The sequence below is a fragment of the Jaculus jaculus genome, chromosome 10 (genome assembly GCF_020740685.1).
Source record: "Jaculus jaculus isolate mJacJac1 chromosome 10, mJacJac1.mat.Y.cur, whole genome shotgun sequence".
Taxonomy (NCBI): Eukaryota; Metazoa; Chordata; class Mammalia; order Rodentia; family Dipodidae; genus Jaculus; species Jaculus jaculus.
Genome location: NC_059111.1, coordinates 71039264 through 71111352, shown reverse-complemented (window position 1 = coordinate 71111352; position 72089 = coordinate 71039264).

Genomic DNA, 72089 nt, shown 5'->3' with positions numbered 1-72089 from the left:
TCTATCTGAAAAAGAGAAGCAGATTCTCCAATGGAGAATAAGTTAGCACCAGGAAAATTGAGATAACACTTACTTTTTTGATAGACAGTTTGATAGGTGTAGGCCCTCTTGTACCCCATGATTGATGGTAGCTTGATATTGGAGAATGGGCTTGTGTTTGGGTATGGTTCTGACTTGTTTCCCAGCTCCAACTATGGGTCTAGTACCACTGAGTAGATCAGTTAGCCAAATCAAGAGCAGTTGGTTCCTCTCCATGGCTGTGTGCCACTATTGCACTTGTGTGGGCATCATATCAGGTTATTTGTTCCTAATTAGGTTAGACAATGAGTTGCTTGGACAGATATTGGTCATTTCCCCAGTCGCCCATGTAGCACCTTCTGGCACTAGACATGCTGACTGTCTGGGGACTGACTCTCTCCTGGCTTCCAGCCATGCCATTCCATTTTACGTGTCAGCTGCGTATGGAGTCTTCAGCAATAGGGTCTTACCACTGGCCTTTGGTGGGTCATCACTACTCTGACAGAAGTCTGTGATTGTTTTGGGAAACCTTGTAGGTTTCTCTGATCAAAAGCTCATTGTGGATGGGAGCCCCAAGCCTATATTGTTTGGGCCTTTGTCGAATATCAAGTAGCTATAGTTGCTTGACCCAAAATCTCTGTCCTCAAGTCTATTCCATTATTCTATACTTCTGTTTTTATGCCAGTACCATGCTGTTTTTATTGCTATGGCTTTGTAGTATAGCTTTAGATCAGGTATGGTGATGCCACAGAGGTATTTCTTTTGCTGAGGATATGTTTGGATATGCGAGGCCTTCTGCCTTTCCATATGAAATTTGAGATCATTTTTTCTATCTCTGTGAAGAACACTGTAGGGATTTTAATTGGAATTGCTTTAAATCTATATATTGCCTTTGGTAGGATTGTCATCTTCGCAATGTTAATTCTGCCTATCCAGGAGCATGGGAGGTCTTTCCATCTTCTCAAGTCCTCCTCAATTTCTTTTTTGAGAGTTTTTATATTTTCGTTGTACCTTATGATTTTTTTTAATTAAGTTCAAATAGTGTTGATTAACTAATGTTCATTTGGTTGATGCATTTATTGCTACCATTGCTATACAAATGTTTTATTGATAAAAGTTGGTTTCTTCAAATAGAAGTAATGTGGTTTAGAAATTTTAATTTTATATTTCAACATATAAGTAAATACCACCATTATTCCATTTCTGTGAAGATGTGTGTGATAGCTTGAGACCCATCATGGTTTTGCAAGTGAGAAAATCTCCCAAGTGTTAGCACACTTTTTCAACAGTCACAGAAGCCAAATTGTCAATATGACATTGAACACCTGCTGATCAAGCTGAAATCCCAGAGATGAATTAGGGACTATTGTTTTTCCCATACCAAATAAGATTTACTTTCTAAAATTGAATTGAGGTCTGAGAAAAGTACTGAATCATAAATTCCAAGATGAAAACAACAGTATGATAAAGCTGTTTTCATTTTACTTCTACCTTTTCACATCTTAAAGCATATTGAGAATTTCATTACAGTCTCAGCAAACTGGAACCCACTATAATGACATATATTTCATAATAAGCTAAAGTGTTCAGCATAATAAAATAAAATGTGTGTATTAAAGTATTTCTCAATGATATTACTATTTCATTGACATTGTCTTTCTTACAGTGACAACAAAAACTCTGAACATTTCCCAGTGTTTTTAAAATTATTTATTTATTTATTTAAGATACAGTGAGAAAAAGAGAAAGAGAGAAAGATAGAGAGGGAGAGAGAATGAGCACACCAAGACCTCTAACCACTGCAAATGAATTCCAGATGTATGTGTCCCCTTGTGCATCTGGCTTATGTGGGTACTAGGAAATAGAACCTGGGTCCTTAGGCTTCACAAGCAGGTGCCTTAACCACTAAGCAATTTCTCTAGCCACCATTTTTAGTGTTTGTTGTTGTTAATGAATAATCTTATTATATTGCTAACAGGGCAATTAACTTGTGCTAGTAAAATTAATTTTAAACTTTTAACAATTTCATTCATGTATATAGTACATTTTGATCATATTCACCCCTCACGGCCCTCTCTACCCCCTACTATACCTGCTTGAACTCCATCTTTTCCCAAACCCTCATCCTTCAACATTCATGTTGTATGTATATACATGTGTGTGACTGAGTTTGTTTAAGGCTGATTGCATGAACATGTGTGCCAACTATCTGGAGGAGGAGCATAATTCACCAGTGTCTAGACCACTGAGAAACATGACTCTTGCTTCGCCAGCAAGTATAAGCTTGCAGTTGCTGCTCAAGGACGGATGAAGTCACCATAATTTCTTCCCTACCCATGATAGGATGCTAATGTGCTCAATCTTGTGTAGGAAAGCACAGCTTCTGTGAGGCAATAATGCAGTGGCCATGTTATGCCTAGAAGACACTGTTCCCTATATCTTCCCGTCCTACTGCTGTTACATTCTTTCTACCCCCTTGTCAGGTTTGTTCCCCAAATCTGTGAGGGGCAGATATATATGTCCCATTTAAGGCTGAGCACCTACCCATCACTTATTCTCAACACTTTGACCAGTTATTTATCTGGTCATTTAAGCAGAATATTCTTTCCTTAGATGAACAGACCTATGCACATGTTATCCAGGCACTTGTGGTGAGAAGACAGTCAGAAGCAATAATTTACTTGACAGGTTCCTTTTTATTTCCAGTTTTCTTTGGTTCTCACTGACATTCTGGAAATATTGTAGACTAGTCATTAAGCAAGCAGACTGTAGAGAAAGCTTATTTTTGCACCATTCTTTCCATTTGAATTATCTGTACCCCACCCTTGTCACTCTTAGAGTTGGGAATAATAATTAACAATAATATAAATAATAATATCATTTTCTTAGGAAATTTAAGATGCTGAAAGGCACCAATGCATATAAAACCTCCTCATCAGACTAACACATTAGGCACCCAACTAGTCACCCACAGAACAAAGCATCAGTAAATCTTAGCTATTCAATACTGTCATCATCATCATCCTCAGCATTACATGAATTTTTCCACTGATTTTTTTCTATAAGATTTTAAAAAATAAAATTAAGCTGGGCACACACCTATATATAATCCCAGCACTCAGGAGGCAGAAGTAGAAGGATCACGGAAAGTTCGAGGCCACCCTGAGATTACATAGTGAATTCCAGGTTAGCCTCAGCTAGAGTGAGACCTTACCTCAGAAATCCAAAATGAATAAATAAGTAAATAAGTAAATAAATAAATAAATAAATTAAACTAATTCTTCAAAATCAAGTTATACTGTGGGTACTACTTTCATTAAAATTAATATCCTTATGTAATTTATTATGACTCATTCATTTATTTTGGAGATCAGTCTAGGCTAGATGAGATATATTTAGTTTAATATTAATGAATGGAAGTGATTTACTTTTCCAAGTGCTCAATGTGACCAGATAAAAACAAAACAAAACCCTGAACAATTAACCTAGTTTCATGTAATTTGTAGGATTTTTTTTTGAATTTCTTAATGTTAGTATTTTTTTTTGAACTCACCAAAATGTCCTCATTCTTGTATCTTTTCATTCATTTCATTGTTCTTTAGTTCTCAGATGGAGATTAATTCTCAGGTGAACAGCTTATTCTATGGTAATACCTTTCAGGTGTCAAAAAGAAAGGCAGAAAATGAACGTTGACTCCAATTTTACCTATATTCTTATTTAACAACTGCTTGAGGCAGATAACATCTTCATTTTATAAGAAAGTGTGGGAGGTGCTAAGGTCATACAAATAATAAATGGTAGTGCTAGGTTGGAATTGAGGTCATCTGACTCCAAGGGAATGCTCATTTTTCCAAGTCACAGCACACAGTTCCCAGGTATGGAGAAAGATGTATCTGAGAGAACTCTAGAGGAATTTCTTCAGTCAGAAATAAATTGTTAAAACTTACTTTCCTGGGTATTGTCTGTGTAGAAATAGCCAATCAATCATTTTACACGAATTTACATCTTGTTGCATATATGAAAGCATGCATACTTGCATGTTGGGAAGAGGGAAAAGCATTGCTGTGAACACATTTTTGTGACGGCAAATTCTTGGATTTCACTTCTTTTGTTCCTGCCCTTGGCAAAAGTGAATCTGTCATCCTATGGTCTGAACATGGCTCTGAAAATGTCACTATCCAGAGTTTTCCCCTCAGGCAGAGGCAGTCTGATCTACACAGGTAAATGAAGTGGAAGATTAAGTAATTATCTTCAGAATTTGATTAATGTGAAAATCAACAGGAAAAATTTTCACATCTCGTGCTATTTTTCCCTCAATTGTGAATGTTTAAGCCTTAATTAAGTAAATATTCTCTTAGCTGTCTGTGGGATTTTGACACCAGCATTAAAAAGGCTGAGGTAAAACAATTCTATGGCTGTTTTTCAAAGCTCCTTCAACAGAAGACCTAGGCATGGCTAGTCAAGCACAGGCACCTTCAGCCTGGGTGAGAACAGGACAGAAAACACAGCTATTGACTTCAGGGTCACACCATCTCGTCTTAGGGATCTCGGGACCACTTTCCATCACAGACCCCAAATTTTACTTTTCTTTGAGGCTCTCGAAGGATTCGCGAGCTTTCCACTGAATAACTTACCCATCTGTTAGGCACTGTATAGCTGCTCCGTGGGACTGGTTCAGCTGTCTGTCTACAACTGTTATGCTTCTGAAGTGGTTTGCTGCTATCTTTACTCCACAAACATTTTTAAAAAATATTTATTTGTTTATTTGACAGAGAAAGAGAAAGAGGAGAGAGAGAGAGAGAGAGAGACAGACAGACAGACAGAGGGAATGAGTGTGCCAGGGCTTCCAGCCACTGCAAATGAACTCCAGAAGTGTGCTCCCCCTTGTTCATCTGGCTAACGTGAGTACTGGGGAATTGAACCTGGCTCCTTTGGCTTTGCAGGCAAAAGCCTTAACTGCTAAGCCGTCCCTCCAGCCCTACTCCACAAACTTTTACATTCATCCCAGCTGCACTCCACTGGGTGGCTCCTTCATGATCAATGTCCCAGCTTTTACTTCTTTGGAAGCCTCCATTCCCTGACATTTTCTCCAGTTAGTGATTAGCTTTATTTAGGAGGTGGCAAGGTGAGAACCACAGGCAGTTTCTCAGAAGTAATTTAAGTTTCGTGGTCTTGTATTCTTGCCAGGAGATGGAACTGTAGTATATAACCCAGAATACCAGTCTGGCTGGTGGAGGCAAAGGTGCAGTATTTGATGAAATTAAGAGGAAAGTGTGGCATATGAATGTGTACCCACCAGTAACACCTAGTTATCTTCATTTTTTTATATTCTAGAGGTAGGGGTGGATCCAGTATCTACAAGGGTGTTTTTAGTTTTAAGGGTATAGTCAATTTTGTTGTATATCTATATTTATATCTGTGATCTATATACAACTATACATTTAAAAATAAATGTTTCATATATTTTAAGTAAATGTAATTTTTTATAATTAACTATAAAATTTAAATGTAGAAAGTACATAATTTCTAGTATATTATAAATACCAAAAAATAAAAAAAAATTCCATTGCCTTTAAGTATATTCAAAAAATATTCAAAAGTAATTTGGTAAACATCATTTAATAAAATGCATTTATAAATGTGTTTTTATCTATATATAAGTGCATGTATAAACATATACAAAATATATGACATAATGTAAAACTTAGAAATCTTACATTGTTCTTTCTCCTTAAACTTGCATTTCCATTCAATATTCTGCAAAGAAGTTTATTCTGATGTATTTTTGTGCTTGAAAGAATTTTATTGATTACCCTAACATACTTCTCTATTAGTAAAATTTATTTAGAAATTGAATTTGTACATAACCACAGGCTTCAAATATTAACCATGTTGCTTGTCATGGGTAATCATTATAATAGTGACATTGATTAAAATATATAAACTAAGCATTCCACATATAATTATTGGATTGTTTTAAATATTTTTATTTATTTATTTGAGAGGGAGGGAGAGAGAGAGAGAATATAAGAATGAGCATGCCAGGCGTCCAGCCATTGCAAATGAACTCCAGATGCTTCAAAGGAATCCAGATGCATGCACCACCTTGTACATATGGCTTACATGGGTCCTGAGAATCAAACCTTTGTCTTTTGGCTTTGCAGGCAAGCTCCTTAACCACTAAGCCAGTTCTCTAGCTCCAATTATTGAATTTAAAATGCCAAACTATATGGATGGGTGAGAGGATTGGTTTGGCATCTTGAATACAGGAATAGTAAAATTGTCCCTTTGCTGTGGTAGATTTGCCCTTTGGAAGGCAGTGGCTGGGAGTGCTGTTCCTTTTGTGTTACATGAGAGGTAAGGGCAGGAAGGAGAACTTCCAAAAACTCACAGGGAGATTAAGTTTCATTCAGGATACATATAGTAGTTGAGGAGTGGAAAAACCATACACTTTTAAAAATCCCTATGTTTCAGAGTAATGTTCTTTAGTTTGAAGAATCCTATTGCAAACTTAGATTACTCCTTTCTATATATTATAATTGTAGTAGACAGCTTCAGGTTGCTGGGATGAGCTTCCAATCAGGCACAGTTTATAGAGAAAGGTATTTACTGATGCTTAGAGATAGAGGGGAAGTTCCATCATGGCAGAAGAAACTTGGCCTGCTTTCACAGGCCCACACCAGGAGTAAAAACCACCACCAACACCTTAAACAAGTGCACCTCAGGAATCTCAGGCCAAGTTCAGGCACTTTGCATACCTTTGGACTGGAATTTCAAATCTAACCTCATACCTCAGGGCTGATGCCTAGGATCTGCCCACAGTGACACCTCCTTCAGCCAGGTGGCAGCAGATCTGAATTACATGCTTTTAATAAACTCCTGAATATATTGGAAGATATCCATTCAAACCACCACTGTAATCAATCAATAATCTTGACTTGGGTATAATTGCATCACTATGGTGTGAGCAATGTTCTTCTCCTGACTTTATCAGGGTCCAGAGATCTTCTACCCTGACCCACCTTTGGAGTAATGCCCATTACTCACACATTCCTCAGAGGTCTTACAATAATTTTTTTCTTCCCTGGGAGCCTTTGACATTAAAGCTATGATCACATAATCTCTAAGTATAAAAAAAGTTTTTTCTATGAAGCATTTTGAAAAATTTAATAATACCAATTGGATGCAATTTGGCCCTCAAAGTATATGGCATCATATGAAAAATAAGGATATATTCAGAAGTTACTAAACACAGATGGGAAACTAAGGTGATATAGATGAGTGAACAACAAAAAGATGGCCCAGGGTGTCAAAGGACAAGGTGGAACCAGAGACTGGACAGTTGTTCAATCTTCCTGGAACACAGAGAAAGCTTACTAAAGGATTTCCCAAAGGGCATCTGAGGAACAAATGTTAATAAGTTTCTTTGAAAGGTATAGCAATTTTATTATTTTTGTTGGAGTGTACTAGTTCTGAAGACAAGTAAAGAAAATACTTAATGCTAGATTAGAAGAGAAGATGCAAGTTGATTTAGAGGATATAAATTCCCCTGGTGATAGTCCCTTAGCATGATATTCTCCCCAATTCATTTTCTTTCTTTATTAAAAGACAGCTAACCAGATAAGAGTTTGAAAAGACTGTTTTAGGACATAATTGGAGTTAAGGATAATTCTGGCATCAAATTGCCAAGGCTATAATTTCTGGAATTAATTTGATAGACATAAAAGTTCATGATGGCTTTGGCAGGATTGCACCTGAAATATCTGGTTGACCTTGAAGCCCCTTTGAGATCTGGACTGGCAAGAAGAATGAGGACAAAGACTCAGAGGAGAGAAAGTTATGGAGGACAACATTGAGTTACAGGCTACTAGGGTCTCTGGAATAGTTGGATATAAGTGTAAGAAGAGATAGGTGAGGGTTAGAAAGATAGTTCTGTGGTTAAGGTGCTTGCTCATAAGGCCTAATGACCCTATTTTTTTTTTTTAATTTAATTTATTAGTTTTCTTTTCAGTGAATACAGGCAGTTTGGTACCATTATTTAGGCTCATCTGTGATCTACCCCCTCCCATTAGACCCTCCTTGTTAATGAAAATGGGTCGTGCATTGTGGAGTTAGCCCCCAGTTATTAGTATGATAAATGTCTCTGCAAATCATGACCCAACATGTGACTCTGACATTCTTTCCGCCCCCTCTTCCGCAAGATTTCCCTGAGCCATGTTGGGTTCATTTTTGGTCTGCTTCAGTGCTGAGGTGTTGGGGGCCTCTGAGGCTTTGGCTCTCTGATTTGGTAGGAGTTGATTTTTCTCTGCGTTGATCTCCTTCCCCTTTGTGCTGGTATCCGGTTCACAGGAAAACATCACCCTTGCTTATTTTGCCAGTTGTCCTTAGTTTCAGTTGGGCCCCTTTTGAGGTATGTTGGGGCACCTCTCTTCTTAGGATCTGCATCTATCTGGAAAAGAGAAGCAGATTCTCCAACAGAGAGTAAGTTAGCACCCGGAAAATTGAGATAACACTTACTTTTTTGATAGACAGTTTGATAGGTGTAGGCCCTCTTATACCCCGTGATTGATGGTAGCTTGATATTGGAGAATGGGCTTGTGTTTGGGTATGGTTCTGACTTGTTTCCCAGCTCCAGCTAAGGGTCTAGTACCACTGAGTGGATCAGTTAGCCAAATCAAGAGCAATTGATTCCTCACCATGGCTGTGTACCACTATTGCACTTGTGTGGGCATCACATCCGGTTATTTGTTGCTAATTAGGTTAAACAATGTGTTGCTTGGACAGATCTTGGTCATTTCCCCCAGTCGCCTATGTAGCGCCTTCTGGCACTAGACACGCTGACTGTCTGGGGACTGACTCTCTCCTGGCTTCCAGCCATGTCATTCCATTTTACGTGTCAGCTGTGTATGGAGTCTTCAGCAATAGGGTCTTATCACTGGCCTTTGGTGGGTCATCAAGTACTCTGGCAGAAGTCTGCTAATGACCCTATTTTGATCCTATAGTACCATGTAAAGCTAGATACACAAAGTGGTGCATGTGTCTAGAGTTCATTTGCAGTGGCAGGAGGCCCTGGTATGCCCATTCTCTCTCTGATGGATGTGGTGTTGAATGCCTTTAATCCCAACACTCTGGAGGCTGAAGTAGGAGAATAGCTGTGACTTCTATGCCAGCCTGAGACTACATAGTGAATTTCAGGTTGGTAGAGATACAGAAAGACTCTGTCTTGCAAAACCAGTTCAGTTAGATAAGCTATCTAGAAAGCCATGTGGATAATGTCTTCACCTGCCATTGCTGGGATTACTGGCACACACCATCACATCTGGCATTTTATGTGGGTGCTTGGGATATGAGCACAGGTCCATGGGCTTATATAGCAAACACTGTGCCTATGGATCCATCTCCCAAGCCATGACTGAATAAACTCTTGAATGAAATCAAAGAACATAAATAGTTTAACAAAATAGAAGTTAATACAAAATATACAAGCAGAAATCAATAGAGATAGACATACCGAAAAATTAAAATAAAATAAAATAGCTATAGCTGCCTGCTTTTTTTTTTCTTTTTTGACAAAGATGCCAGAATTGTACATTGGAGAAATGACAGCACCTTCAACAAATGGTGTTAGGAATATTAGAGAGCTTTATGTAAAAGAATGAATCTAAGTCCTCATATCTTACCTTGTACAAATATGTCTAAATGAATCAAAAACATTAATTTAAGACCTGAAACACTGAAGTAGTTCAGTGAAAAAATAAGGAATTTTAAGATATCAGCGTAGACACGGATTCTATGATTTGATTGGGCACGTTCAGGGTGGTATGGCCCTAGACAAGGCTCTGGACTTTCTGAATCGATTCAAGAGATAAGATACATAGTTGACAAGTGGGATTTTTTTTGAGCTTAAAAAGATTCTGTAAACAAAGAAGACAATGAATGAATGAATAAATAGCCTACAGAATAGGATCAAATATTTACTACCTGTACATCTGACAGAGGATTAATATCTATAATACACAAAGAACTTATCAAACTAAGCAAGAAATCAAATGACTCAATCAGTAAATGAGTTCTTAAAATGAACAAAAAGTTTTTCAGTGATGAAAAACAATGGGTAATAAACATTAAAAGATATTTAGCCTCACTAACCATCAAAAAGTTAAAACTACATTGAGATTTCATCAAACCTGGGTCAGAATGACAGTTATCAAGAAAACAATAACAAATGCTGGTGAGGGTATAGACCAAAGGGACACCTTATACACTACTGACCAGTGGTGGATTGTAAATAGTTCAGAATGTAAAGGAATTCAGTATGTAGGTTTCTGAAAAATGCTACAAGAGGTTTACCACATGATCATGCTAACTTCTCCTAGGTATTTAGTGAAAGAACTCCATGTCAGGGTATGACAGAGCTTTGCAAGTCTACATTCATGGCAGCACTATTCAGTATAGCTAAGTCATGGACTTGGCCTAGGTGTCTGTCAACAGGAGAATGGGTAAAAAATTGTGGTATACTGTGGGGTTTTTTTCAGCTATATAAAAGAGTGATGCTATATTATTTGCAGGGAAAATGGATGCAACTCAATAATCATATTGAGGGCTGGAGAGATGGCTTAGTGGTTAAGCGCTTGCCTGTGAAGCCTAAGGACCCTGGTTTGAGGCTCGATTCTCCAGGACCCACGTTAGCCAGATGCACAGGGGGTGCACGTGTCTGGAGTTCGTTTGCAGTGGCTGGAGGCCCTGGAGCTCCCATTCTCTTTTTCTCCCCTCCTCCTCCTCTCTGTCACTCTCAAATAAATGAAAATAAAAAACAAAATCATATTGAGTGAATTAAATTAGTCTTAGAAAGAAAAATATTATATTTTCTCTAACTTGTGGACCCAAGATTTTCTATAGATACATTAAATCATATATATATATATATATATATATATATATATATATATATATATATAATGTAAAAGCATGTATATATATATATATATATAATGTAAAAGCATGTATATATATATATATATATATATATATAAAATGTAAAAGCATATATATGTATGTATATGTGTGTGTGTGTGTGTGTGTGTGTGTGTGTGTGTGTGTAAAGGCATCTGAGATGCAGCTTCAGGTTAAGAGACAAAGGGGAAAAGTTAAAGGGTGAGCACTACCTTCCAAAAAGTGTCAATGTGTTCACAAATGTTTACCTGAAGCAACCCCGAAGAAAAGCAAAGAGCATCATTTCTTGAGGAAGAACTTCTATAGGAACTACCATATATATATATATATATATATATATATATATATATATATATATACACACACACATATGTGTATATATGTATATATATATGTATGTATGTATGTATCATGCTTATAAAAGGGCAGTTGGTTTCCCCCATAATAGACGTGCCACTAATGTTTTGTAATAATATTATATATTCTTTGTGTCATGAGACCAAAATACTAGAGACAACTACCACAGTACAAGTTTCCCCATTGTTGGTAGATTTCCACAGAATTAAATGATTTTTTTAATGACTTTGGTGATTGCAGTGTGTATGTGTCTATGTGTGTGTGTGTGTGTCTGAGAGAGAGAGAGAGAGCTAAAAAGATAGAGAAGGAGGGGAGAAGTGAGGACAAGAAGAGGGAAGGAGGAAAAGTGGGAAGGAAAGAGAGATGGAAGGAAAAAGAGGGAGAGAAAGAGAGAGGAAAGAAGGAGGAGATGGAAGGAAGGAAGGAAGGAAGGAAGGAAGGAGGGAGGGAGGGAGGGAGGGAGGGAGGGAGAGAGAGAGAGAGAGAGAGAGAGAGAGAGAGAGAGAGAGACTGACTTTAGAATACACTTTTCTTTTTTATATTTTTGATTTCTCATTTAGCCAAGGCTGACCTGAAACATACTATGTAGCTGAGACAGGCCTTGAAGTCATGGTCTACCTGCCTCCACTTTCCAGACTCTTGGATTACACACATACATCCAGTTTTAAGGTTCTAATTTCTAATGTAACAGACCCTTTGCTTTAACATGTTATTAATATTTCTCTGAGTTGTTATTTTTTAAAGACATTTAACAAATCAGTAGTAAGTAGTAAAAATGAAAAAAACTATTAATTCAAATATTTATGATGACACACCAGGGACCATATGTGGCTAAATTGGCTTCATATGACTTTTGCAGGTTGGACAGGACATTGCTCTGTCTCAGACAAATGCCTATCTGGCTCTCACATGGCAACAAATATGGTCTTGCAGATCTAGGGTTTATTTTAGCAACTTGTGGTTGCATAAACTCTACCATTTAGCTATACTCCCACCACTATATTTTATTCTTTCACAATAAGACCCCAATTTTATTTAAAAATCAATTTTTTATAAATATTGACAATTCTTACAATTAAATGAACAAAGGTAACATTTTGAGGCAAGTAGGATATATCTATAGGCCTGTTATAGCTGGTGGCTTATTTTAGTCTTTCATGAAGAAGGTATTGGAGGGCTAGAGAGATGGCTTAGCTGTTCAGGTACTTTCCTATAAAGCCCAAGAATTCATGTTCCACTCTCCAGGTCCCATGAAGACTCATGTTTCACTCTCCAGGTTCCACGTAAGCCAGACACACCGAGAGGTGAGCACACAAGGTAGCATATGCTGGAGTTCGAGTGCAGTGGCTGGAGTTCCTGGTACACCAACTCTCTCACCCTCTCTCTCTTTCTCTCTCTCTTCCTTTCACATAAAAAGGTGGTCTGTTGGGCTTGCCTCAACAAAAAATAAAATAAAATAAAAGAAGGTACTGTACTGATGTGTTAGCTCAGTTCCTATAGAAGTTCTTCCTCTAGAAATGATGCTCTTTGCTTTTCTTCGGGGTTGCTCTTCAGGTAAACATTTGTGAACACATTGACACTTTTTGGAAGGTAGTGCTCACCCTTTAACTTTTCCCTTTGTCTCTTAACCTGGAGCTGCATCTCAGATGCCTTTGTGGGACTTACCTTTGGACTCAATGACTTATGTTCTCCTTACCACTTTTTTTTTTTGTTTTGTTTTGTTTTTTGTTTTTCGAGGTAGGGTCTCACTCTGGTCCAGGCTGACCTGGAATTAACTATGTAGCCTCAGGGTGGCCTTGAATTCTTGGCAATCCTCCTACCTCTGCCTCCCAAGTGCTGGGATTAAAGGCATGCGCCACCACGCCCAGCCTCCTTACCACTTTTAAAACAAGCAATTGAGATGATGCACTAACCTTGTTATTGAGATAAAACAGGTAAATACTTTTTGTTTTTTCAACTTGAGTGGGGGAAAATATTTTGGTTTAGTCGAGTATTATTGATAGGTAGTTGCAATAAAAATGAAAGCATGGGCAGAAAAACAGTTTACACTACTCATTTATATATTTCACAAGGAAATGGTTGACTATTTTTGGTCATATAATGGTACACATTTCATAATGAGTAAGACAAAATTAATTTTTTAAATGCTGGTTGATTGTTTTCAGGAAAAAAAAAAATCCCCTAGGTATTTTTGGAATCCTGCCCTAGATTTTTATGTGAAAGCTTACTCCATCTTGAATGCACCTACCATATTAAATATCATTAAATTGCATACATAAATTAATTAAGCAGTTGGAAAATTGAATCACACAATGGATCACTGCCTTTAAACTACAGAATTTTACCTTCGGCTAAATTAAAAAGTCAGTGCTTGGTGTTTTGATATCTCTCTAGTACAACTCTTACTAGATATCAGCCTGCCTAAAATTTGGAAAGGCCATTGTTGCAAAATATTGTTTAGATGAATGTCAATATAGAAGTTATTTTGTGAAAACAATGTTTTTAGAACTAGCATTTATAAATAATGTGTAAAGTTTATGGGTGATCATTAGCCTTAGGGGCTTTCTATGTTATAGTTTTCTTGTACTTTTGTCCCTTTAAAAGCCTCTGTAAAGAATGATTGTAATCAGTACTGTGATGAACCTGAAAATGTAAAAGATGAAGACAAGGAAACAAAAAAGTATGAAGTGTTACTATCTGGTTGATCAGTCCATTAACACAATCTGATTATGGCCATTACAGGATGGCTAGCAGAGACAGGAGGAAAAGGACAGGACATGCCTAGTTTTAGGAGTGACTCAATAATTTCTCCTTCAGTGATTCTGTCACCCGTGCCAGTCAGCCAAAAGTTCTACAGGTTGAGTATCAACATAAGAAATGAAGGATAGCTACAGTGCAACCAAAGTGCTCTGGTGGCTGCCAATGCTCCTTCTGTCTATGAAGGTGCATGGCTTCACCTTCAAAGTGCAGAAAGGGGAATTCACATCATTACAATTTTATAGAAGTAATAAAACAAAAATAATTGAAGACATTGTTCTTAACTTGCTTTCCTAAATTACTAGAATCTGAAAAGACTTCTTCAATTATTCTGTCTCTCTATAGAAATTCCAACAGTGATTAAATTCCACAAAACATTAAAATATAAATTTTTGAAACTTAAAAGTACAGTACTCAAACTTTTTTCCTAATTAGACCACTGAGAATTTAATGTAAGCCAAAGTCAAGCCTGGAGTGGTAATAGAAGATGGTAATAGAAGAGAATGGATAACACAGCATGCCAGAGCCCAGCTGTAGCACAGTATAAAGCCCTTTTGTAAGAGCTGCTTTATGCCTCATAATCAGCACATGGCATGTGTCAATTATAATTTGTTATAGTATTCTAAACAAAAGTTAAGAGGGGGAAGGTAGAACTTCCATATATTCTACATATGAAAACTTCTGTGGTTTCCTGAGAGGACCTCATCTCACCTATCTTTTAATGCATGGGCTGGGGAAAAATAAAAGCAGCAATCACAATCAGTCCCTTTGATAAACGTAAATATACATTAGCAGAAAGAATGTAAGAGCCAGAGGATGGAGAGGAGTGTTATGGAATGCTGCCATCCTGGCATGACATGGCCACTGCAAACATGACCTTATAGTGACAGTCATAACCAGGATAAGTTTCATACAATATTTGGCCCATCAACATTCCATCATGGATGATAGAGGAGGGTATGATGCCCTCATTGGAGAAGTGTAAGACATTTTCTGCCATAATACAACCACTGGAGGACCCACATACTCTTCTCAATATTTTCCCCACCTATATCCATTCAGGCAACCTAAATTAAATCGATGTGTGACAAAAGCACATAAGAAAAATATAGATATTAAATGTGGTGGTTTGATTCAGGTGTCCCCCATAAACTTAGGTGTTCTGAATGATAGGTTCCCAGGTGATGGAGATTTGAGAATTAATGCCTCCTGGAGAGAGTGTATTGTTGGGGGTGGGCTTATAGGTGTTTTAGCCAGTTTCCCCATGCCAATGCTTGGCATACTCTTCTGCTGCTATAGTCCACCTTATGTTGGCCAGGGGGTGTTGTCCACCCTCTGCTCATGTGGTCATTTTTCCCTGACATCATGGAGCTTCCCCTCGAGTCTGTAAGCCAAAATAAACCTCTTTTATTCCCCACAAGCTGCTCTTGGTTGGGTGACTTCTACCAGCAATGTGAACCTGACTGCAATATTAAAATTATGAAAGGATTAGTTGTGAAGAATGAGTTCAGCAAAAAGAGATGGGGAAAGAGATCAAGAGAAGGTAATGGGAGGGGATTGTGATTGAAATACATTATATACCTACAAAAATGTACATATACTTCAGAATACTAACATTGGTTTTCTTGTTTTCCAATTAAAGTAATCAGTTTGAACACATTTTGAAGAATGTGAATCAACTTGAGAAACTGCTACTCAGCTCAACAGTGAATCAGATCAATTGGAGCTTTGTTCCCCAGTACAACTGCTGGCAGTGTTTGATGTTCATAAACACATAAAACAAGGTGTTTGTCCCAGAAGAAGTCATTGTGATAGGAGTAACTTTCAAAATACATATTTGAAAATATATTATTTATTTATTTACTTATTAGGGACAGAAAGAGAGAGAGAGAGAGAAGCAGACAGAGAGAGTGAGAATAGGGATACCAGGGCCTCCAGCCACTGCAAACAAACTCCAAAAATATGCACCACCTTGATATTCTGGCTTACATAGGTATTAGGGAATTGAACCTGAGTCCTTAGACTTTACAGGCAAGTGCCTTAACTGCTAGGCCATCTCTCCAGGAGCCCAAGAATAAGTTTTTAAATACCTATGTATTTCTGTATAATGCATAACTCTATGTCTATATTCATGGATTTCAGATGCTAATAATTATCCATAATTTCCTCTTTGGTATGCTTCTTCTAAAGACCTTGTTTAACTCCACTTCTCACAACTAGTAGTGAATTATGACTCTGCTATGTCTCTAGAAAGTGAGACAAAAATGAAAATGTGAAGGATCCTGCAGTTTAAAATATATTTTCAAAACTTAGCTTCTATAAACTCTGTGTACTTATAACTCCAATGTTTATAAAAGTTCTACATGAATCAGAAGGCCAATAAATATGCAGTGAGAGTAGAATTGTCTTATGCTTATTATCATTAAAGCCCATGGTAGACAATGGATAAAAGAAGGAATGGGTTGTTTTGAGAAAAACTATTTGATTCATAAATTTTCTCAAATTTATTTCAATATAAGGAGGGCTATAATGTTAATTTTAGTTTAGTAAAGGTTATCCAACAAGGAGAGAGACACTTTTGCATAATTGAGAAAATGTAGGCTAAGGAACAGAAATGACTTTTCAAAACTATGAGGCAATAAATATAATTATTTATTAAAAGTAAATAATAAAAACCAAGTTAAAATCTATGTAACAACTGAAACATGAGATTAATGATTTTTTTTTTTTTTAGAAAGTCTATACAGGGTAGAGTTACAGGTAAAAAGGGCAGGAAGGAGGTGTCTAGTGGGCATTGGTTTCTTTTATTCTTGGGTCATTAGCAAATAATCCCTAAGGATTCTAAGAGCATTGAGATGGTATGGGCTTTTCTTGTAAAGTGAATAATTTATTAGTATTTGATCATAGGAATTCATCCATACATCCAGCATTTGTGAATTTATCTAATTATAATTCATCTGGCCAGAATTTATCATGCTTTTTATGTTATAGACACTATAACATAGTTTTAGATACAAAGGAATTAGAGTGATTAGGAAGAGTCCATGAACTCAAAGGACCTACTATGTTATTAGTGATTATTCCAGGGAAGATCAATCATTCATATGTATATATATATATATATATAAACATATATTGGTTATTATCATGAATTGTTTCTTTATTATCACACAAATCGACCTTTTATTAATTGACTAAGATAAAATATTATTTAAAAGCCAATTTATTACAAATGTCTTATTGATAGATAAAAATATTCCCTCTCTTCCTCCCTCCTTTTTTTTCTTTTTAAGTAGAATCTTTGTATGGACACATCATGTGTTGGTACCATCATTTCCTTGTTCTGGCCCCTATTCCACTGAGGGCCCTTCTCAGTGGGATTCCTGGTGTTTACTATGGGGTTGTGGGTTATGAGTTGTGGGAGCAGTAGTTGGTCATTACACGGGAGGGGCAATGCCTCTGGATAGTCCCTCCCACCCTGTGGCTCTTATAAATTTTCTGTCCCCTCTTCTGCACAATTCCCTGAGCCATAGTGGGTGTGTTTTAAGTCTACTTTACTGTTGAGCTCTAAAAAATTTTTGGATTTTTGCTTTGGTATGTATTGCATATCCTCAGTGTTTATTGCCATCACCCTGGCACAGGTTATCAGGGTCCCTGTGGAAGCAACACTCTTGTTCATCTTGCTCGTTTCTCTGTGGTTTCACCGGGGCCCTAGCTGATGTGCAATGGGTGATTCATCTACTGTTAGTGAGTCAACTATCTTTCCTTTTCTTATTGGTAAAATTTAGGTGTCCTTGGATCTTGATGCCTTCTGAAAAAGAAAAGCAGATTCTTGCCTGATTTCACCACTGGAGCTCTAGCATGGTTACAAGTCTGCTATCTTGACCCTCTCTTCTGCCTTTACTTCCTCCCTTCTTTCCAGACTCTTTCTATATATTGAAGGTTGACCTGGAACTCATTATGTATCCCAGGATGGTTTCAAACTTGCAAATCTTTTGCCTCAGCCTCCTAAATGCCTTGATTATAGGCATTTACTATCTGTTTAGTTGCTTTGCAAATTAAATATACAGATCAGCAATTGTTAATGAGCTGACATCTATAATGATACCTGTTCTACCAGTGACTTTCAAGTAATTTAGGTTTCTTTAAATTACTTATTAAAATACATTGCATGTTAGCAGACAAAAGGATAACAACATAGTTGTTTGATGGTTTGTTCTGCCCATCAGTTAAATGTTCTCCAAAGTTTAAGCAATTGTGTGGATGAGTTATCTCAGTATTTCATCTAGAGTTTCTTAAATTTTATAGTACTCATAAAAATATACATTGGCACATTATGTAGTATGTATGATGCTTTATGATATCTACTTCCTTCCCCTTCTACCCTAGGGTGTAACTATAAATAGCCATAACATTTAACCCGGTTATTGAGCAAGCAAGAGGAAAACTTAGATCCAAATGGGAGTCATTGCTACACATTTCATAATCCTGTATGCAATCCATGTTTTAAAATGTCTCTTTTATTATTATAAATGTATTCCTTTCTGACTAATTGTGACATCCTCAAGAACAATTATTACCAGTTGAGTTCATGGCACTTTAAAATAAGTAACTTCTATGGTTTTAAATGAGTGAAACAGTAATTATATTATAGATGGGATATAAAATTTTTTCTTTGAAAATTCAGCTCAGTCATTCTCAATAGTCTTGTGGGACTTATTGTGACTTTTACTAATGCTTGATGGTAAAAGATAATCTTATCGCATAACTTTAGGAAAATGGATACAAGTTATTTTTGTATTCTAGAGACATTATTATAAGAAAACTTAAAAATAATTTTTGAATAAAAGCCCTTAAATCTTAACATTCAAACACTAGAACTCTGCCCATGCCTATATCATTCTATCACTTTGGAAACATTTAAGATGCACTAGAAACTATGACTTATACAATCTTTGTACCATATGCTGGTAAAACCATGAAAATACAAATAGCTGCAGTGAGTATAAAATGAGAAAACATACAAAATGCACACTTATTTCAATAAATGTTGATGAAAATGAATGGTTACATGATAAGAAAGGTAAGTTTTTAACTGTGCAGTGTGAGTTTAATTAATAGTGGTAGATCAAGGGTCTGAATCAGTGATAATTACAGTGACAGGCAAGGCTTGCCTCCAACACTTCATTAAACTTCTATTTTTATGGGATTTCTTCATTTCCACTGGAATGAACAAGTCAGTATGCATGACTTATTCTGCAATGAACTTTGATGAATTTTTCTAAGTACATTAAAAATGAGTTGTGTCCTTCTCTTATTCCAAAACCCCCCTATACTTACACTGATAAACCCTCTGATGCACGTGTAAGAAGGCTGGATAATGGGCATGAAGGACAATCATCTATATGTATATAGAAAGTATATTTTTGCTTGTCAGTAATAACTCTGAACTGCCTACAGCATTCATCATGCCTCTTAAAAGTCAGGTATTGTATTGAATTCAAAAATTCTCTTATGCTGAGCAGGGAAAGGGAAAAAAAAATCAAACACTTTCTGAATTGGGCCCAAATATCCAAGGTTAATTTTCTGAGAAAGCTGCAGTGGCTAGATAAGGCCATCCCCTGCAAATTAGTTTTGCCTGCCTGGATTACAGCTAAATTTATGCAGCTTGCCTTATCCGTTCGGAAGCGCCTCTGAAGTGTCGTAATTAACTGGCACACATAAAGTGAGCACATTTTCTGCTTGGTGGCGGCCATTCCTCATTTCATCTCAGTTCTAACCCAAATGGAAAGGTAGTTTCTTATTTTTACTATTATAAACACACATGAATGCACTTGTGTGGATGTGTGTGTGTGCATGTGTGTACATACACACACACAAACACACATACAAACACCCTTCAATATTTTACCAGAGATCTTTGAAAATAATCATAAAACAGCTTCTGACATAGTCAGGAAATTTAAAAGGGCAAATAATACTGCTGAGAGTGCAGAGAGAATTTTTTGCATAAAATTGAAATAAGGAGAACAGGTATCTTTTATGAAGTAGCTGAACATTTTTTTTCTTAATAGGAAACTTAGGTAGTAGTACATTTTTCTGTGTATCTTTTGGTCTGAAGGGAAGCTCATAAATCATTAGGGAATGATGAAAGCATTATGATACATCTCTTTGCTCTGTATTTTCTGTTTGTTTCTATATTTTATATATCCTCTTTTTTCATTTTATATAATTTAATGAGTTTTTGTTGTTCTCTTATGTTTTTAATGTCAATATTCTATTAAAATTTGCCTCTCCAAAATAAATTCTAATGGAAACTATCACTAGATAATTTTCTCAGAGATATGAGTGTACCTTCCTTTTTATTTATATATAAGTATATGTTCATATACATGAACATATTTATAATTACTTGGTTTAGACAACTTTCTTTTCTGAACACAAGGTTGAAACAGAGTTTAAAGGACCTCAGTGTAAATCTTTCTCAAAATTAACTTTGACATCATATTTGACTTTAGTCAGACCCCAGGATTCATACTTAATATATTATAGTGCTTATTCCATAACATTCTTCATTAAGAAGTATTTTACTTGAGAAGGTAGAGCACTGGACTTGCAGAAGGTAATCAGTAACTGTACACTGCCAAGGCTTATGGATTTCAACACTGAGAATGATACTAGATCAGTCATAATCCTTGTGGAGTCAGGAGACACTTTCTGTCTTCTACCCTACACTACCTAGAATTTCTTGGGTTTTACATTCTCCTATAGTTATGAAGAAGATTAAATGATTTAATGTATTTTGAATGTCTAGCACTGTAGTGTGCTCATAACAAATGGTCACTGTTCTTGTTTAATTCTCAGCAGGGTGCTGCTATTGTGTTAATTAGATGAGTCCTCACTCACTGATGCAAGGAACAGTTGCTTCTTTGATGATTTCTTCTTTTCAGCAGGTGAACTGTATGAGAATTTGATTTCTTTTGTTTCTCAAAACTTCCTTTTTCAAAATTCCAAAGTGGAAGTTATACTTTATGCCATTTGTAGTGACTATTTTCTTTATATTTTCCTTTTCAAATCCAAGGATCATTTTCTTCTTTCTTTCCTGATGTTTGCTTTAGTTACTTAAAGAACATTACCTATTTCTACTTTCATTCTTAGAACATCTTATGGAAATGCTTGATCCTTTTACCTAACCTCCCATGAGAAACAAATACCAACTTGTTGTGCACAGGAGACATACCTAAGCATTCCCAAAGAATATTGTCTAATTTTGGAAGGCATTTGATATAGATTAGAACATATTTCCTCCCTTGATTATTTCTTCTAATGGGAAATTGTCATTTTGACATTGTGTATGTATGACATAGATTCACTTTTCCAACTCAATTACACACTTAAGAGACAACCTTGCAAAATTTGCCACTGAGATTTACAGATTTTAGTCTATTCCACTTACCTTTCAGATGCTGTGTAATTTATTTTGACCACAGTCTTCAAAATTTCTCAGAAAAAATTACACCTTTAGTCTTCCTGGGGTGATGAAGTGTTCAGGAGTTTGGGCATTGGCCTTCTCCTTTGGTGACATTATAAATGAGTTAGGCATTTCCCAAGAGAAGTATTTGTTTAGGACAACTGAATTTTGACCCTTGTTCTGATTCAAACCATTACTTGGCTAAGCAATTGGAAAGTGGTAGAAAACAAATGTGGTCATTTGAGAAGCCCTGTTTCCTAGAACCAAGGCCAAGCAAGAAAGCAAGACCAGCCCCCCTTTTGCCAGGGAGTGCCAGGACTCCTTTACTTATGACCATGGGTTGCATCTAGTACTTTCTTAACACTCCACACCTCCATGCCTCCTATAATGTAGACTACAAAACATGGTGTGGAACCTTCCCCCTCCCTCAAAATAAAAGCTAGAGATTCTCTTTGTTCTTCAGAAAATTTAAGCCATTCTCTCTCTGGCTTTGGTGATCTCATCATACTCTTCAATGGCATAACTCCACCTGTTGGGAATCAAAACCTCTCTTTCTCTGACTTCAGGATCCCATCATGCTGCCTTTGTCATGATGCTAGTATGTCTCATAATAAAGGTCCAGTTCTAAAGGATAATTTGTCTTTGAGTCTTTCTTGGTCCAGGCTGTTCTCCCTTTCTAATATCTATCAGAATGTAACTGTAATAGAATTATTTCTAAGACTAAGACTAAATCAGTTGTTTACTTTGAAGTCATCTAAAATGCCAATCCTGAGCTGGAGAGATGGCTTATCAGTTAAGAAATTTGCCTGAGAAACATACTGATACCCAGACCCATGTAATCCAAATTCAAAAGGTGGCACATGCATCTGGAGTTTGCAGTAGTGCTTAGAGACCCTGTAGTGCCCATTTTATCTCTCTTTGTCTTTCTCTCTCTCAAAATAAATAGATAAATAAAAAATAAAAATGACACTCTCATCAAGGGCTTAGAGGTAGGCTTCAAGTTAGTTGAAACAGACCTCGTTGTTGAAGTACATGGCCTAAAATGATATCTTATTCAAAGACAGAGTCTAGAGGCATCCATGGTTGTGAGATCATGACCTCTGATGTTTGTTAATCTAGTTAGGCCAACTTCTCTTGGAGATACCCATTGTAATTCTGAACACTAAGGCATGGGTTAACCTTAATTTGGAGTGCAGGAGCCTTATTTCAGCCCTTTTCTCTAGGATGGTCTAGGATTGGATTGACTACAGCTTTATCACCACATCATGCAGTAACTAGAAGAGGTGGCAGACCAAAGAAACGATGCTAGCCAAGTCTAGGTTAGGGAATTAGGGTAGATATTTGATTTATTTATGGAGCATAGGTGAAGGGTTACTTATGGAGTATGGATACCTTAAAGGCAGCTGTCCCGCCAGGAAGATCACCCTAGTGGTGACAACTCGGGAAAGCTGCCAGAGCTGTCTGCACTATATATATATATAATAGGCAGCTGGGCTGGCTTAGAGAGTCTCCCTTCCTCAGCAATTTTTACTGCCTATATAACCTTGGGAAGTGACCTTGAGAATCGTCTGTAACTTTGTGACCTTCCTGAGACTTGTAAGTTTCCTTTACTTCTGGAGACTTACAGCCTTTCTTTCCCTTCAAGGATGAAATGTTTCAATTCAGGGGAACACACTAGGTAACAGTGGCACAAGCAGAATTTGCTCTTTTTATTCTACTAGTGAAGAAGAATTGACTGGGTTTTAGATTTAAATGTCAAATTTTTGTGTTTTTTTTTTAACTTATTTAATTTGTGCTTTTTTATTATACAATGATGTGTGTTCATTATTTAAATTTAAAAATAAAAGAATTAAAAATTTATAATTTTGCACTATAAAAATACAGTTGACATTCTTTCCATATGTACTTACCAATTTAAATATTTATTATGTGATTGAACATGTAAGTTATGCTATCACTTAATTTGCTATTTGGGCCTATCACAGATATTTATAGTCTATGTATAAGAGCATCACACAGAGAGCCTTAGACCAGCTCTTACAACGTTTATGCATTTTCATCTCAAATATCTAAAGATATTGAAAGGGGGCTTTTAAATGCAGCAACCATGCACAGTCTTACTTTTATTTGAGTATATTATCATATTAGAATGACTACCCATGGTGATCTATCACAAGATTTATGTGTAGTATCTCTAATCAGTGATCACTAAGACATTTTAAGTAATGCACAATTTTCCCACCCATGTAAGAAGAAGCTGATCTTAGTTTTCTTCTTGTAAAGTTTTATTAACTCCTATAGAGAGGCATGAGAGGAGAAATAACTTTCTTTCAAAAGATCTGGTGATGTATCTATTAGGCTATATGACCTTCTAGCTTGAATATGCTTATGATCTGAGCTAAGCAGAAAAATATGTTTAAATCAAATAGCTCTCATCTTACTTTAAAACTTTCTCCATGTTTGCTTCAAAGAAATGACATTGCTTTTTTACACTTTAAAATATAGATTATACTAATTATTAGTATTATGGTGATAGCTTTCATTTGAGGTGAATCCTCAATCTTAGAAGTTACCTATATTTTAAAGTAAGTTATCTACTTCTATTTCTTGCTTTACAAAATGTTTGATCCTTGGGCTGTAGAGATGGCTGAGCGGTTAAGTGCTTGCCTGTGAAGCCTAAGGACTCTGGTTCGAGGCTCGATTCCCCAGGACCCACGTTAGCCAGCTGCACAAGGGGGCACACGCGTCTGGAGTTCGTTTTCAGTGGCTGGAGGCCCTGGTGTGCCCATTCTCTCTCTCTTTCTCTCTCTCTAATTGTCTCTTTCTCTGTCTGTCACTCTCAAATAAATAAATAAAAATGAACACAAAAATTATAAAAAAAAAAAAAAAGTTTGGTTCTGGCCTGGAGCTTATAAAACATGTATGAAGCTCTGGGTTCCATCTCTAGTATTATAAAAACCACTTAACAGAGTGGTGACTGCAGTACAGAGATGTTTCAATGCTTAAGTTCTTTTAGATTTATTTATTTATTTTTGTACTAAGTGAATACTCAATGCTCAAGTTCTTGCCATGTAAGATGAGTTCCTGAGTTTGCTTTCCTGATTCCATGTAAAGGCTGGAACTCCTTGTGTTGGGTGGGCTTCTATAATTTCAGCATGCTGACACCAATGGAGAAAAGGGAAGCAGAAGCTGGAGAATATCCCAGAAGCCTGCAGGCCAGCTCACCTGCAAGCACATCAGCGAGTAAGGAGAAACCCTGCCTCTGCCTCAGAATGAGGTGAAAGGTGAGAACTGATACCCAAAGTTGTCCTCTGACCTGTACATCCATGTCATAATACATGCATGCATACACACACAACATGCACACACACACACACCCCACATGTATGCAAACAAACTGAAATATAAGTGAGTAAAGGAAGGAAGGAAGTAAAGGAAGTAGGGAAGGAGGGAGAGAAGGAAGAAAGGAAGGAGGGAAGGAAAGAAGGAAGGAAGGAGGAAAACCAACCAATCACCTGTTTGTTCATTTATGTTAGTTCTTTCAGTGCAGAATAAATATAAAATATAAAAATTGTAGGGTGCTTACCGAAGGCATATCAATTTTCATATGACTTGAAACTGGAAAGTAAAAACCTATATTGTGAAAACCTGAATAAAGAAAACTAATGTCAATTATTCATAGAAATAACTCAAATTTTTATTTTTTATTTTATTTTATTATTTTATTTGGTGATGGTGGTAGTGGGGATCTAAACCAAGGCCTTGTATTCTACCACTGAGCTATACCTCCAGCTCTAATAAGAACATTAATGACAAAAATCTTTGGTCATTTGTGATGGACTTAAGTGTTGGCTTCAAATTTTGTTGCTTCTTTTGAGTATGACAGCCCAGTTAAGAACATGAAGAAGAGAGCAACTACTTGTAGAAAGTTCAAAATTGGTTCAACACACAATTTTGTGTGTTCTAAAATGATATGCAAATAACAACATTTTAGAGGCTTTGAGAATGAATGAATGATGCATTTTGTTCCTCACACAATGTCATGCCTGGAACATTCTTTCTTCTTCCTTCTCACCACTGGAAATGGGAAGTTCAGGCATGTTTAGTTCTTTTCATCTGCAGGAGCATTTTATCCTTGCTCTATAGTGAGAAATAATTTTCACCCTGTCTTCAGGATGAAGGCATTTTCTTCTGAAGGTAATATAATTTGAAGCTGAATGAGCTAGAAGTGTCTGGTTCAGAAGCTACCTGTTGGTGCAAGCAATGCCTGGTACAAGGCTTCTTGCTGGGTGACTTTCAGTAGCTGCTCCCAGTATCAGCTCAGAACCACTGTTCTTTCAGTAGCAACCCCAGTAGAAACTGGTCGGGGTCACCAGGGGTCACAGAGCTGTCAGACATGCAGCTTCCAGGGCTTGCTTTCAGGAACGTCTTTGATGGAGACCTGCTGGCCTCTCATCTGTGAGGCAGTCTGAAGAATGGGATTGGTATACCTTGCCTGTCCTCAGCCCTATGTGTCCACCCAGTGAGATGATTCAGACTTTTCTTTCCCCAGAGTCTGGATGCTGCTTCAATCTTTGGGAGAATCCCTGTCTAGTGAAGGGACAGTGAATAAATGTAGAGCCACATTTTGATGGTTTAAAATTATTTAAATTTGAATTTGGCTCTTGAGTCTGGGATAATGTTCTCTTTGTAACTTATCACTCAACCACCCCCGTTTCCCCATACTTACACATGGATGACACCTTTCTCTAGTTTCTGGACCGTAGGTGTTGACCTTCTTCCCATCTTTGGTTTCTTTGTTGGTACAGAGAGCAGTGCCCTCATCCTTCCTTGCTCTTTGGTTCTTTCAGAGGGAAGACTTCTATCTGTGACCCTCAGCACATAGAGAAGTCAGCTCAGTGTTTAGATTCAGGTCTGCCTTCTCCATCCAGAGTCCTGCTTCAGAACAGCTACTCCCATGGCAGAGAAAGGCATCTTGCCATGACTTCTGGGCAGTGTTTTGCTGACTGTTTTGGGGCCTTCATGTCATTACCACCCACCAGCTTGCTTCATGTGCTCCTACCCATCAGAGCTCTCAGATGGGTTTCCTGCAAACAAAGCATATTGTCTTAAAAATAAATTCTGTGTCCGAGTTTCAAAATAGAAAATACCTATAAGCTGGAAGCTTTGTTTTAATTAATTATCAACATAACTTAGTCTCTGCTTCTACCCTCTGAACTCTCAACAATGAGAACCTGCTTGTGAACCCTGGGTCTGGGAGGCATCCTGTTCATGTAGAATTACCAGGAGGATAAAATCATTCACAGGAGAGATGACCATCTTCACTTAGGTACATTTCAACAATCCTTACTGTGTAGAAAAACTGAATACTAGAGAGTTTCTACATGCTGATGGAAGTTTGAATTTGAAAAAAAAAACCTTTCCTTTTTTTTTCTTGTGTGTCTCTCTACAGAGAAATGCTGGGTCAAAATGCAAATCAAATTCCTTGAGAAAAGTTCCCCAAGGTAAATATGCAAATGTATCCTAATTATGGTCATGTATTACATATGAATATGCCCTTCCTTGAAACAGAGTTGGTTTTTGTTATTAGATATTTCCATATATTAAATATTTATCATTGCTATAATAAGGTAACATGCTACCACATTACTGACCCTTTCTTTTACAAGATTTTTCCCCCTTCCTTTTGGTAACCTTGTAAAGCCAGAATAACCTGATCATTGTAGCTACATATGGTTAAAAAACAGTTTTGACAACATGATACTGTTAGTACTGAAAATATTCACTGGGGTGATATTAGAAATATTAACAAATGAATAACATTAAAGGTAATTAGCTAAAACTTTTATCTCTAAAAATTTAAAAGCGAGGGCCAGGTGTGGTGGCACTGGCCTTTAATATCAGCACTTGGGACATCGAGGTAGGAGGATTACAGTGAGTTTGAGGGTACCCTGAGACTACATAGTGAATTCCAGGTCATCCTGGGATAGAGCAGGACCCTACCTCAAAAAAAAAAAAAAAAATTTAAAGATGTGACAACAGTTTTGGAAGTGGCAGAACTATAGTTTCACATATTTTGGAGTATTTTGAGAAGGTCAGATAAAGCAAAACTCCATGCCAGAAAGTGGCACTCTAGTGGAAATTATGAAAATATGTAAACCTTGTTAATAGCCAGTGGAAAGAGTATTGTTAAAAATAGGAAAAAGGTTTGATTTTAAGTGGTTTCCTACTCCACTATATCTGTGCATTGTAGTTAAATTTGAAATGTCCCCATATGCTCATGTATTTACTTTTGTCACAAGTCACTGTAAGACAAAATGTGTAAAAGTGCTTAGTTTAAAAGTTTATAGTAAAGAACCTGCACATGCATACATTATCTATTCATTCATTCCTTCATTCATTCAGTCAGTTACTTGCTAAGCTGTATTCTAGGCAGATGGAGAGCACAGTGGAGTATGGCACCTAACTGACAGTGCCCCTGGCATAAAAGAGCTCGTATTTAGCTCAAAGCAAGTATGTTACAGCTGGTCTTGTTTTGGATTGGCATCTAGTGGAGTTTATTTCATAGATTAGTGTCATCTAAGCTTGAGGAAAACTTTGAAAGCTGAAGCTACTTGTATTTACCCTTTAGATTAGTTTGCATATGTGGATAACTAGTATGAGGATTTGATTTGGAAATATTCATAAATTAAGGTGGTGGAACGACTAAGGATATATAACTAGAACTGTTCATTTCTTTGTTTCAAGGCATAAACTATATTCTTAAGAAATTACATACTTTAAAAGTATGTTATCTTAAAAAGCAGACTTGAGGGCTGGAGAGATGGCTTAGTGGTTAAGTGCTTGCTTGTGAATCCTAAGGACCCCGGTTCAAGGCTCAATTCCCCAGGACCCACGTTAGCCAGATGCACAAGGGGATGCACGCATCTGGAGTTCGTTTGCAGTGGCTGGAAGCCCTGGCACACCCATTCTCTCTCTCTCTCCTCCTCCTCCTCTCTGTCTGTCAGTCTAAAATAAATAAAAATAAACAAAATAATTTAAAAATTAAAGCAGACGATGTGACAGTTCAGTTCCCTCTAAATTCAATATTTGGTTAAAAATGTCTTTCAGGAAATCACCTTTGTTTTAACTGAGAAATGTCTGTGATGTTACAGTGGGAGATTGTATCAGTGACAGGTGTATTAGTAGTGATAGTCTCACATATGCTTTTTCTATTCCCTTTTTGAGCTAAGGAAGAATTTTGTGACTATTTTGATAAATAAAATATGGTTGAAATGTGGTGTTGTAGTTACCTCCTCGTTGATGGGATAAAACACATAATCAAAAGCAGCTGATGGGAGGAAAGTTTTTTATTTTGGCTTACAGTCTCACTGGGAATCTTCATGTTGGCATTCAATGTATGGCAAGAGAAAAGGCTGTACATCTGTACATCACCTTTGTCAGTGTAAAACAGCAGCAGCAAGTTCTGGCAATGGGGAGCTGGCTATAATACTCTATGCCTGACCCAAGAAACATACCTCCTCCAGCAAGGCTCCCTCCCCAAATGCCATCAGTTGGGGACCAAGCATTCAGAACACATAAGTTTATAGGAGACATATGATTCAAACCGCTACATGAGGATATATGTTTCCAGTGCCACAAGTGATTCGAGAAGATAAATTCTGTTTGTCTGTTTTTCTCTTGGGGATATAGCTAGGGAGAAGTCTAGCTAATCTAATCTGCATGCTTAAGAACCCATGTGGAGAGAGCACTGAGTAACTCAGCTCTGTAATTCCAGTTGTTTGAATTATTGAATGCAGAGCCTTTGGGTGACCACAGTGTCCTGACCACAAGGGTCACCAGAAGGTCCTTAGCTGAATACAGAAGAGTTCTTCTGTTGAGCACTACCTAATTTCATGCCTCATATGTAAAAACATGTTGATGCTATAGAGTGATTTGTTTGTATCCATAGACAACCAAAACATATAACAATTCAATTGGCCATTTCCTTATAAATTTAGGATGAAACACTTGATATGAAATATACAACTGCTATTTATCAATATGGTTTTTCATTACCCTTGCATAACCTTGATGATATTTTGAGAGATCTGTTCAACACAACCTTTTAGCATTACATATACTAGGTCATTAGTCACAGCATTTCCTCTACGGGGTTAGTGTGTGTGGTTCTTGGTATCCATCGTATCCAATTTCATGTCAATTGCACCTCTTATCTTGGATTGTGATAGATGTGACTATGGAGACTTCTTGATGGATTGTTTCATTAGTGAGGATGATTTTGACTGCATGAAAACAAGCAATGCAACTGAAAGTAGTCTAAGCATAAGACATGAATTATCATATGTGATAGGATGACTAGAGGTTGCCCTTACACTTGGGTCTATCCAGTTTTGCAAATTTTCTAAATCTTAGGCTTGCCTCTTCAGGGTCACAAAAATGATCTTGAGATTATAACTGCCATGTTCAGATAGGAGTATTCCCAGTATGAGATGTGTGGCTGTTGTTACATACATTTCTCTAGTTCTTTCAAAGGTCTATGTGGTAGGCTTCATTTCATCTTAAAAGTAATGAACAATCAGTCAACATCACTACAGATCTACACAATTCTATGAAGTATTATTTTATATCAACACAATGGCATCCTAAAGATAGGAAGTGTGTGAAGGGGAGATCAGATTGTGTTCAATCATTTTATTTTAAAAAAATATTTGTTTGCAAGCATACAAGGAAAGATAGAGTAGGAGAGAAGAGAGAGAATGAGAATGAACAGGCATGCCAGGGCTCTTACCACTGCAAAGAAACTCCAGGTGTATATGCCACTTTGTACATTTGGCTTTATGTGGTTTCTGGGAAATTGAACCCAGGACAGGTAAGGATGGAAGACTTTGAAAACAAGTGCCTTTAACTACTGAGCTAGTTCTCCAGTCCTACATTTAGTCATTGTTAAGGCTATATTAGGACAATATTTTCATATCATGCCAGAAATGAAAAATAATAATTTAATTAGCATATAGAAACTGGAATCAGATTCTACCAACTTTGAGTTATGGAGATCAACTATGCTCTGAGTTATAAAATTTATCTTGTAGACTATGAAGAACACACAGACCACTCTACCAAGGTATATGCAAACAACTGAGCTAATGAAAGAGCTGAAATATATGTTAAACAATTAAAACCCAAAGAGAAGTTCCTCAAAATTATATGTTGTGATGTAATTATTAATTAAGTACTTTTAAACTCCAGGAATATTTAGAATTTAGTGATAAAAGTTATAACAAAATCAAGCCATGGTGTTAACATGTATATTTGATGTTTTATATAATTGTAATTTTAAAAGAATTGCATCCAGTACAACGATAAGTAAGATTTGTTCTTCACCCTTGAAATACAACATTAAAATCTTGTGTTTCATATCATAAATCAGCTTTGTTCTTCTCATTTAAATGTGAAATAAATACTTAAGTATAAAGTAAAATATTTAAAATCTCATTTAAATGTACAGCATAAAATTATTTTGTCATGTTTTATTTTAAAATTGTACTGGATTTCTATACAATTTGAGGTGGTTTAAGAATACAACTGGTGTCACACATTAATTAAATGAATGTTAAAACCAATTACAAAACTTGCTAAGTTATTAAAAGAATTATAGTAAGCTGTGTGTTGAACATATAAGTAGAACTACTTGAATTGCTTTATATCTATATGTGACCTTAATAAACTAAATTTTAATCTTCTAAATTCAAAATAAGTATGTATATTTTTTCTGAACATAAAAATACTGCTACCTTCTCTAATAAATTTATATTTAACAAGCAGGTTGATATTTACACATTTATTTTTAAATCACTGTAAGTGTAATGTGTCCTCAATGATTAATTTATTGTTTATCACTTCCTAGTAGGAACGTGGGAAGGGCCTCTTCTCATTTCTTGGTGTCTTAACTCATACTAACTAACACAAGCTGTGGAAAGATCTCACCTATTGACATTTTTCTAGTACTATGGATTCACACTAGAGCTTCATGTTTGGTAAGAAAACACTCTACTATCAAGCAATATCCAGCTTTCTTTTTACTGTTTATTTTGAGAACATTTCTTATTAAGTTAATATATCACTTTCTTATTGCTGGGACAAAAATGTACAACCAGGAGCAGCTTATGGAAGGAAAGGGACTTAATTTGGCTTACAGTTCTGGAGGGTAGTATCTGTCCATTTGTTAGGAAGACGTGGTAGACAGAGCCAGAAGCCTTAGTCATTCTGGTAGGAAGGAAGCAGAGAAAGAACAGTAAGGCTGGAAAATGAAACCTGAAGGCCCACACCCAAAGACCCACTTGCCCCAACAAGGAACCACCTCCTAAGGGTTCTATAACACTCCATGAAAGTACCACCAGCTGAGTATTAAGTATTCAAACATAGAATCTATGGAGGTAAATTTGCATTCAAACCACTATATTCTACCATATAAGCTTCATAAGCATTTCATGATGCGAAATGCATTTACTTCAACTTTAAAAGTTTCTATAGCTTTCATCTACTCCAACATTGTCCAAAAGTCCAAAGTCTCATCTGAGTCTCAGGGTAGTCTCTTAACTGTGAGCTCTGTAGAACCAAAGTTCATGTTACATATTTCCAAAATATAATGGCACAAAATATACATTTCTATTTTAAAATGGAGGAATAGGTGCATAACAAGGAAAAACTGGATTAATGCAAGACAGAAACCCAACAGTCCAAACATTAAATCCTACAGTTACATGTCTGGTATCTGGGCTTTGTGAGGGACTCATGGGTGTTCCAAAAGTCTAAGGTAGCCCCAGCCCTCCAGGTGTGCTGCGTGTAACCACTATCATGGACAACATCTGTCTGAACCCACTGTTTTCCTGGGCAGATTCCCTATTTATGCTATAACTTTTTAAATGGTTAAAAATTTATTTTTGACTTTTTTTATTTGTCTGTAAGAACACAAGGTCTCGATGACATCATTTGATAAGGGTTGACAGTTAATTTTCTATTGAAATAATGTTCATCATAAATAAATAAAAAAATAATGTTCAGAATAGAGCCTTTTCCATATTTAATTATTTCCAATGGGCAACTAAACCAGATATTCCATTCTAGGAAAAGAAATGCTTGGGTAGTTTGTAGAATCACTTGCATATGACAAATGGGAAATTCACTGAAAAGAAACAGAATGATAAGTGTTGAACAGATTTAATTAATAATGTAATTTAGATGAAAATAATTTCATTTCCTTCGGATTAGCCAACCATCAATCTAATAATTTCTTCTTGAGTATCTACATATGCAAAACACAAACAGATCATACTAGTTTTTATGAACTAGGTATACCACAGAATCCATGAATTTGAACAGGTAATTAACTATTAAAGTGTAAATCTGATAATTGTCACATAAGCTCTCTGGGCAAATAGCATACAGGAATTGGGAGGAAGAAAAATACAATCAGACATGATAAAGGTTGATTTACTCTTCTGTTTTAAATTTCTTGGTAACTGCCTGGTAGACAGCAGGAAATGGCATTAACTAGTTAATTGTTAGCTCAAAAATTCTATATATCAGAAAGCTCCAAATGTAGCAATATAGCTCTAAATGTTGGGTCCAATCAGAAGTGGCTTATAGAAGGAAAGGGTTTATTTTGAATTTCAGTTTCAAAGGAAAGTTTCATCATGGTGGAGCAGGGATGACAAGAGCAGAAAGCTGAGGCATGCCTTCTGGTCACATATAAATTGGAAGGAATCAGTAAGAGTGAGCTAGCTAGTACTGGCAAGTGTGACTGGTTTATAAAATCCCAAGGCCCTAGCCCCATGATATACTTCCTCCAGTAAGGCTCCGCTCCTAAGGGCTCTAGAGACTGGGGTCAAATGTGAAATTTAATCACAAACATTGAGGCTATGGGAGACATTTAAATCACACTTAAATCACCACACCAGAGTTAAGTAATTTCAACAATACAAACTCAATTATCACTTATACATATAGTGCTTGGTGCCTAGCAAATGGTGTTTTTATCTTTAGAATGAATGTGTGAATAAAGAAATGAACACAGAGAACACTGTATTTGAATGGATTTGGAAAGCTTCTGGAAGTAGGAGTTTTTCTAAAAAGTTTTCTAAAAAGCTAGTCAATTTAGAGAATTGTGTGAGCATAGATATTAGCCCTGAAGCAAACACAGCATTGTCATGTGCATGAAGTATAAAAACAGGTGAGAAGCTGAGAATCTGCCCTGGAGGCAAATGGACCCACTGGAAAACTTAGAGTAAGAATTGTTGATAAAATTCTATTTAAGGAATGTTGTCCTTGTGGTAGTGTAAGAAATATTGATTCAAGGGATAAGGCTAGATATGGAGATAAGTAAGTAGTCGAAAACTAAAAAAAAAAAATCATGGCACATAAATTAAGACTGTTGCTAAGGAGATGCAAAGGTACATGATGTTACCCTTTGGTCACTGTAGTGAGACCATGGGAAACAGCATGTGAGCACATGGAGTAGCCCATGAGCACATACACACATGCAAACCCTTCCTTACCACACGCATACACCACACATGCAGAACACCCATACATCACACATACAATCTACGAGAGAGATAGAGAGAGACATTGGTTGAGATGTAGCAGGAATATTCCACAGAGACTCCTAAGAATCCACACCTTGCAATATTATAATATTTACTCCCATGCACTGAGGATGGGGCTGGGTTGTTGAACTATGTTCAATATGTTAAACTTAACAGAAAGGAATGGGCTGATGCTTTTGAGATTAGTTGTAAATGTATCATAAAGTTTCTTCTTGTGGGTTTTCTTTGAGGATAAGCTTGCTACTATGGAAAATCTGTGATATATATATAAATAATCTCAAAAGGAGTGATTTTGAGATCATTCTTCTCTTAGATCTGAAGGTTCCAATGAAGTCATAGTTTTAGCCTACAAAGCATCATTCTTTTTCTATTTTTTTTGTTTTTATTTTTATTTATTTATTTGAATGAGAGAGAGAGAGAGAGAGAGGCAGGCAGGCAGAGAGCGAGAGAGAGAATGGGCACGCCAGGGCTTCCAGCCAAGGCAAACAAACTCCAGACACGTGAACCCCCTTGAGCATCTGGCTAATGTGGGTCCTGGGGAATCCAGCCTCAAACCAGGGTCCTTAGGCTTCACAGAGAAACACTTAACCACTAAGCCATCTCTCCAGCCCAAAAAGCATCATTCTTAATAGTGTCATGAGAGATGTTGAGCCAGAAGTTCCCAGCTAAGCCACACAGAAATTCTTTCTTTTTCTTTTATTTTAGAGAGAGACAGAGAGCAAGAAAGAGAGAGCAAGAGAGTGAGAGAGAGAATTGGCATGATAGGACCTCAGCCACTGTAATCCAAGTCCAGACATTTTCACCACCTAGTGGGCATGTGAAACCTTGCTCTTGCCTCACCTTTTCATCTGGCTTACATGGGATCTGGTGAGTAGAAAATGGGTCCTTAGGCTTCACAGTTAAGCTCCTTCAATGCTTAGCTATCTCTTCAGCTCGTTTCTTTCTTGACACAAAGAAATTGTGAGGCAATATATCGGTATCACTTTACATTGTAATTTTAGAATATCTGATTGTAAGGAATTCATTAAACTGTATAACAGTGTATTCAAATTATATTCTTCATACAATTGAGTATATTTCTGTAAGGGAAATTTTAACTCCTGATGAACACACACACACACGCACGCACACTCTGAACCTGAACCTCAGGAACACAGTTTGCAGTGTAGTCTAAGTGTAATAGATTTGCAGGAGAATTCTATGGCAATGAATACATGGGAGATGTCCAATCAATATACTTTCACTGAAAATTCATTGAAAGTTCAACTATTTCCTCTATGATAAGTCCACATAATTCACAGAACTTAGGCTTCTATTTTCATTGAACTGTATTAGGGATATGAACTGTATTAGGGATATGAAATAAAAAGGAAACTAAAAGGGTTATGGGTTTTTTGCTCACCAAGTTTCATGAGAAATAATGTGTGTTTTACAAAATTACATAATTTTATACTATAAGAGAGCAATTGCTTATTCTGTGGGCATTTTCTCACTGATCTAATAGATCTAAAAACCCCTTTGAATGATTTCTAATAAGGATTAAACATCAGTATATGAATCTTCAATAAAAATGTATAAACTTGAATTATGAATGTCCATCCAATGGCTCCAGACACAGTGACTCTGTTGTAACAATTTAAACAATGCCTTTTAATGCCAGTTCATTAATATTCTCAACTGCTTTTCTAATTCATAATAACGTTTTCTTGAGGCAAGCTCAACAGACTGGCCTTTTGTTAATAAGACAGAGAGAGAGAGAGAGAGAGAGAGAGGAGGAGAACTGGTATGCCAGGGCCTCAAGCCAGTGTAATCAAACTCCACATGTTTGCACCACCTTTTGTGCATGTGTCTTGTATCAGTGTATATCTGGCTTATGTTAGACCAGGAGAGTAGAACAAGAGTCCTTAGGCTTTGCAGGCAAGCACCTTAACCACTAATCCATCTCTTCAGCCCTGTCACAACATTTTAATAATTTCTCCATGGGACTACATAAATTACAGTGCTAATCTTAAACTCATAACTCAATGGTTTTTATTTTGTATTTCCCATGTAAACTCCATGCCTTTCATTCATACTTTCTTCCTTCAGACATCTATGAACTCTGTTGAAGACTTGATTAACATAACATTGAAAGAATCACAGTTTTTACTTCATGCTGACATATTCAAGTAACAAACACTATTGGATGCTTTTATGTAGTAAGCTTTTTTTTCATTGTTTATTAATGTACAGCCATCTTTTAAAATCTTTTCTTTTTTAGTATTTATTTATTTGAGAGAAAGTGAGCAAGAAAGGCTGAGATAGAGAGTGAGTATGAGCATGCCAGGGACTCTTGACCCGTCAAATAAAATTGAAATCCAAACACACATGCCACTTTGTGCATCTGGATTTACATGGGTACTGGAGAATAGAACCTGGGCCATCAGGTTTAGCAATCAAGTGCCTTTAACCACTGAACTACCTCTCTAGCACAACAGTCATCTTTTAAAGCCAGTGTGATTTGTTAAAATTTCATAACAAGAGATTAATAATATATAAGGTAAAATCAAGTGATGATAAAAACAAACTCTAGTTGGTCTTGTTAAACTACAAAAGAAAACTGTGCCAATGTAGAAGTGATGTGTGATGTCCTGGGTATCAATAGTATAAATCTAATGAAGCAGAAATTGACACCAGCTTCTTATACTTAAACCACACCTGCTACATTCTTGCTGGTTGGCTGATGTACGATGGCCGGGAATCATGGGTTACCTTTCATTTTGAGGCTACTTCAGAATTTGCAATGAGGATCACATCATGGAACTATATGCAAATTCACAGCTGCCAACTGGTAAATGTATTGGAACTACTCAATCATTCAGAATCTTGCTTTTTATTTATGCTGCTGTTTAAGTTTTAACTTTTCAAATCTTTTGAAAGCTTTTATTGTTTGTTTGTTAGTAATACAAATTATTACTTTTAAGAATATTTAACAAATAATGACTTAAGCAAATGATGTCTTCATTTTCTTTTTAAAATATTTACTTATTTATTTGATAGAGAAAGAGGGAGAAAAGGAGAGAGAGAGGAGAATGGGCATGACAGGGTCTCCAGCCACTGCAAACTAACTCCAGACATGTGTGCCCCCTTGTGTATCTGGCGAATGTGGGTCCTGTGGAATTGAACCTGGGTCCTTTGACTTTTCAGGAAAATGCCTTAGCTGGTAAGCCATATGTCCAGCCCAACTTCATTTTCTGTATTAGCCATTTCCTCCTGAGTTGTGAAATAGAAGCACCTAACATCCCCAAACCACTTGTAGATAGGTATTATGATTCTTAATGTATTATTATTCAGAGTTATTTGGAAAGTAGTCAAGAGGTAAACATTCAACAGGCGGAAACATATAGTCATTAGAAGGTTAAAATATTCTAAATGTTGAAATATAAAAGAGAAAAAATAGGCTAGAAAGACAGTGGACAGTTAGAACCACTATCCATATGTGTTCTTTGTACAAATTAGAAGAGAGCCCTATGGATGATTAATAGCATGGTCTTATATGGCTTGAAAAGCAGATGGTGCTTTTGTATACATTTTTAACAAAAGCATATATTCTCTGGGCTGATTAGTCCTGTGCCAGGGTACATGGCTTGGCAATGTGAGTGTAGACTGAATTATAGTTTCTTCTCCTTCCTTGGATAAGGGCCCTAGGCAGGCTATACTCAGCTCAGCTACTCATAGTCACCTGCTGAAGGGAGAGGAGACTAGTTTTAGAAAGATAGAAGAGTGACTAGGAGGGCAATTGACTGAAAGCTGGCATCTTGTACTCATCCTTAACACCATAACAATCAAAGTTCTTTGGCTGCAAGAAACAGAGACTGGCTTTGACTTATGGTTTTGACTAATATTATTGGGAGAACATAAGAAGGTATTTCACAGTGTTAAGGAAAAATCAAAACGATCAACCTTTAAAAAGACTTGAGGTTTGCAGGTTTTGCCCACAGGTTGTGGTGGGGGAAGGAAAGGTGGATATGCTGTGACTTCAAGCAGTGACACTCAAATCTCAGTGACTACATAATCACTGGGACAGCTTTAAACGTCCTGAGATGCTCAGGCCACTTACCACACTGGGTTTTTGAGTAGATATGCAGCCCCATAGGTTTTACATCACTACAAATGGATCATTTCACATAACCTTTGGAAGCTGAAACCTAGGTGATTACAGTTTTCATATCATTATTCTCCTAATACAAATTTTGAGCATGAGTTAAAGAAGAGTCTATTCGTTTATATTTGACTTTACTACTCAGCATCTTTTAACCAGAAGAGAGAGAGAGAGAGTTCCCCTGAGAAACCATATGCCACTGTGTTTATAGCCCTATAGCAAAATCAAAAGGCTAAGAAGCCTGATTATAAGAGCCTATGTCTCCTGTTACCACCATTGTAATTAAGCAATATACTAATAAATAACTTATGACACATTCAGGTTTTCTACCTCTGATTGTGGTGGAAGCAGAATGATCACTATTTCAAGGTAAAGAACAATATCAGGTTTTAGGAGTGATGCATGGTTGCTGGTGAGATGGCTCAGTGGAAAGGTACTTCACTCAGGCACAAGAACCTCAGATCAGATCTCTAGCACCCACAAAAAGCCAATGCTGTGTGATGGCATCTGTAATTCCAGTGTACCTAGGCACCTAGGATGAGTTGGGGGATGGAGAAACACATGATCAATCTAGTCTGGCAAATTAGGTACTGTGAAGGAGAGATTCTACTTCTAACAAGGTGCAAGGCCAGGACTGACATACATAGTTGTCTTCTGACCTCTATATGCACAAATACACGCCCACACTCATACATGAATACACACACATATACATGCACACTCAAGAAATGGCTGGGATGTAAGCTCCTCAATCTCAATGTTACCCTGACACCCTATCATGTCTTTTATAGAAATACCTCTAAGATTGTTGGAATTGTATGCTTGCAACTGAGATAACACAAGAACAGGCAATGCGACAGCTTGGGTTTAATTCAAAAGAAAAACACCAGGGCTGGAGAGATGGCTTAGCAGTTAAGGCCTGCAAAGCCTATGGACCTATGTTGGACTCACCAGATTCAACGTAAGCCAGATGTACAAAGGTGAGGCAAATGCAATGTCACACATGCCCACTAGGTGGCACAAAGTGTCTGGAGTTCTATTTCAATGGCTGAGGCCCTGATGTGCCAATTCTTTCTCTCTTTTAAAAAAAAAGTAATTAAGAAAAGAAAAACCTCACAAATAAGTTAAAGTGTTTTTGATTTATTTATAGTTAGCAGAGAAAGATGTGTGTGTGTGTGGGGGTGGTGTATGTGGAGAGACAGAGAGAGAGAGAAAGAGAGAGAGAGGGAGAGAATGGGCATGCCATGGCCTCCAGCCTCTGAAGATGAACTCCAGCTCATGCTGCACTTTGTGCAACTGGCTTTACTAGGTACTAGGGAATCAAACTCAGGTTGTTAGGCTTTGGAAGCAAGCACCTTAACTACTGATCCATCTCTTCAGCCCCACAGATAATTTTTATATTATTGTATAATAATATTATATTATTTCTCTACAAATTAGTCCTTCATAATAGAATTCTGTTAAATGTCAAATTTCACTGAGGAGAGTATAAAAAGTGTGTACTTTTGTTGTTTGTCTTTATGGTTCCACTTTGAAGCTATTCTTTTGGTTGTTTGTAAAGTTCTGTAAACATTTGGAGTTTCTCACTTGGGAGTGCATAGCAGGACTTCAATACTTCTCTGTACTCTGATACTTCATACCTGTTTGACAACAAGTATAGATTAAATAAACTCTACATAGCAGATAGGGGAAAGGAGACTACTAATTTATTAAAACTTTAGCCTCCAAAGAAGCTGTAAGCACAAAATTCCTCTAGCAGAAAGTGATTGTCCCTAGAAGCTGGGCTTTGGGACTACAAAGGGAAAAAAGCAGCATATGCGGGGTTCTCCAGCACATAGCCTTTGAAGCCAGTGGACAAAGGAAGGGCAGAAATATCATGCCACAGAGAGCAGCTATTCACAGTGAAGGGTTCTGGCTTAGAGAAAAAAAGAAAAAAGAAGTGGCCAGGCTTAAGCATCTCTTATGCCTCAAGCTCATTTCTAAGGCAGCTCACCTTCCTCCTGTGTGGATTTAGACTTTTCCATCAGTGAGCACTTGTTTTAGGTGCTACCAGCCACTGAGGTGGGAATCAGTGGCTTTTGAAGAGCCTTGTAAGTGGTAACAATCTTTAGGGAAGGAGTGACTACATAATTGAAAAGACACAAACATATGCTCAGGCTGATGGACAGAGTGTTACACTCTTCTGGATTTTACTTCCCTGGAGAGTTACAGAGAAAGGTGATGTTGTATAATGTGACACACTTTAAACAAACAATGGATAAAGTAAAATCCTCTTACTCTTGTTTGTTTATTTATTGATTTTCGAAAGAGAGAAAGAGGCAGACAGAGAGATATATAGAGAGAATGGGCATGTTGGCTTCTAACCCCTGCAAAGGAACTCCAGATAGATGTACCACTTTTGCATCTGGCTTACATGGCTTGTGGGGAACTGAACCTGGGGCTTTTGGCTTTGCAGGCAAGCCCCTAACCCACTAATCCATCTCTCCAGCCATCCCTCTCTTTCTTATATCTAAACAATCAGTACACTTGGCAAGGAAAAATAATAGGTTTCATAATGCTGGTAGCTAAAAGTTAAGAATAAGAAATATAACATAAATACCATAAACTTAAAAAGATGGCAGATAAGTAAAGAGAAAGATTTTGTAGAGGCAAAACCTACTCGCTCATACCTAATGCCTGAATTTTTATGGAAAAACATATTTCTGTATAATGGAGTTCTAAAACACTTTACTAGTGACCCTGTTTGAAGAGGTGAGCAGGCAACCTGGAGGAAAGGCAGAAAAACCATGGGAAAGTCAATGAATATTTGAGAGAAAATGTTCTTCTCTAACACTGAATAAACAGTGTTCATCAGCAGGACCAAATTATCTGTGATTGGTGAATGATATGAAGCCCATGAGAAGGAATGAGGTAAGACCCTTGCCATGGACATTGGCCTAGATATGAATATTTATGGCATCTCAGAAGAAATCCATAAATATCCAGTGATGAATTCACTTTTTGCTGATTGTGATCCCCAACCTCCATGTAAAACAGACAATACCAGGATTTATACTGAAGTGTGACCACGTAGAAAGATGGAGCACAGGTAGAATATAGTGTTCAAGAAGTAGAAGAAAGTTTACAGAAGTACTTAACTACATGATAAGGAAAGTTGGAATGCCAACAAAAGTCTGATGTAAAGTACTGGTAAGATGACAGGTGAAGGCATGGAGAACACATCAGTTTCAGTTATGTTTGTTCTGTAACTACCATAACTTAGTGATTTTTTTGAACAAGCATTTATTTATGAACCACAGTTCTGCATGTCTGCAAAGTGCCCTGTGATCAGCTAGTTCTCTCATTTTGGCTATACTCTGTCCTTAGTCTGTAAATAGAGAACTGGATCAAGATGGCTTCTCTGAGACGGTTCACCTCTACTTCTGGTATATGTCCCCTAGTAGGCTAGGTTAGGCTTGCTCACATAATGGTGAGCATAGTTTAAGAGGTGAAGCATAAATGGATACGCTTCTGTTTTTCTGAGGTGATTTTGAGATATGATTGACAAATAGTGATTATTTATCAGCACACAATATACATTTTGCCATACATTTCTAAATGACTTTTTATGTTAATCACATGGGGGTATGAGAGCAATTATTACATACTCTTTTACCAGTCTTTGAATATATGGCACATTTTTGTTAATGATTGTCACTGTTTTATTACAAATGGCTGACATGTCATTCCCCTCCATGCTGGCCCTGCCAACCACTCTCATGCTGTCTGCATGTGTATGAAGTTTGCAGATTCTACATACAGGTGACAGAGTAGAGTGTTTACCTTATTGTGCCTCTTGGGTCCTCTAACATGATGTTCCCTGGGTTCATTAATGTTGCAAATAGCAAGAATTCTTCACTTCTAAGGACAAAAATAATTCTACATTTTACTTAGCTAATAATCCACACACAGAAATTATTTCTCTATCTTTGTTATTATGAATAATGCTCCAATGAGCAGGGGAATGCAAATACCTCTTTAATTTATGGATTTCATTTCCCTGTAGAGATATATACACAGAAGTTGCTTGACTGAATGATATGGTATTTTTAAGGGGAGGGGGGCTGCCCTACCATTTTCCATAACGTCAGTGATTAGTTATGGTCTACCAATAATATACAAAGATTCTTTCTGCCCACATCCTCATCAACATGTTTCTTTTTGTCTTTGTTATAATAGCTATCCTATCCTGATGAGTGTGAAGTGATGTCTCATTGTGGTTTTAGTTTGCTTTTAACTGAGGATAGTGATGCCAGCTTTTCATATCTATATTGGTCATTTGCATGTTTTCTTTAAAATAAAAGTTTTTTTGGCTCCTTTGCACATTATTTTTGTTTGTTTGCTTGTGTTTGTTTTTTTTTTTTTTTGCATTTTTAAAATTAGTTTTCTACTCAGAAAATACAGGCAGTTTGGTACCATTATTAGGCTCATCTGTGACCTACCCCCTCCCCATTGGCCCTTCCTTGTTGAGGTACATGGGTCATGCATTGTGGAGTTAGCCCACAGTTATTGGTATGATAAATGTCTCTGCATATCTTGACCCAACATGTGGCTCTGATATTCTTTCAACCCCCTCTTCCACAAAATTTCCCTGAGCCATGTTGGGTTCATTTTTGGTCTGCTTCAGTGATGAGGTGTTGGCGGCCTCTGAGGCTCTGGCTCTCTGATTTGTAGGAGTTGATTTTTCTCTGTGTAGGTCTCCTTCCTCCTTGTGCTGGTATTGGGTTCATCAGGAAAACAGCACCCTTGCTTGTTTTGCCAATTTTCCTTAGTTTCAGCAGGGGCCCTTTTGAGGTATGATGGGGTGGCTCTCTCCTTAGGATCTACATCTATCTGAAAAAGAGAATCAGATTCTCCAATGGAGAGTAAGTTAGCTCCAGGACAAATGAAATAACCCTTACTTTTTTTTAATAGAGAGTTTAATAGGTATAGGCCCTTTTGTAGCCCATGATTGATGGTAGCTTGATATTGGAGAGAGGGCTTATGTTTGGATATGATTCTGACTTGTTTCCCAGCTCCAGCTATGGGTCCCATACCACTGAGGGGATCAGTTAGCCAAATCAAGAGCAGTTGTTTCCCCACCATGGCTGTGTGCCACTATTGCACTTGTGTGGGCATCACAATGGGTTATTTAGTGCTAAGTAGGTTAGACCATGAGTTGATTGGACAGATATTAGTCATTTCCCCCAGTCGCCCATGTAGCACCTTCTGGCACTAGATGTGCTGACTGTCTGGGGACTGACTCTCTCCTGGCTTCCAGCCATGACATTCCATTTTACGTGTCAGCTGCATATGGTGTATCCAGCAATAGGGTCTTACCACTAACCTTTGCTGGGTCATCAATTACTCTGACAGAAATCTGTCATTCTTTTAGGAGACCTTGTAGGTTTCTCTGATCAAAAGCTCATTGTGGATTGTAGCCCCATGCTGGTAGTGGGAGTTACAGGTCAGTGCCCACTAAGAAAATGAGGAAAAAGATAACTAATATACAAGAGTTAGAGAGTGAGGGGGAGAGGGAGAGGGAGGGAGGGAAGATGTAGAAGGTTTAGGTTAGACTTGATCCTACCCTCTCCAGTGTCTTATAGTTCAGGTGTTTCCTGTAAGGGCCTGATGATGATTCAACCATTTGGTCTACCTTTGAGGAAGTAGATTTTTATGGTACCCGTGCTGTTTGGGTCTAGAATAGTGTTTCCCACCCCTTCAATGCCCTCCCTTCCCTCCCCATCCATCATAGTGTCTAGTCCATGACATGCTTGCTGGGTATGTAAGGTATCTTGGGTAGATTCAGTTTAGGTGCTGTAGATGAGTGAGACTATATGGCAATTTTTTTTTTTTTTTCTGTGATTGGGCAAGTTCACTGAGAATGATCTGTTCCAGGTTCACCAATTTTTCCTCAAATTTCTTTGTGTCATTTTTTCTTACTGCTGTGTAGAATTCCATTGTGTAGATATACCACATCTTAGTTATCCACTCTTCTAGTGATGGACATCTGGATTGATTCCAGCTCTTAACCATTATGAATTGAGCCACTACAAACATGTTTAAGCAAATCTCTCTGGCCTGTGGTTTGAAGGTTTTAGGGCAGATGCCCAGTAAGGGAATAACTGGGTCTGTTGGTATCTCTATACTCAGCTTTTTCAGGAGTCTCCATCTTGCTCTCCAAAGTGGTTGTACCATCCTACATTCCCACTAACAGTGGATGATGAGTGTTCCTACTTCTGCATATCCTTGCTCGCATTTATTTTCATTTGATTTTTTGATGTTTGCTATACTTATTGGGGTAAGGTGGAATCTCATAGTTGTTTTAATTTGCATTTCCCTGATGATTAGGGATGATGAACAGTTTAAGTGTGTGTTTGCCATTTGTCTTTCTTCCTCTGTGAACTGCCTGTTCAGCTCTTTGCCCCATTTTGTGAGTGTGCTGTTTGACTTCTTACTGCTTAGATTTTTGAGTTCTTTGTAGATTCTAGAGATTAGGCCTCTATCAGTTGGATAACCTGCAAATATTTTCTCCCATTCTGTGGGTATTCTATTGGCTTTGCTTATTGTATGCTTGTCTGTAAAGAAACTCTTCAGCTTCATGTGATCCCATTGGTTGAGTGACTATTTAAGATCATGAGCTACTGGGGTTTTGGTCAGGAAGTCTTTTTCCATTCCTATATCATGGAAAGTACTTCCTAAGTTTTCTTCCAGTAGTATTCGAGTTTCTGGTCTTATATTGAGGTCTTTGATCCATTTTGGTTTGAGTGTAGTACATGGTAAAATGTGTAGATCAAGTTTCAGTTTCCTGCATGTGGTTATCCAGTTTGTCCAGAAACATTTGTTGAAGGTGCTGTCTTTTTTCTAGCCTATATTGTTAGGGCCTTTGTCAAATATCAAGTAGCTATAGTTGCTTGACCCAAAGCCTGGGTCCTCAAGTCTATTCCATTGGTCTATACTCCTGTTTTTTATGCCAGTACCATGCTGTTTTTATTACTATGGCTTTGTAATATAGCTTTAGATCAGGTATGGGAATGCCTCCAGAGCTATTTCTTTTGCTGAGGATATGTTTGGATATGCTATGCCTTCTGCCTTTCCATATGAAATTTGAGATCATTTTTTCTATCTCTGTGAAGAACACTGTAGGGATTTTAACTGGAATTGCATTAAATCTGTATATTGCCTTTGGTAGGATTGCCATCTTCACAATGTTAACTCTGCCTATCCAGCAGCATGGGAGGTCTTTACATTTTTTCAAGTCCTCTTCAATTTCTTTTTTTAGTGTCTTTATGTCTTCATTGTATAGATCTTTCACTCCCGTGGTTAACATTATTCCAAGGTATTTAATTTATTTTTGTTGCTGTTGAAAATGGGACTATGATCCTTATTTCTTTCTCTGTGTCTTTGTCATTTGCATATAGAAGGGCTACTGATTTTTGTCCATGATTTTATATCCTGATACTTTGCTGAAGGAGTTAATCACCTTCAAGAGTTTTGGGATGTTGGGCTGGAGAGATGGCTTAGCAGTTAAGTGCTTGCCTGTGAAGCCTAAGGACTCCGGTTCGAGTCTTGGTTCCCCAGGTCCCACGTTAGCCAGATGCACAAGGGGGCACACGTGTCTGGAGTTCATTTGCAGAGGTTGGAAGCCCTGGCACACCCATTTTCTCTCTCTTCCTCTATCTGTCTTTCTCTCTGTGTCTGTCGCTCTCAAATAAATAAAATTTAAAAAAAAAACAAGAGTTTTGGGATGCAGTCTCTTGGGTCTCTTACATATAGAATCATGCCATCTGTGAATAGAGCTAACTTAAATTCTTCATTTCTAAATTGTATTCCCTTCATTTCTTTCTCCTGCCTTATTGGACTTCCACCATTATATTGAAGAGCAGAGGTGAGAGTGGACACCCCTGTCTTGCTCCTGATCTCACTGGGAATTCTTCCAGTATCTATTAAGTATTATCTGGGCTTTAGGAGCTGTGTATATGGCCTTTATTATGTTATACTATGAACTGACTATGCCAATTCTTTCCAATGTTTTGATCATGAAGTGATGTTGTATTTTGTCAAAGGCTTTTCTGGATATATCAAAATGTTCATGTGGTTTTTGTGTTTAACCTTGTTTATATGGTGCATACATTGACAGATTTCCAAATGTCAAAACACCCCTGTGTTCCTGGAATTAATCCCACTTGATCAAGGTAAATAATGCTTTTGATGTGTTGTTGGATTCGGTTTGCAAGGATTCTGTTCATGATCTTTGTGTGTAAGTTCATCAGGGAAATAGGCCAGTAGTTTTTTTCTCTTGTGGCATGTTTGCCTGGTTTTGGAATTAGGATGATACGAGCTTCATTGGAGTAGTTGGGGAGCTTTCTCTGTTCTCCAGTTGTATGGCACAGTTTTAGGAAAATTGGTTTTAGTTCCTCCATGAAGTTTTGATAGAATTCAGCTGAGAAGTCATCTGGTCCTGGACTATTCTTTTTGGGGAGGTTTTTTATTACCTTTTCAATCTCAATGAGTGTGATAAGTTTGTTTAGGAGATTAATCTGCTCTGAGATTAGCTTTGGTATGTGTCCAGAAATTTATCCATTTCCTCCCTCCATATTATGCAGTTTTGAGGAGTAGATGTTTTTGAAATAAGTCCTGATGTTGGAGCTCTAACACAATTATAGGAGCAGAAACCTTATCATCTATCTTTTATGTACCTACCTAACTATTATCTATCTATCTATCTATCTATCTATCTATCTATCTATCTATCATCATCTGTCAACTATCAATCATCCATTATCTATTATCATATCTGTGTAATATTAGTACATACTATTTGAATGCATAGAAATCATGACTAGATAGTATGATATAAAGATGAAAGGAAAAGAAGAATGGATGTCAGTTCTGTTTTGCTTTTTATCTTTCATAACATTAGATTTGAAGTTTTTTTTTTTGTTCTTGTTTCAGTTTATTAAAATAGTCCTTATGAATCACCTTTGATGACTAAAAACATTCACTCTCATTCATAAGTCAAGAAGAAAGGAAAAGAATGCTAACATTATTACAAAGTTTTTTTTTTCAGCCATTTTCATAATTTATCCAACAAATAATAGGGCAGTGCCACTTCTTATATTCCCACTAACCCTCCACGTCCCCTTCCTGGTCTCTGTTTATGCCAGTTTTGTTCTAGCTGAACTTCATCTCTTCAGAATAATTTCAACCTTTACTTATGAAAGGCTTTGGTAAGGCTTGTTTGCTTTTCTATATGAGAAAATGATTGTTGATGGCCTGAATAGTCTAGAAGCTATTGGTTTATGAAATGCCTATTCCAGACATCAGATCTCTGTCACAATGGTGCAATCAGTTAGCCATCTTAAAACACATCTAAAGGGAAAATACTAATATAAAGGGATGATAATACATAATAAATTAAATTTTATGCAAAATGGGCTTTCTTAAAACTCAAATATTACTGTGTGGTCTTGCCATCTTGCCATGTTTTCACCTGAGAATAAAATGGAAAGCCCCACATCAATGCCTCTACTCCCTGATGAGCACTTTGGAAATCATATTGACCTATCCCAGATACTTTATTTTTATTAATTTATTTATTTTTGAATAGTCACCCTAGCCATAGTTCATAAAGAATTATAAGTGGTCCATAAGAATATAGTTATATAACATGATACAGTAAGTAATTGAGGAAATGAGCAATATAAAAGTGACAGAGAATAATAATGAAGGGAATGACAATATTATTTTATAGACATATTCATGCAGAATTCTGTAGTGCTAAAGTTACCACTGGGACAGCTGACATGACAGGCAAAATCCAATTCTATTTAAAGACATGTCCAATTTTTAGATATTCCCCATGTATATGGGAGAGTTACTGTGGAATGTCTTATAGAAACTGAGGTAAAAGAATGGGTATTATTTTAAGCCAATGAATTTGTGGTAATATGTGACATCACCAATATAAAGGCAGGTAAGCATTGTTAAACAGATTGTTGCACTCAGCTCCACATGCCTGGGATGAACATCCAACCAGACATAGTGTATGGGAGGAATGGATTAAATTCAGGCTTGTAAAGTTGAGGGAACACCATCAATGGCAGAAGAAACTGGTTCCCTATCACAGATCCAAGCAGAGAGGTATCACCAACAGCCAGCACCACAAACATCAATAGCCAGAGCTCAAACCTTCTCTTTCCATACCTTTGGGCTGGAATGAAGATCTTCCCCCAAACACACCTTACAGTTGGACCCAGGATCTGCCCACAGTGACATGCTCCCTTGTGGCAGAGATCTGCCTGCTAGAGACTCACTTTGTAAGCTCAATTTTAATGAAACACCCGAGGCTAGGGGCCATACATTTACATATCACAGTCAGACTACCACCGAGATTACAGGGGGCAAAGATGAATGTGAGTATACTAAAGTAAACTGGAAAGATGAGAGACTTTTGGTCAGAAGTGAATGACTAAAAATTTTCTGGTGCTGCATTGAAGCATGAATAGTTTTTGTTGAGCTGAGGTAAATATTTTGAGTTTTGAAAGTAAGAAATTAGATGGGTAGTCTTATAAAGATGATGCTAAGTAGAATAAGATAGTTCTCTAGATGCTGAAGTTTTTTAAACTGAGGAGAATTTGCTTCTCTCTTTCAGATGGATGCAGAACCTGAGGAGATAATCAGGCCATCACACCTCACCAGGGTCCCAGATGAAACCATAGAGTAATTGGAGAAATGAGCAAGAGAGCTGCTCTTTTGGTGAACCTGGTACCAGTACAAGGGTGAAGGAGATAGATACAGAGAACACTCAATTTCTACCAAAGAAGATATCCAGATACACAGAGGCTCCCAAGACCTCATCACTGAAGTAGACCTAAAATGAACCCAATGTGTCTCAGGGAAATTTGTGGGAGGGGCGGATTGTTAGAGCTACATGTCAGCACATTATGTACAGAGACATTGCCTCCCCTCTATAACTGATGGCTAACCCCACAATGCACAACCTACATTTCCCAACAAGGGGACCCTTTGGAGGGGGAAGGACAGAGAGTAGGCTACTGATGGTACCAACCTTGCTGTGTACACATTGTGTACATAGCTAATAAAAATGAGGTTTTGTGACTAGGGATCATAACAGGAGAACAAAAAGGGATACTAGTGGTGTGTGTGTGTGTGTATGTGTGTGTGTGTGCGCGTGTGCACGCACACACAATGGCTGATAGAATACATTTCAAGAAAATGAGCTTTCTAAAACAAAATTTGAATTATTGGAAAAAAATATGAACAAGGAGAGTTATAGGAAGATGCATCTTAAAGTCATTATATGGCCATCTAGAGGGAAAATTTATCATAATTTGTAGTCTAGATGATAAATAGACTTTTCATGGATAGCCAGGTTTCAATTATGCAAGTCAAGGAGAGTTTAGACAGGAGATAAGAACATCATATTTCCTACATGTAGAGTTTGAAGTATAGGAGAGTACAGAAATTGGGTCAGTTCAGAGAGTGAATAGATATGCTTATGAATGGAGACTTGGGCCTGGAACAGATGGTAAGGCTGATGGGATACAAGGTTTGGTAGTCTTGAAAAAAATAAGCATCATTCTAATTTCATTCCATATTAGTTGCATTTCTTGCTGCAATGAAATACATGCTAGGGAAGGAAAGGGTTGTTTTGGCTTACAATCTGAGATTATAAATCTATCCTAGGAGGAAAGGCACAGTGGCAGGAACAAGAAACAGCTGGTCACATTGCATCTATAGTCAGGATGTAGAAAGTAATGAATGTTGGTGTGCAGTTCACTTACTTTTTCTTTTTTACACAGTTAAGGACATTACTCCATAGAATGCCCACATTTAGAGTGGGTCTTCACACTTCAATTAGCCTAATGTAGAGTATCATTCATAGACATGCCCAGAGATTTGATTCAATGTTGATACTAAATCCTGTTAAGATAGCAACTAAGATGAACCATCTCACATTCTTTTACTTAGAATAGTTCTGTTAGATAGTGAAGCCTCTTACAATGTTGATAAGTGTCATGGTATTCATTGTCAGCTTGACTGGATTTAGCATTGCCTAAGAAACAAAACTCTAAATATGTCTGAGTGCATTTACAGAAAGATTTAAATGACATGGGAAGACCTACTCTGAATGAATGGGGTCAAACCATTCCATCACCTGAAGTATGGGACTGAATAAAAGAGAAAAGCATGCCAAGCACCATCAGTCATCACTCTTCTTCCTGACTGTAGGTGCAAAGTGAGTAACTGCCTCACACTTCCTCCACCACATGTGCAGCCCACTCTTTTCTGTGCTTTTCCTGCTATGATGGACTGTACCCTCAAATTGTGACCCAAATAGACCTGCCTTCCACAAGCTGTTTTATTCAGATATTTTGTCACAGCAATAAAAGGTAATTAATAATGTGTAAATGTAGATTTGTGAAGTTTTTATGATCTATCATGACCATTTTAGGATATATGTCCAAGGGAAATGAAATCATTAGTTTGAAGAAACATTTGAATTTTTATATTCATTGCAGATTTATTCATAATAGAAAGATACAGAATCATCCTAAAAGTCTAGTAATGGAATAATGGAGACATACTACTTAAAGTACGCATAAATTATTTGATATCTCTGTGTATGAACATAGACATGATGAAGTAGTATCTAGCTTTATAAGAGGAAAAATTGTCATTTATGGAAACATGGGTGAACTTGGGTGACATTATACTGTTTACCCTGACACAGCAAGACAAGTACTCAGTGGTCTCATACATGTGCATAATTTAAAAGCACAGAAGCAGAGTAAAATGGTGGAAACAAAGGAGAGGAATGTTGGGGAGATTTTGATCAAAATGTACAAGCTTTCATTTAGGATGGACAAAATGAACTGCAAAGTTCTGTTTTTCAGTATGCTGACTAGAGGTAAAAATAAAAGTACTTGGAATTATTTAAGAGAGTAGATCTTAAATGTTTTTTCCATAAGATGATTAATTTATTAGGTGATAGATATGCTAACTAATTCTGTTTAAATAATTTTATAGTTAATATTTATATTCAGTCATGATATTGGCCATCAAAAAATTTAATTTTTCTTTGTCAAATTCATCTCAGAAAGAAGGAACCTCTCTTTTGTGTGATCTAGTGCTGAGGAAGGCAGCAGACAGCTTGGAGAAGCAGTGTTTATCATACAGTATGTAGGACTTAGCAGGCTTGGCTTAGACACGGTAATAGCACTGTTGCTTTAGAGACTGGGAAACTAACAGTACAGGAACATACATGACTGACCTGACAGAGAAATTAAACTTAGTTGCAGTCTTGACTTTTTATCTTATCAGAAACATTCTACTTTGTAAGACACATGTCTATTTTCAGACACCTTTGTGTCTCAAATGCAAAGGACCTATTATGCTACATAGCATGAGTTTTCATTCCATCAATACTTACTGAAGAAACGAATTAAAATAGATTAATCAGTCATGCTTTCAAAGAGGAAAGGGTTAAGTAAAGAAAAGCTGTTTTCTGAAGGTGTCTTTCCCTTTATGAGAAAGAACTCAGTGGGAAAGGATATAATAATATTACTGGATGTTAATTCTCTAAACAGAGTCTACTACAGAAACTCTGTAAGAGCTCATCATTTGATTTGTTACTTCCAGAGTCTTTCTCTCCAGAAGTGTCAAAGCCTCCATTTCAAAGGTGATGAATAACTCTACAAACGTGTAGTTCGAAAGAAAGAAAAGATAAAATGCATATTCATCAGCAAATCCTTGGTCTAAAATCACCATATATTACTTTCCAGAGAAAGTGATAAATAGCAATATAACAGGTCTGTAATTTACAAAGTACAAAATCTTACGTGATGAGAGTAGGATGAGGTGGATTTAAAGGTATCTGATTTGGGCAGGAATGTAGTAATAGAAAATCAAATACCAGCAACATATGCTCTTTTTTTACTCTATAAATCCTTAACATTAATGAAGAGAATTCAGGAAAACATAAATTCTGAGCAAAAAGTAGGTGAGAGATTTGGAATCCTCCCAAGCTGCAAAGTTTCACCAGCATCTGATCACAATACATCAAAATGGATACATTAAAGAATGGTCTTAGATGGCAGCCTTTTTTCCAGGTGTGTAGCTGCTTACTGATAATGAAGAAAACCTATGTTCTTTGGGGTGATTTTTGAGAAATTCTAGTCTGTCTTGTTCCTAGTGCAGAAATGTCTTTCTCCTTCTTGTTGTCCTAGGATGAACCATTTGCCATCTGCCACTCTAAAACAGCCTTGTGCCATTACTGTACTTCTCAACTGATGAACCTAGCTTACTGCTATTACTCACATTTCACTGAAACCATAAGTTCAGGTCCATTAATAATAAATTCTTATTAACCTTTCCAAAGGACAAGGGTGAAGGCTCTTCTGACAGCTGGAATGATTTCCATACTTGAATATCTTTCCATTGATCAACCTCTTCAGAGGATCTTTGAAGTAAAGACCAAGTGTTTAGATTCTATTTCTTTTTTTTCAACATTTAACTTCTAATATTTAATTCTATTAGGACTATATGTGTCATACAGCATAGACAGATAATGCTTAGAAATTCATGAAATTCTCTTTGTGCCCTTAGATTTGTGAAAATGTTCAATTTTAGGAGAAAAAATATTTATTGATGTGTTAGAGGAAAAAGAGTTTTTCAAGGGAATGAGATATATATGAGAACAAGTTTTCTTTAATTAGGATTTTTCATGTTTTGGATAGTCTCCCTTCAAAAGTACAAACTCTGTTTCTGGTCCACATAGCATCTGCTTATCTTTCTTCTCTTAGAATTTGAACAGCTCAACCATGACAGGATGGACCAGAATCAGTACAAGCATCTACCTCATCTTCATTGTGTTTGTCGGTCTATCTTTGGATAAGGAGGTATCTGACTGTGAGTGATTTCTAAGCTTCTCAAAAGTGAGAGTCAAATGTACAGTAAGTCAACTTAGAATGAACTGGAATGTTCTGTTTCAGCTGGTGATGTGGCAAATTGTTTTTCTGCTTCAATTCAGCCCAGATTTTTCTGGAGCTGATAATGGAACTGAAGGATGCCAGCTTTCTTATGCCACCCTTATCATGCTTTCGCAGGAAAAGTGTACACTGGTCCTTGGTTCTTATTAACAGACCGCTTTCCAAACCACAGTGAAGACCATCTCTTTACATCTACTTATGCACTGCCCATTATGCCTGAGTCATGCTGGCTAACATCTACTTCTGAGTGACAGTGAAGAAGCTGTAAGGGCCTTACAGTCCTTCTTTCTCAGCAGAAAACTTCAATATCTATCTGTCCATATTTGAAAGAAAACCAAGATAGGTCTTTCTGAAAATGACAACTAGCAGTGAGGGTTCTATGGAATTACAGGTATTTACCAAAAAGCGTCTTAAAATTATGCCCCTAGCTGGGCGTGGTGGCGCACATGTTTAATCCCAGCACTTGGGAGGCAGAGGTAGGAGGATTGCCGTGAATTCAAGGCCACCCTGAGACTACATAGATAATTCCAGGTCAGTCTGGGCTAGATTGAGACCTTACCTCAAAAAAAATTGCCCCAACCTAGTAAGAATCATGAAATAGATTTAGGTCTTCAGCAAGATCAAACATAAAAGATAAATTCCGTGCCTTATTAAGCACTTCAAAACTTTTTTCCTGAAAGTAAAAAAGCATGTTTTATAGAATTTAGAGCTAAAAGACTTTCACTGTTTATTGCCATCATAAATTGGATTACATATTAGAGGTGACTCAACTTTTGACCCTAGATGAAAAATCAAATTGGATGAGATGAAAGGCTGAATTTCTATAGCATGATGATTTGCTGTGCAAAGAAATACCTGCCATTTTGTACTGAAACAGCTCCACATTCAGAGTTGCTCATGGAAGTCAGACAAAAATCTTCATCTCACTAAGTGGGTGACTATGGTGGCTATGAATGCTATTTACCATACCTGATTTAAGACTTTTGTCCAGTATAGGAAACCAGAAGAGGGCTGGAGAGATGGCTCAATGGTTAAGGTGCTTGCCTGCAAAGCCTAAGGACCCAAGTTTGATTCCCCAATATCCACATAAAGCCAGATGCACAAAATATGCAGTTTGTTTGCAGTGGCTAGAGGCCCTGACACACCCATTCTTTCTCTATGTTTGTTTATCTCTTTCCTTGCAAATAAATAAAAGAAAAAAAAAGAAACCAGAAGAATTTCCACTTTTAGTTTCTAAGATTATATGACATCATCCTTATTGTAATAAGGAAGTGTTGTGGAAGGAACTCTGTTAATGAAAGATGGTCTGAGGTACCGAGTCTCCCTTCCTTCCTTCCTTCCTCCCTCCCTCCCTCCCTCCCTCCCTCCCTCCCTCCCTCCCTCCCTCCCTTCCTTCCTTCCTTCCTTCCTTTCTTTCTTTCTCTCTCTCTCCCCCTCCCTCTCTTTCTTTCTCCCTCTTCTTTCTTTCTTTCTTTTTTTCCTTCTTTCTTTCTTTCTTTCTTTCTTTCTTTCTTTCTTTCTTTCTTTCTTTCTTTCTTTCTTTCTTTCTTTCTTTCTTTCTTTTCAAGGTAGGGTTTCACTCTTGTTCAGGCTGACCTGAAATTCACTATGTAATCTCAGGGTGGCCTCGAAATCATGATTTTCCTTTTACCTTTGCCTCCCTAGTTTTGGATTAAAGGGGGTGGGGATATTTCCTGAGCTGGAAGGCTGAATGTGGTTGCAAATGGCAGGCTCTGGTGGTCTAGTAACACTAGAGATCACAGATGGTAGATATATGGTGTTTTTTCCCCCAAACTTGTGATAGGAGCTCCAGGGAGATCCCACTTTGAGAAAAACAAAAAGCTCCACTGATTTTGAATTATATATGGACTATGAATAAGATCCAAGATACATTGACATATATAATATCATTTATTAAGTGCTTGTTACAATGACTACTGAAATAATGAAGCAATGTCAGTAGAAATTGATAGCAAAATACTAACAAGAATGATGGAAAAGATCCACTCAAACAGCAAGAAAATAATAATCCCAGGATAAGCTTACTAAGACAACCATTGGACTAATATGAAGATGGCTACAATTTGTTACTCACTGATGCATAGAATGAGACTTCATCAACTAGGAAATGTACCAGAAGTTCTACCTCCATATTAAAATTTAATTCAACTAAAATGAAAGCAAATTTTCATAGTTAATTTTTAATTGATATCAAAATTGTGCAAATTTGTCTATTTTATGAATGGGAATTATGTTTCTGAATCATTCTCTCCTTGTACCTGTAGCTCTGCCTACAAACAAGGTAAGGCAAATTTGTTGTCTAGCAAAGGGAAGGGAGTATTGAGGTCATGGAAGGGAAAGTCTGAAGCTCTGTCATCTAGGTGAGTGCTTCTGAAACTGATGAACACAGTACAGGGTCTTGTTTAAATGTAGGTTCTGATTCTGTAGGTTTGGACAGGTGGGTCCTGAGCCTGCATTTCTGAAGCATTCCTGGATAAAGTTGCATTTGCTGGTCCATGGACCACATTTCTTTTTTGTTTAACTGGGAATTGACTCAAGGATCATGAGCACCCTAGACAACTCTATCACTGAGCTCTATTTCTAGCACTCATGGTTTTACTTTTTCATTTTGAAAAGGGAGTGGGGTGGAGGTTACTGAATTGCATTGGCTGGCACTGTACTCAATCTCTATCCCAGGCTTTGTTGAGTTTGTGATCTTCATTCAGTATCCCAAAGAGCTGGGATTACAGGCTTGTTCCAGTGAGCAGGGCTCACCGAGCCCAGGGAGCAGCAAGGCCCAGAGCAGCGGTTTTCTAAGAAAGGGTCCCAGATGGGGAGCATGCCACATCACTGGGGAAACTTGTTAGGCACAATCTCTGTTCCAAACATGCTGGATTACTATGATGCACTAAGGGTTGAGAATTGACTTAAACAAGTCTCATTATTAGGCAAGAGGAGACACAAAATCAATACTGCTGTCAAGGTTGACTCTGCTTATGTAGGTAGGACTTGTTATTTTTAAAAATTTAATTAATTTATTTAATGCTGAGAGAAAGAGGGTGTGGAGAAATGGGAGCACCAGGGTCTCTTGCCACCACACATGAATTCAGATGCATGTGCCTCTTTGTATATTTGGCTTTACTTGTGTACCAGGAAATCAAATTCTGGCCATCAAGCACCTTTATCAAGCTTGCGCCACCCCTCCAGCTCGAAGACTTTGGTGTATTTTATTTTACGTATTTTATTTCAGAAAGTCTGAATATGTGAACAGGGAATAAGTGGTTGATTTAATAGACAGCCAGACAGGAATGATAGAACTTTTTATTTTTATTTATTTATTTAAACTCTTAGGGTATTTCTAAACCTCTTTATAGAAACTTAATATCATGTAGGTAGGTGTGTAGATTGGTGGGATTAATCTAATACAGTCCTTTTTCCCCCATAGGTGTCTGGACTATACATACAACACTCATTTACTTCCACCATCCATGAAGATTATGGTGCAAGCCAAGGTAGTTGATTATGGGTACTGGGGTGGAAATTTTCCTTCAGAGATGGACAATGATCTGGAGCACAGTGCCTATCCACCAAAATAGGAAAGAAGCAGGAGTGGTAGCCAGGCTCAGCAGATGCCTCTGCTGTCGAAGCAGGCACATGGTCACGGGAGTAGCCTGGCCTGCTCAGAAACCACCGGAATCAGTTATTCTCACCATTCAGGGAACAGCCAAAAGCTCATGGGAAGGAATCAGAGAGATGCTTCACTGTAGGCTCTTCTTCTGACTTCTACCTGCAAAATCACCAGTTTAGCAAGAAAAGGGGCCAAAAGAGAACCAATGAACTCAGAAGCAGATTCGGGCTGATTAAGTTAAAAGCTTCACAAAAGGGAGATCATTTTTATCAAAATGACATGGAGTTAATTTATCAGTTGATCTTTTTTTTTTCTGCTTTTATCAGAAGTTGGAAGTTGGGGGAGTCTAGGACAATAAAAAGAAACGACCTTTATTTTTATATATTTGTAGAGTACAAATTTCAAGCCTAGTGTTTTTATACAACACATAGATTGCAATTCTGTCAGTTCATGAAGAGAACAAAAATGAGTTTTTCATAATTTTAACAATAAGTTGTTTTCCATCTTTCATTTTTACTATAGTAAAGTGACCTGAAAATTCATTAGCAAAAATAAATATTTTGCAGATATATGAAGTAGTTCTCTGGGGGCTAAAACCTGTGGTAAAATTTCTTGCTCCATCTTACATGGTTCTTGGTGGATTTGAATCCCACAAATGTTATTTTCTACATCAGTTTCTGCCTCTTAAACATAACAGAATGGAGTGTTTAAGTTATTGTAAGTTAGTCAAAGTACTGTTTTGTTTGACATGGAATAGTACTAGGTTATGGTCTTGTTTTATGCTTTCCCCAAACTCCCAGAATATTTATTTTTCTGGAAAAACCCAAATTTCATATATGTCATAGTAGAAATCTTGATTTACCCTGCAAGTTTAGGTATTTATGTGTCACATATCATGACACTTTTATATTCTATATTTTTTTTTTCTTGAAATGAAATAATAGAAATCTACTCAAATTTCCACTCCTTTTTTTTTTCTGATAAATACTATGTGACAATTTTGTGCATATGCCATTCTCATCCCCAGCATTACACTGGCACCCTCTGTCACACATTTGGTGGTCATTTAAAGGAAAGAATACCTAAAAGACTATAGCTACAATTTGTTAACATGAATGTACTACCTGGCAGAAAACTATCTGAATATATCAATGACTTTGAGTGATTTGGGGATACTTTCCCACTATCTTTCAATCATAATTAGAAATTAAATTGATTTAATTAAAAGAATCTGGCTTTGGGCATAGGTCCAGTAATATGTGGCAGTTAAAAAATATAAGCGTAGTTGGAAGCTTGAGATAGCATGGGGTTCGCATTTTCCATTCTGAACTGATAATCTCACTGGCCTCTCACTTGTCCAGGACAGGAAATGGATTTTTGATGCTATCTAGTATTGATCGACCTGCCCCAGAAATGATGGGACAAGATTTGAAGGGTAATGTTTTAAAGAAGCTTGATATATTTTCTGTACATGATACATGCCAGGGTGAGAAATCACAATTAAGGAATGTTTTCATTGACTTACTTAAAGGTAATTTTTGCCTACTAAAAGCAAACCTGCCGATTATTTGAGGTTATTTGGAAGAGTTCTTGTGGGGGAGTGGTGGAAGAGAGATAACATGTGAAGATTGAGAGACCTACTTTATTTCTTCCCTTCCTCAAATCAATTTGCATCTAATCTCGGCAGTCTGCAGGACAAGATGGCTTTATGCTAACTCTTATCTCCTTACTGATATTTTACCTTAATGGCCCCAACAAAATTTCAACCTAAGAAATAGACAAATGGAATAGCACTTGTTCGGCCTTAGTAAAAAGTTCTTTAAGTTATTCAGATAACAAAATATTATTTTAACACTGAAGGGATGAGAAAAGCTAATAGAAGGAACTCTAATTGAAGTAATATTTCTAGGTAACATCTTTACAGATAGGAGAATAAATAAACTCCAGAATTCAATAGTTTCTTGGCTTAAAATTTAATGGAACCCTGTCGTCTCTTTCCTTAAATAAGTGACCTGATTAGATTTCTGGTATAATTAAGTGGCAGTTCTGATGGCCGTGCTTCACAAATATAATTTTACTGTAAGAAATGTTCACTGAAAATAGCACTTCATTTTATTGCTATATGGAATAATTTCAATATCTATACTTGTTCTTTTTCACATGCCTTAAAAACCTACTGAATGAGGGCAGGACAGATAGATGGCTTAGTGATTAAGCACTTGCCTGTGAAGCCTAAGGACCCTGGTTTGAAGCTTGATTCCCCAGGAACCACTTTAGACAGATGCACAAGGGGGCACATGCATCTGCGGTTCATTTGCAGAGGCTGAAGACCCTGGGGCGCTCATTCTCTGTCTCTGTCTCTGTCTCTCTCTCTCTGTGTCTCCCTCTTTCTCTGTCATTCTCGAACAAATAAGCAAAAATAAACAAAAAAGACTACTGAATGAGAATGTGTTATTCCTGTCGATAGCATGAATATTTTCATATTAGTTGAAGAATTAGTGTATATAAGCTCCTTAGAATAATTGCCTCTTCCCTTCTTTTCCCTCATTATTCTTCCCTTCTTCCCCATTCCCATCCTCTCCTCCTTCCTTCCTTCTTTCCTTCCCTCACTTCCTCCTTCCCACCTTCCCTCCTACCATCTCTCCCACACAACCACCTCTTTTTCTCCCTCTACCCTTCCCCTTCCTTTCTTCTCCCCTCCCTTCCTTCCTTCCTCCTTCCTTCCTTCTTTCTGTTTTGGTGATATTGAGATTAAGCAGGACCTTTTTTATGCCAGGCAAACACTGTCCATCCCTTAAAAAATTCTTTCTTACTGGTAAAAACAAAACAAAACAAAAGAAAACAACAACAACAACAACAAACCCAACCAAGTTGTTTTGAAGTAGAAGCCTAAGAGTATGGGATATAGTATACAACATAAACTCTATTTTTCAAAGGACTATGTGTGTGGTCCATGTCACTGAATCTGTTTGCTTATCAACCCAGTGCAGTATGCTGGGATGGTTTATATATTTATTGCTCACTTGACAGGACCGAAAATCAATTATGTTCTCTCTAAGGGCCCGGTGAAGTTTCAGCCATTTTGTTTGCCTTTAGGAAGTAGCATTTTATGGTACCATTGCCATTTGAGTCTATATTTGTGTTTCCCACCCCTCCGTTGACCTCTCCTCCCTCCCCACCCATCCTATTGTCTAGTCCACAAGATGCTTGCTGGGTATGTATGGCATCTTGGGTAGATTCAGGTTAGGTGCTGTAGATGAGTGAGACTAGGTGGCAATTTTTTTTTTTTTTTCTGTGAATGTGTAAGTTCATTGAGAATGATCTGTTCTAGGTCCAGCCATTTTTCCTAAAATTTCATTGTGTCATTTTTTCTTACTGCTGTATAGAATTCCATTGCAGATCCAGTTATTCCCTTACTGGGCATCTATGCTAAAACCTTCAGACCACAGGCCAGAGAGATTTGCTAAACCATGTTTGTAGCAGCTCAATTTGTAATAGCTAAGAGCTGGAATCAACCCAGATGTCCACCACTAAAAGAATGTATAACTAAGATGTGGTATATCTAGATTTATGTTTTTTAATATCCATGTTTTTGAAATGATGACTCAAAGTGCAGATTTAAAAAGAAATGAGGAGTTTATGTGAGTAGCAAGTACTTAACTTTTATAAATGTTTGTGGATCTTCATGATGTGGTATTGGAATCATGGTGATACCACTAATCTTATGAAAGCCAGACCACCAGTGTACTAAGGAAGCACCAGTATCTACTTCCATGGTTAGCATTTATTTGCCAAAGCTATTGCCAAATGTGATTATTTAATTCAAGTGTTGGCTGTTGGCATAAAGTGTACTGACACACCACTCTTTGAAGCATGACTATTACGTAGAATGAATGCATCCTCTTCTAAATTAGTTTTGCTTATTTACAAACCTACATTTTCTTGGGCATCCTTGAAAGATAAAGTGAAAACTTTTAATGTTTTATTTCTGCTAGAAAAACTTTAAATGAGGTTAAATGATGTCAATTTTATCATTATCATTAGTTGCTTCAGTAAACAATTCATCAACTCCAATAATAAATATTTTCCCATTTGATTCATATAACCAAAATATTCTGGAAATTCAGATATAGCAAAATATCTGAAGTTATAGTAAATACTCATATAAGGATTCAACTAAGTGCTCTATATTAAAGATTTGATAGCTATTCTGTGAGCAAAATTATCCACAGAATTTGGTAAAATAAACAATCATGTTAGGTATAGTCTTTCTTAATAATTTAGGAAGCTATAGCATAGAAATATAAATTGAATATGTATAGAAAGAGAGGACTTATAATTTCTATAAAACAACTGACACACAGTTAAACTTACCCATTTTAGTATTGATCTGAACCATAAGGAAAACCACAGCCATATATCTGCCAATAACTTTAGTTGTTAATTTAATAGGTGAAAATTAATAATCAACTTTTTTCTTCCAATAAAAATAATGTGCAGAACATACATAGAAAATAGAAGACTCCAAATTGAAAAGAATAAACAAAGGTAAATATCTATATTCTTTTAAAAATATTGTTTATTTATTTGACAGAGAAAAGGAAGAGAGAGAAAGAGAGAGAATGGGTGCTCCAGGGCCTCCAGTCACTGCAAACAAACTCCTGTGCCCCCTTGTGCATCTCCCTAATGTGGGTCCTGGGGAATTCATTCTGGGTCCTCTGGCTTTGCAAGCAAACACCTTAACTGCTAAGCTATCCCTCCAGCCCAAATATCTATATTCTTAAAATATTTGCTATTAAAAATTTTGTTTCTAGACTTAAAAGTTTTCTTCTATGAGTATTTCAAGCTTCATTAAATGGTATTGTAATATACATGTTATTTGTAATTTTCCACAAAAGATGCAGATTGCATATTATTATACATATTTCCTTTTAACATTACAAATGTTGTATAACATTATGTTAACTATGTATAGAACATATATTATTTAGCTCTTTCAGTATTGTTTTATAATTATACATTCCCAACTTATTCCTGTAGAAATCTGTACTTTTTCTATACTCCTCTCAGTGTCAATTTATTTTCTTGGGCTATATTTAAAGAATTAAAATGCCTTAGGTAAAATTAATTCATTCATTTAAGCATTTAATTCTTATTTGCTCTTGAAAGCTCATTCTAGTTAAACAAATGTTATTACTATGAAAGAAAACTAAGTAAAAACTAGAATTGAAAGAGAGTAAATGTTTTGCCTAGCCTAAGTTGAAATCTTTTGATTTGAGAAATTTTTCTGCTTAAGGAAGGAAGATGATAAGTAGGAAGAGGAAGAAAAGGATATAATAGGCTTGTAATGAAAACTCAGTTAAAGACTATCACAATGGCCTTGCACTAGGTATAACTTTTATTATATTCCCCTCCCTGACTGATTTCCAGGAGATTTGAGAGACATTTTTGTTGTTAAAATGGGTAGGGTGTCTTACTTCTCTGGTAGATCAAGGCTAAGTATGCTGTCCAGCATCTAACACAGGATAATTCACCCTGGGACCTCACAAACTCTTCAAAGGAAAGTATGTAATCCAAGATGTTAATAGTTCTTAAGATGAGGAAATTACCTGTATCAGACAGTAAATTAAAAATAAAGAAAGGTTAGGACAAATATTAAATCTTTCCTAGAAGAAAAGAACCTTAGTTTTCTCTGATTCTGAACCATTAAGTGGTGACATGAGATGATGAGAAACTCAGAAAGAACTATGAGTAAAAAGGTATAAATACTAATGTCTGGTCAGGAGACATTCAGTAACTGTTCACATATATGTAAGAAAGGAATATATAATGGACTTTGCCACACTGGTTATTTTCCTAACATTTTGGAGGTATGTAAGAATGTTTAGAACCTTAGGTATCTTATATTTATGTTGTCATTCAGCAAAGTGCCAAAAACAATAGGCTCTCGAGAGTCCAGCACTACATGTGACATCTCTGTCATGCCCTACAATGATTAGGAAACTCTGTGGAAGAGCACATTACCCTCCAGCCATGGAGGGACTGGTGCATTCACAGTGGAGGTTGTTTCCTCTATACGACTAGCACGAGATTGAGTCCACCAATACTTTGACATAGATGATGATGAAGAAAAAAAAAGGACTGACATATTAAGATAAAAGATGAACTGCATGTAAAGAAGAGAGGGTTCACTGGAATTGGGCTGAGGGGACTAATGAGCAAATGAGGAGATTATGGTCAAACTACTGTATGCCCATTGTTGCAGTTAGCTTCGGGTTGTTGGCACAAAGGACACAACCAGAAGCAGCTTTGGAAGCAGTTTATTTTGGTTTAGAAGTGCCATGATGGCAGGAGAAAATGTGTTATGAAGAGACTGGACATCACCTCCTGGCCAACATCAACTGGACAACAGCAGCAGGATCATGTACCAAACACTGGCAAAGAGAAACTGGCTATAACACCCCATAAGCCTGACCTAAACAATACACTGCCTCTAGAAAGGTTTCAGTTCACCAACTGCCATCAGTTGGGGACCTAGCATTCAAAACACATGAATTTATGTGATACACCTAATTCAAATGACCACATTCTTATATCAAAATTCTCAGCTGGGGAGATCGCTAGCGGTTAAGGTATTTGCCTGCAAAGCCAAAGGATCTGGGTTGGACTCTTCAGGACCCATGTAAGCCAGATGCACATGGGGGCACATGCATCTTGATTTTGTTTGCAGTGGCTGGTGGCCCTGGCATGCCCATTCTCTCTCTCTCTCTCTCTTTCTCTCTCTCTCTCTCTCTCTCTCTCTCTCTCTCTCTCTCTCTCTCTCTGTTGCAGTCCAGTTCACATTGCTGGTAGAAATCACCCAAGAAAGAGCAGCTTCTGGGAAAAGGAGATTTATTTTGGCTCACAGGCTCGAGGGGAAGCTCCACGATGGCAGGGGAAAACGATGGCATGAGCAGAGGGTGGACATCACCCCCTGGCCATCATAAGGTGGACAATAGCAACAGGAGAGTGTGCCAAACGCTGGCATGGGGAAATTGGCTATAAAGCCCATAAGCCTGCCCTCAACAATAAACTCCCTCCAGGAGGCATTAATTCCCAAATCTCCATCAGCTAGGAACCTAGTATTCTGAACACCTAAGTTTATGGGGGACACTTGAATCAAACCACCACATTCTGCCTCTGGCCCCCATAAACTGATAATCATACATGATGTAAAATGCAATGCATTCATGTAACGTTAAAAGTCCCATAGTTTTTATGAATTCCAATGATGTTCATACATCCCCATAGTTCAAGATCTTTTAACTTAACCATAATACCAAAAAATAACCTCAAAAAACCCATAATGGCACAGAGTAAATATTCACACTGCAAAAGATGTCATTGAGCAGAGCAAAGAAACATTCAACCAATACAAGATTTAAAACAACCAGGGCAAATATCAAACTGTATCTTCAAGTCCAGCAACTCTAGCCAGTGACAAATCTTCAAGTCCGATAATTCTAAGCAGCAACAAGTCTCTGGCATTCCAATTCCGCCCCTCCAGCTAGGCTACTCACAGTCCTGGAAAACTTCATTGGGGCCGGCAGCTCTCTTTGGCAGCTATCTCATGGCCCCAGCATCTCCACTTGGTCTCCACTGCAAGCCACCGTTTGTCTTCATGGCCTCATGGGGTCTCTACGCAGGCAACCAGCAAACTGCTTCACACTGCCCATGGCCATTTCCAAAACACAAGACCATGTTGCAAACTCAATGACCCTCTTTCCAGCATTTCTTATACTCCACGATACCAGGTAGGGTGCCAATTTGTTAATCCAGGGGGGATTAAGACAGACTTTGAAGAACAGGACTCCTTGAGCACTCAGGCCCCTTCAAAAGAGTCGACATTCTTTTGGTTGCCCTAGCACAGGTCAGCTGGCCCAGTCTCAAAGGTTGTAATCTTTCAGTTGTAGCTGAACGGGCAACAGTTCATCCAAAGATTTTTCTTTCGGTGCCATATCCCTCTGCTCACACCAGTTAATTTCTATGCAAAGCAACCCTGCACAACTTCTCAGAACATGGGCATAAGAGTAAGCTTCTCACACAAACTGCTAGCCCAGTCCAGGCACAACTCTTTCTCACCCTCATAAGCCAAACCTCACAGTCCATAGTTTTTACTGTATTCAGGTCTTGCAGCTCAGACCAGAACAGTCCATCAAGCTGTACTTACAGCACTGTAAGGTATCTCTTAGGCCAATGTTTCAAATCCTCCCACATTCCTCTTGAAAATCAGCTCCAAAAGGCCAAAGGCACACAGTCAGGTGTCTAGCAGCAATCCCATGCCTCGGTACCACTTTACTGTTGCAGTCCGGTTCACATTGCTGGTAGAAATCACCCAACAAAGAACAGCTTCTGGGAAAAAGAGATTTATTTTGGCTCACAGGCTTGAGGGGAAGCTCCACAATGGCAAGAGAAAACAATGGCATGAGCAGAGGGTGGACATCACCCCCTGGTCAACATAAGGTGGACAATAGCAACAGGAGAGTGTGCCACACACTGGCATGGGGAAACTGGCTATAAAGCCCATAAGCCCGCCCCCAACAATACACTCCTTCCAGGAGGCATTAATTCCCAAATCTCCATCAGCTGGGAACCTAGTATTCAGAACATTTAAGTTTTGGGGGACACCTGAATCAAAACACCACACTCTCCCTCTTTCTTTCTCTTAAATCAATAAAATATTTCTTTTAAAAAGAAGGTTTTAAAAAATTCTCAATAAAAATGATAGCATTGAGGTAAGAATGAGTAGACTTCATATGATTGTTTATTTCTAAAAGATATATTGCAGTCCGTGACTAAGTTGTAGCTAGATGGTAGATGTGCCTTGAAAACATATTGCATTTCAGTGTCACTTATACTACCCAAATGGTGAGAGCATGGATGCTTATTGGTGATGCTAGAGTGCAACTTTGGTTTCTGCACAGTTTCAATAGTAACTTTGGGACTGGGATTTCCAATGTTTTATGAAATAAGAGGATATCTTCAGTTTTTACATTATGGTATCTTCTACTGTCACATCAAATAAATCAAAATATTTATCATGACATCAGTAGTTTCCCAAATAAGATATTAATACTTCTTTCAAAGGGACTTGAGCTCTCATGATTTCCTAGAGGATAGGAGAAAACATGGTAAATATTATTCCCGTTGTAACAGTAACAAAACAGGGAGAAATAGAATGTAGATGTAATTTAGTAACTTTAGTAATTGTTTTAGTAATTTAGTAAATTTAGTAATTATTTAGTTTATTGTATGTTATTATTGATAGATAAGACAGATTTCTAGGATATGGATGGAGATATTGAGGTATAAGAATGAAAATGATTAGAACACATGTATACAATGTTTCTTCATCTCTGAATTTTGAAAAAAACTATACATGGTACAAGTTAAATAAATTTAATTTACAATAGCAAAACCTTTTTCTTTTCTAAGTTCAACATTTGATAATCAGTAGGGATTATTTTCTCAATTACCAGCTATACCTCACAGTTGATACAAAATTGTATCTTAAGCCACCTGTATTTAATTTACATCTTCAACTCTTGATGATATACAGCAAATTATATAGATGAACTCTAACATTAATATCAGAAATAGGGAAACCAATCTAACTCATTAATAAATTAGGATTAGATAACAGACACAAAGGCGTCCTTTGTTAAATCATTGTAGGAACGAACAAGCATTAACCATGTACAAATCAAAGTGGTATAATTATCTAGAGCAGACATCTTCACAATTTAAAAACACAACATTAGCTAATTCTATTATCAGTTGGATCACCTTGTTTGATTATAATGCGATAGATTTTTTTAGGCAGGCAGCCTGGAAAGCAGCCTATTCTAAAGCCATCACAGCAACAGGGACAATACTAAATATTCTCCTATCAGGAAACAACCTTTTTCATTTATGTTAAATTTTTATATGTAAAGCAACCTTTACCATACTGAGCACTATTACAATTGGATCTAAGTGTAATTGTTCTTCAGACTCAATCAGAATACTTAGATTTTTAAAATTAGTTCCAATAATGAATTAATAGTATTTTTATGTTTTTACCTGTGACTTAATAGGTAACTAGTACTTACTCTGTGTGGTGATTTTAATATAAATGTATGTCCCGCATAGCCTCAGGGATTATTGATTGTTTCCTACTTAAGTCTGCACTAGGGAGATGCCTGCTGGTTGGATCTAGGCCTACTATGTTTGTTAAGTGCCAGTGTGAGCTCTAGCTTATCATACTTTCTGTTTTTGGCTTCTCTGTGTTCTGGATGCTGAAGTGAGCCAGCTTCCTCTACCATGATGGAGTTTCCCCTAGAATGTGTAAGCTTGAAATAAGCACTTGCCTCCCATAAGCTGCTTCTGGTTAGGTATTTTCGCCAGCAATGAAAAGATAACTGTTACAGTATGGTATACTGTATTTTTTCATGTAGAATAAGAGGTTATTCATAAGAAAATACAAGCAAAATAACTCATTTACATAATAGATTAAACTCTCTGCCTTTAGAACTTTCAAAGAAATTTTGGTAATGTCTTTGGAAGAGTAAAGGAAGATATTAATTTTGAAATAAATACTATTTATCTTTTCTACTATGTCTTGGATTTTTATTGTATTTTCAAAATTTTTGAAAATTGAATGATGGAAGAAAATATTAAATAATAGATCATGTGATGGTTATGTTTGATCATGAACTTCGCTGGGTCAGGAAATGCCTGTGAGTTTAATGAAGTACATCTGTGGATACATCTGTGAAGGTGTTTCCAGAAAAGATTAGATCATAGGGGCTCTAACATAATGAATGGATTAATCCCTCAACAGATTCATATTACAGTATTACTGGTAGGTATTGAAAGACAGGAGGGACATAGTTGGAGGAAAGAGATCACTGGGGGTGGTCCTGGGATTGGACATTGCTGTGGCTTCTTTGTGTCAGCCCTTTGCTCCTGCTTTCTGTCCACCAAGAAGTAGAGAAGCTGCTCCAGCACATGGTCCCACTGCTGTGAGCCTCTGCCCAAGCTCATGAGCCCTCTGAAAACATGAATCAAAATAAATCCTTTGAGGATTAAGTTGTGTATGTAATTTTCATATTCATGTGATTATAATATTTATGTTTAATAGCCTACAGTTATTTATGGTAACTTAGTATTAACCTTTTTGTACAGACTGTCACTCACACCACCTTCTCTTTGAATTTTAAGTTTTATTGATTTTATCATATAAAGAAGCAATCCATTTAATCCTCCTCCATATTGAAAAGGCATGGTAGAAGACACTTTGGTGTCTCTGTTGTTAGACTATTGCTTCTTTATGCCTGTGTAGAACTGTCTAAAGGGCCTAGGCTAGATGGCAAAAACCCAAGGTCAAATGATTTGTTTTCCATTTATACCCAAACTCACTTTTAAAAGGTAACGATGCCGCAATGTACTCAATGAAGTGGAATACTCATACTTGTGTTTGTAAAAATCAAAATAATCTCAGATTAAATGTTGATTTTTTAGAGCAAATAAAGATGAAAATGAGAGTAAATATTCACATGTATTTTGCTTAATGAACAAAGATAACTTATGAGAACAATAGAAACCTTTTCAATGTGATCAGACATATCTATTTTTCTTTCAAGCTTGGGAGACAGAACATAAGATGACTTTTCTGAACACAGCTTTTCCTTTTTTACTTAATGTTTTAGTGGTGAAGAAAAGAGCAGCAATCTTACAGCAAAGCTGACCTTCAAAGTGAATTCAAATTCTCAGCACGCTCTGTTTTAGTGCAATGCATCACGAATCAGTAGAGCAAGTCAGATGAAAAGGTAGAGGATCAGAAGTTCGATTCCAGATCCTGTAACTAAAGTGCTATATAATTCTTGGAGTTGGGAATAACATTCTGTAAGCATGACTGACTTGTCAAAATGATCTTGAAAGTTTACCTCTGTGAATCTGAGAGAAGATGACCTATTATACTTCTGTACTCTTAAAATGTTAAAATGAAGCTATGCATAGTAAGGGCATTTTAATTTGAAAAGTTGCAGTGTGTGATTTCCACAGTCCATGAATATCCCTACAAAATCTCAAAATTTTGGACATTGTAGAAATATAGGACAATAGAGCAGAGATTCCTTGCAGCGTACTGGTTAGAAATCCAGATTTGCAAAGGAGGCTGGCTTTAAGCTTTAATGCTAGCACTACTTCTCCACACCTAATAAGATGGCTTAATCTCTAGCCTCACATCAAGATGATGGCTATGACAGTTCCCAGTCCCACACCTGCAATATAAGCCTTAATTAATGTTTATAAAACCATTTAAGAGCCATGAATAAGAGGAGTTATGAAAAGGGGAGGCAATGCTCTTATTGCAATAGGTTACTGCATATTCTCTTGTATTATGCTAATGTGACAATGATATGTATTATTCCATTATTAATAATGGGTATAACAGAATTGCTATAAAATGATTAGCACTTAAAATTTTCATGTTAGTGATACCGTTAGCCTTGTCTATGTACAGAGGAACCAAGTCTACGTCAGAATGAGTCCTATTTGGAAATTTGTGGCAATCATGGTCCCATTTGGACACATTTGACTTGTTAGTTCAGTTTAAAATGCTCCCATGTGTCAATACATACAGTCTATTCTTTTGGCTACAAGGCTAAGTAATACTTTCTCTGATAGCTGTCCAAAGCATGAAAATTAGCACTGAAAATGGTGTAGCCAAATGTTGAGTAGTTTTGTCTTTAACAAATTTGACTTGGCATATACAGGAAGCCTGAGGCATTTTTTCGACTAAAAAATATTCCTTATGCTTTTAGGGCTTTTGTAAAATTATCTGTCTTTAGATTAAAAGCAGCAGTTCAGTTCCCTATGGGTCCAATAAAAGTTACATGTTTTCATTTTGTTCAGCATTTTGTTTTATAAATAGGAAAATGAAAAATTTTTAGATCTCTGCACATTAGTGCTAAAGCCAGAAGCTCAGAGAGAGTTTTAAAACTATTAAGTAAAATTACATCATGAGAAATTTTCCTTCATTCACTCAGTGAAAATACTTAACTTTGAGCTGAGGAGATGAAACATTGAGTGAACTACACAAGCATGACAGCGTGAATGCAGATCTTCAGAACCCTTGAGAACCTACATGGTTGTTATAAAGCAATTTTCTTCAACTTAAAACGTTTCATCATGGAGGGAAGCTTACTAAGAGATTCCAAATTGAAATATAGACTCATCATGATTTGGGAAGCTCAGAAGCTCATTAAGGCTCAGGAAGTAAGCAAGGCTCACTCACAAATTTCAGGAAGTTCCTGAAATTCACAGGACCCTCAAGGCCTCCCCTCAAAATAGTAGGGAGTAGAAAACTGTTTGCAAGAAGAGAATCTCCTACCTGTGCAGCTGCTTGCAATTCATACAGTAAGTTTCAGGGGTTCAGCTTCAATAGTCTCCACATCTATGCTAGAACAGGCTTTACCATAATTTTTCTATGCTAGTATAGGCCTTTTTATGATGTACTCATCTATGCTAGAGTAGAACTTTCCATGATGCAACTGCCTCTGAGTCATCCATCATCTTGTAAAAAATGCATGCGCCACCACATCTGGCTTAAACTCATTGTTTATTAAACCATACTTGGGTGGTGAAGGGTTAATAGCCTTCCCTGAAAACTAGAGGGAACTAAAGACTTAATAACTATCCCTAAAACTGGCAGGCAATAAAGAAGTCATAAAGACATGTAGCCTTGATAGGCTACTCCCGATTGATACACTCCCTTATCTCAGAAAACCTTGAAAGAACAGAAACCATCTAGTAGAATATCCTCCCTAGACAATTTGGCTAAGAAAAAAAAAAAAAAAAAAAAAAAAAAAGCTTATTCTGAGCAAGGACACAAATAACTACAGTTCCTTATCTACTTCCCTTGGATCTGCAGCTGGCCCAGTCTGTTTTTCTTAGGGTCCTTCTTATAAGCTTGCAGTCTGGCCCAGTCCTTCAGCCTTCATCCCACAGGAAGGCTGCTGCCCCTTGCTTCTTCTCTCAATAAATTGTCTGTAGAGATCAAGTCTGGTGTTCTCTTTTGCACTTGTCTTACACATTCCTTACAGGTGGAATCATTTCTTTGGCTTGCTGTTGTTGCCCTAGGCAGGGTTGAATAGATTGTTGACAGTGATAGTGTGGTGGAAATTTTAGTCAAACTAAAGTCCCTATTTCCCTTCTGTGGCAAGCAGTGTTTTGCAAACACCTCAGATTCTAAGCTTAAAAAAATAAAGAATCTTACAGTATTATTCTTATCATTACCTAATACAACTGGGTCACTGCATCCTATCCTGAGTGTCAGATTATGTTACAAAACCTCACTGAGAGTACCACACCCGCTCTTCCATGAGCAAGCTGCTTTCTATTCTGCATTTGTACTTTCTTTTCACTGGCTTATTGGTAAGAAATTATCTGTTTGTACTCCCAAATCATGGAACTTTAGTAACTTGTAGACCACCAACAATATAAAAGAATTCAAGATGATGTCAAACTGCCTGCCATGCTGTTTATAAAACCTCTGAACTATTAGAGCTCAGTACTCAGGCTTTGGAAGTTATTCATCTGAGTCCATGTTGACATGGATAGATTTTCTCATTCTCCTCTCTGTCCTCGGTCCTGACTCTGTGTGACTCAGTTTCCCATAGCAATACTGCATTTGGTAATCCCAGTACACCTACAGTGAGAAGGGAAGTGGAGAAAAGAGAATGTGTGGAAGCTCATCTGGCATAGGCAGTGGCAAATCAGGAACCCTACCTCAAACACGATCACTAGAAGCATAGTATTAATTTTATTTACAAGTCTTAACCATTTTCTTCTTTAACAAATTTATTGATTCTTAGTTTATGGATGCCATATTATTTTTACAGTTCTTTTCAAAGTAAATGCATTCATTCTTCCATTGTTTGTTGGGTTGTTACTTTGCTCCTGAATCATCTTTTTCTCTGCACATCATGACAATTGGTGGATGTATTTTAAAACGAGCAATTTGAAGATCTGACCAAGAGTTTTACATGATTGTGTTTGTAACAGAGGGTTCAGCTTTGAGATGAATAGGAAGGGAGCTTTC